This window comes from Vicia villosa, linkage group LG2, assembly GCF_029867415.1.
Source record: "Vicia villosa cultivar HV-30 ecotype Madison, WI linkage group LG2, Vvil1.0, whole genome shotgun sequence".
NCBI lineage: Eukaryota > Viridiplantae > Streptophyta > Magnoliopsida > Fabales > Fabaceae > Vicia > Vicia villosa.
In genome coordinates, this window is record NC_081181.1 from 113,537,211 (window position 1) to 113,609,299 (window position 72,089).

The 72,089-nt window shown below is 36.1% G+C and overlaps 2 protein-coding genes and 1 long non-coding RNA gene across 3 annotated transcripts; all 3 read right to left on the bottom strand.

Annotated features, from left to right (window-relative positions):
* Positions 1-18,692: 18,692 nt before the first annotated feature.
* Positions 18,693-21,184, bottom strand: LOC131646636 (uncharacterized). Its single transcript, XR_009297547.1, has 3 exons — positions 21,092-21,184; positions 20,239-20,915; positions 18,693-20,162 (listed from the first exon to the last, which is right to left on the bottom strand). It is a non-coding gene; the product is annotated as an uncharacterized LOC131646636 (long non-coding RNA).
* Positions 21,185-36,649: 15,465 nt separating this feature from the next.
* On the bottom strand, positions 36,650-39,503 carry LOC131651818 (probable xyloglucan endotransglucosylase/hydrolase protein 30). Its single transcript, XM_058921522.1, has 4 exons — positions 39,231-39,503; positions 38,980-39,080; positions 38,318-38,526; positions 36,650-37,232 (listed from the first exon to the last, which is right to left on the bottom strand). The coding sequence occupies exons 1-4, from the start codon at positions 39,454-39,456 to the stop codon at positions 36,710-36,712; spliced, it is 1,059 nt and encodes a 352-aa protein (XP_058777505.1). The 5' UTR covers positions 39,457-39,503; the 3' UTR covers positions 36,650-36,709.
* An 8,230-nt stretch (positions 39,504-47,733) lies between these two features.
* On the bottom strand, positions 47,734-52,229 carry LOC131651819 (uncharacterized). The gene has a single exon (XM_058921523.1). The coding sequence runs from the start codon at positions 52,124-52,126 to the stop codon at positions 50,408-50,410; it is 1,719 nt and encodes a 572-aa protein (XP_058777506.1). The 5' UTR covers positions 52,127-52,229; the 3' UTR covers positions 47,734-50,407.
* Between the last annotated feature and the right edge of the window lie 19,860 nt (positions 52,230-72,089).

Genomic DNA, 72,089 nt, shown 5'->3' on the forward strand with positions numbered 1-72,089 from the left:
CAAATAAATATCGATGGCGACTCTGTTAAATTTTGCCGGCCGCGACACTGGGTAAGGATGAGGTAAGTAAGAAGGTAGATCAGAAGTTGTACAGAGGTATGATTGGATCTCTTCTATATCTAACTGCTTCTATACCTGACATTCTCTTTAGTGTTTGTTTGTGTGCTCGATTCCAATCAGATCCAAGAGAATCTCATTTAACAGCGGTTAAGAGAATTCTAAGGTATCTGAAAGGTACTACTGATGTTGGTTTAGTTTACAAAAGATCTAAAGATTACAACTTAGTAGGATTCTGTGATGCTGACTATGCTGGAGATAGAATAGAAAGAAAGAGCACTTCTGGAAGTTGTCAATTTCTTGGAAGTCATCTAATCTCATGGTACAGCAAGAAGCAAGCTACTATTGCCCTCTCAACAACAGAAGCAGAATATGTTGTTGCTGCTGGTTGTAGCACACAAATGCTCTGGATGAGAAGTCAGCTAGAAGATTATCAGATATATGAGAGTAACATTCCTATTTTCTGTGATAATACTTCTGCTATATGTTTATCTAAGAATCCTATTTTACATTCAAAAGCTAAACATATTGAGATTAAACATCATTTCATAAGGGACTATGTTCAGAAGGGTGTTATAGCTTTAAACTTTGTGGATACAGACCATCAATGAGCTGATATCTTTACAAAACCCCTTGCTGAAGATAGGTTTAAGTTCATTCTGAAGAATATCAGTATGGATTTATGCCCAGAATGAGAAGATGAGAAGATCTTATGTATGAGTATCTTCTGAAATGAAATTTGATTTTTTTTAAGAAGTTCTGATTGAAATCAATTAGAAATTGTGATTCAGTTATTACTAACATTTTATTGTCTAAGTTGATTCAGAATCTCTTTAAAAGCAAAACAGCTGTAACTGGCTATCCAGATGGTAAACACGTGTTCACTATTCCTGGACAAGCGTGCGTGCAGTTGAGGGGACGTCTACTTAGGTAACTGTGCAAATCTCGTCTTTTGTCATTATTATCTCTCCTCACGTCAAATAACATTAAATGCCATTCATCATTTCTTTTATTGTCCTTTATGTTTTTATATCCGTCAAACGTTTCCCTTCCCTAGAACGTTTTCCTTCCCCACATTCCCTCTATTTATTTCTCCATTTCTTTGCATTTTTCAATCAATCTTTGTGCTCTCGCTTTCTTTCTCTCACTTTTATGAATATCTTTTGTGATAACCCTAGTTCATTCTTCATCGATCTAGCATTCGTCATGAATCCTTCGCCCAGTTCCCTTCATCAAAACTTTAAACCTTTTGAAGAAACTAAGTCTCAAAAGTGGATGATCTATTTGAATAGAACGGATGGAAGGGTTAATCAGTTACAGGATGAGAAATATATCTCGGGATGGCATTCCAAGTTCTTCTCAAGTCAGACCTCTTCTTTGATGCTGTTATCAACATCTGTCCAAAGGAAGAAGACTTTCTTGAGATATTGGATGAAGTTAGGTTCCATAAGGACTTAACTTCTATGTTAAGGGAAAGCCCATCTGAGAATACGCTCTCTCCTGGTGAACTGTTCTCAGTTCCTCCCTTGTATTCATTTACTTCTTTCTCTGGGAGCTGTTCAGGCATGCAGAGTTTCAAGATTTGATGACCAAGCAAGAGCAAGAACAAGCTGGGATTCATGATATGTTGGCTTAGAATAGGACTAGGCTAGGGTTGTAGTCTTTGTGTCCTTGTAGTTTTCTTTCCTTGTTGCATCTGTTTTCCTGCATTCCTCTTTTGTAATCCTTCTTGTTGAAATCAATGAAAAGTTATTTATGTTTCTTTCCTTTTGTCTCTTGCTTTACATCTGAATCTTTTATGCTTTTTGATGTTATGACAAAAAGGGGGAGAAAATATATGATAAATGATCTGATTAATATTATCAGTTACCGAGTAAAAAGGCTCCACATTTATTAACAGAAGCTGCAAGCTTCATATGTTTTTAAGTTGTGTTGTTGCAGGAATCAAAGATTCAAGATCAACATGAGAAGCAACAAGATGATGAATCAAGCTCTTGGATTCTTGAAGCAAGATGAGTGCTAGGAAGCTTCAGAATCAGAAGCAAGAAGGAAGAATGATCAGAAATAGCTCTTGGATTCTTGAAGCAAGCTGAGTGCTAGGAAGCTTCAGAATCAGAAGCAAGAAGGAAGAATGATCAAAAATTCTGATAATATAATATGATCCAAATCATTGTCTATTTGCTTTGATACATTGTCTATTGGATCTGATATATTCTATGTGGCTTATATGGCTCTGATACATATTTTGTGTTCTGATACACATTTTATGTTCTAACTCATTCATGCTGACTTTTGTCGGTTAGTTTTGTTCTGTAACATTTCAGGATGTAGAGATGCTCTGATGATGCTCTGGTACATTCAACAATGTTCTGATACAATCTAGCATGAAGTGATGTAAGAAGAAATTCAAAGCTCTGAAGCTATCCGAGGGAAGCAGAAATCAGAAAACTCAAGTTCTGAAGCTGTCCTAAATGGAAGCATGAATCAGAAGCTGTGAATGTTCTGAAGATCAAAGAAATTCAAGTTCTGAAGCTGTCCTAAATGGAAGCAGGAATCAGAAGCTGTGAATATTCTGAAGATCAAAGAAATTCAAGTTCTGAAGCTGTCCTAAATGGAAGCAGGAATCAGAAGCTGTGAGTGTTCTAGGGATCTAAAGAAATTCAAGTTCTGAAGCTGTCCAATGGAAGCAGAAGTCAGAAGCTATGAATTATCTGAAGACAGAAGCTTATGTGATCGTCTCTACCGAAATAATCAGGGAAGTCTTTTATTATTAAAAGTTCTTCGAGTATTTATTTCAGGGGAAGATTATTCATCTCAGGGGGAGACATATTCACATGCTTATGCTATAGCTGTGTAATTTGTCTTTAGCCGTCTGCTCTTTCTGATCGCAAATTCATATCATTTATATATGTTTTTGTCATCATCAAAAAGGGGGAGATTGTTAGAACAAGATTTGTTCTAATCAATATTCTTAGTTTTGATGATAACAAGGATATGAATTTTGTGTGAGATAATGTGGTACTCTAATACATTGCAATTTCCATTTCAGGAAATATATAAAGAGTATGCACAAATCAGCGCTCAGAAGCTTTGTCTCAGAAGGTTCAGCATGCATCATCAGAACATGGTCTGGCAAGACATCAGAAGATGGTCAAGGCAGAATCAGAACATGGGTCTATGAAAGCATCAGAAGAACTTGAGATTAGAAGCAGAAGCACTGAAGTTCTCATGGTATCACGCTCAAAAGCACTTCAAGGTCAGAAGACAAGAAGATGCTATGCACCAAGCTGTTTGACTCTGATGATATTCAAATATTATATTCAAACATCAGATCAGAAGAAAGTACAGGTGGCAGGCTACGCTGACTGACAAAAGGAACGTTGGAAGCTATTAAAGGCAACGTCAGTAGACACAGCGTGAACAAGGCTCGAGGTAGTTGACAAAAGCGTGAAACATTAAATGCAAAGCTGTACGGAATACGCAAAGCATTAAATGCGCTCAACGGTCATCTTCTCAAACGCCTATAAATATGAAGTTCTTATGAGAAGCAAAAAAACAACTCTGAACCAAATTCTGTGAATATTAACTTGCTGAAACGCTGCTCAATTCAAAGCTCAGAAACTTCATCTTCGTCAAAGCTCACTACATTGCTGTTGTAATATATTAGTGAGATTAAGCTTAAACGTTAAGAGAAATATCACTTTTGTGATTATAGCTTTTCATAAGCATTTGTAATACTCTTAGAATTGATTACATTAATTTGTAAGTAACTAGAGTGATCAAGTGTTGATCAGGATACTCTAGGAAGTCTTAGCTTGTGTCTAAGCAGTTGTAATTAGAGTGATCACGTGGTGGTCAGGATACTCTAAGAAAGTCTTAGCTTGTGTCTAAGCATTTGTTCCTGGAGTGATCAGGTTGTGATCAGGATACTCTAGAAGACTTAGTCGCGGACTAAGTGGAAAACCATTGTAATCTGTTGCGATTAGTGGATTAAATCCTCAGGTGAGGTAAATCACTCCGCGGGGGTGGACTGGAGTAGTTTAGTTAACAACGAACCAGGATAAAAATAACTGTGCAATTTATTTTTATCGTTCAAGTTTTTAAGACTACACTTATTCAAACCCCCCCCCCCCTTTCTAAGTGTTTTTCTATCCTTCAGGAAGCACTGTAACTGGCCTCAAAGACTCGTCCTGATCAGAGTTCCTCAGGGGGGAACCAGCAGCAGTAGCAACACTAGAGGAGGAGGCACCCGAGCCTCCCACCGGGGATCTTTGCGCGACAACCAGTCTAGGACCAGCGCTCTTCTTAACAACCCCTTTTAACTTGCTGGCCTGCCTAAGCATCCGGTCATGACAGACACGATCTATTGACTCTGCAAAAGGAAAAGAAAAACGTGAGAAATCTGCCCCTCATAAAACCACTAAGAAAGAAAGCTATTAAAACAGGAGAGCCAAAATAAAAGACGGGACGAAAAAGAAGGAGCAAATACCCAAATAGGCAAACACCCCCTCATCGGTTCCCTCGGCTAGAAGCTCCTTAATATTAATCACCCTCGGCTCCCTGATCGGCTCCCCGTCCTTGCCAAGGATAGGTATCCCCGAGCGATCCGCTCTGGCGACTACGGGAAGACCCTGCACGAACCGCTTGAAAGCAGCATAATCCCCTCAAGCATCATCGTCCAAATTCGAAAGCCTAGTGATATATTGATCGGTCCCATACCTGAAGTGGTCCCGCGACCACAAAAACCTAAACTTATATCGACGGGAGGTGCTAGGCTCTCCAATGTCGTTGAGCACCGGACGGCCATGGACATCCAAAGTCGGCACGCGATCAAAGACACTTTCCCGAGCTTCCCGAGAATGAGGACGAATGAGGAAGAAGCGAGGCTTATAACCCTTCAAAGAGTCAGAATAAGACTTGAAAATTTTCTTGGACTGCTTTAAAGACACACATCCATAACGACCATCTTTCATCGTACGCTGAACACAGAATATATAAAAGAACAAAGGGATCGTTGCCCTTATCTTTAAATGCGTACAGACCAACTCAAAGGCCCGGATAAAAGCGATTGAGTTGGGGTGAAACTGCCCAGGAGCCACCTCCAAATGGTTGAGCACCGCCACTTGAAACTCAGTGAAAGGAGCACGAAAACCCATATCCCGAAACACCACTTCATACATAGGAATTAAATCCGGGGTGTACACATCACAAACTCGGTCATCTTCGGCCGGAATCAGAACCGACCACCCTTCTCCCACCTTGGTAAAGACATCAAAGTCATCCTCCACAAAATAACTCTCTACGTCCAGTGCTTCCTGATGCACCCAGGCCAGCTGAGGCACCTCTTGCCGGGCTGGAGGGGTAGAGGACGACGAGTCCGACGCCGTCGGACGAGTTTCATCGGTAATTTTTCACCTGAAACACAGGGGAGAACAGTGAATTCGACAATTAAATCAAATCCACCCTTCCACCATCGTCCAGAGTGAAAGGGCACGTCAACGGCCCAGAGACCAGATGAACCGCGTCCTTGCCCCCTCCATAACCACAAATTCCGAGCTAGACGAAGTTCGCGCCCGAGAAAGGGGCAAAAACGCAGGACATCTAACTACGAAGCACGTACACGAAGAAAAACACCAAAAGCATAATCAAATGACTATCAATGATGCAGAAAGCTAGTATCTAAAGATAAATTCAACAAAACGCAGTCGTGGACGACGGAGAAACCTCCTATCTCCGCCATACGCCACCACATTCATCATCTATTTTCATCAAAGTCTTCCTAAAAACCTACCCTAACCACATGCAATCAGTTCTAAACAACGATCGAAGCATAAAATACAGAAAATAAGGATCAAAGGTTGACTTACAGGTACGGTTTTGATGAAAAGTTGAAGAATCTGTAACAAACACCACTGCAAGAAATAACGGCCGGCGGAGGGAGAACGAAGTAACTGAATTTGAAAGGTTTGTAAAAATGAGGGGTTCTTCTATTTATAGGCTACCAAAGGCACCACACGCACCGCACGTGTCGTACTGTACAGAGAAATGGCCATCATTAACCATATAGTCTAGGTAATAGATTAGCCATTATTTCGCATTAAATGCGACACGCCCCCTATCAACTTTTCTGAAACGACGCGCTTCCCTACTCCCGGCCTGACCCTTCTTCTCCCCGAAAACACACGACCTACCTCCCTCGGATATCTTAGGCTCGGACCCCGGACCCGGATCAACTTCCTATAAGTCGTCACTCCTCTTACCAGAAGCAACAACTTGGGGGGCTCCTGTTCTGGACCGGCCCAATCTGATCAATTGGGCCATTCCCGCCTTCGGCCCAATATGCGTCAAATCACACGTGGCGGTTTCCGTCCGACCAGACTGGGAAAACTTGCCAAGTAATCGACCACGAGGGCCCCTCGTGATCAGCAAACAACCAGCCCACGCGTCTCCTAAATATCCTCCCCAGAAGGAGGAGTCTAATCCGCTCCAAAACATCCTATAAATAGACCTCTACATACAGAGGGCGAGGTAATCTTTTCTTACCCCCAAAAATCTTATCACTTTGTTGTACCTTGTGGAACATTTACTTGCTTTGGCATCGGAGTGTCTTGCAAACACCTTTTTCCCTATCAACTGTTCGGAATTTCAAGACTTCATCGTTGTCGGCCATCTGATCTGCTCGGTAAGATCAGTTTTCATATTTATCCGTTACTTGATTCTTGTGACCAAATGTTACTCAAACTGGTGGCATCCATTAAGATGGATATCAATCCTACCACCTTCACAGAATGAAGAGCCCTTCATAGCATTCTCTCTGAGGACATGGAACCGCTGTGTAGACGAATCTAAAAGGTAAGCTTTATTTTTTCAATGTCCATTGTGAGCAATGCTAAAGGTAAGCTTTAATATAGATAAAGCCATTGAAATTGTTTTAATGTCCATTGTGAGCAATGCTAAAGGTAAACTTTAATTTCTTCCATGCTATTACACTCTGTAGTTACTGTCTAAACATCTTTTCTATTGGAAGTATCCAAAAGAATAAAAGGCTATAATCATTATAATCCCATGGCTCCTATTTATGCTATTGTTTCATTTTTGGCTTTGATGTATAACTTGAATATATTTATTAGTAGGAATACTGTGCATTTTGAAATTAAAGGAAGGGAAATTCATCACTCCTTTCCTATGACACTTTTTCAGGTATGCCTTGCTTCTTCTTTTTTGTCACGGGTGTGTTAATTTTGTTCGAATTGCATGTATCTTTGATGTTCGGTTATTTTACGAGTGAATATGAAGTTGGTCAAAATATTATTTTGATTATCTCAGAGTTTGAGGTTGGGTCTTTCTTCCGTCCATACGAATGCATGTCGTCTAATCAATAGCGACGGTGACAGGTGAAAGATGAAGGGTTCAACATCAACATTTAAATATCTGTTTTGTTGGTGAATGACATAAATTTAAAAGCATGCCGAAACGGGAGAAGACAAATGAGGAGAAAATATTTAAAAGGAAGGGGATATATTTTGTTGCAGCACAATTGGTTGCAGTTGTTGTTTTTCTCACACTTATGATGTCATTTGATTTTGCTGAAGTGGAGCTAGAAAATGTTGATGGAGGGAATGAATAATGATCCACTGATTTGTTTATCTTCTTCTCAATTACAAAGCCAAGTCTGATTAAAACAAATGTCTCATTCGTTTTTTTTTACTGTGTGGAGAAAATTATCATTCTTTAAATAGTATGCTGCTTGAGTTGTAAGAAAGGAACCATATATTGAGTGAATCTTTGGGTTTGGTGGCTTAAACAAGTTTAGTAAAAGAGTTTTAATTGTCTTTTGCTTAAGATAATAAGATTAAGTGATAGAGAGTAAAATTGTGTTTAGTTTAATTAGAATTATTAATTTAAGGTTTTATATTAGTTGGTATTTTAGTTTAATTGTTATTGAATTGGACTTCCGCTAGTATTGGGGTATTTTAGATAATGGCCCATTAGTATTATTATATATGTAGTGTCTTTGACACATTAGGGGAAATCAATGAAAATCAAAGTTATCTTTTAATTCTATTTTTCTTAGTTTGTTTACTTGTCTTTCTCTTTTTATTGTTGAACCCTAAATTGATAGTCTTGGTAGGATTAACTTCCTATCAATTGGTGCTTTCATCATGTACTCAAATCCTCCTATGGATTATCATTTTCATACACCTTCATATCATCCATGGAGTATTCCTCCTACCTATCCCACAAACCCTTCCTTTACATCCCCTACCCCACCTTCATTTCCATCATTTCCATGGGAAATTTTTTCACCTTCTTACACAAATCCATATGTTGCAACTCCATCACCATACTTGTATTTTAATCATGGGTATACACCTCCTCCACCTAACCCATATTCATCCTATCGTACATCTCATTATTCATCCTACTACAACAATTTCTATCAAATCCAAAACCCAACAAATAACTCCTTCATACTTGGTCCTAAATTTCAAACTCATTCTAATCATGCAAGAGATTTTGAGAAATATTTGCAAGTGTCTCACCTCTCTTTTAAGAAAAGATCCAAAACCTTTAAGAAGGGTTTTACGGTTGCCAGTAAGAATCCTACTATTATTACCAACGCTGGAGTTGCAAATTTTGATGAAATCCTTGCAAATCTAAATGTGATTGAGTATTGTTCCTTCAGAATGTGTGATTTAGGGTTTCATGAAAAACGTAGATCACGGAGGCGTGCCGGTTCAACACGACGTAACACCGCCACCACCGTCGCTGTGGCCGGTGATACAAGCCCTGACTCTGTCATCTTCACTCTCGAATCGAACGTCAGTCTCTTCTCCTCCGCTTCCGCCAGCGTCGATCTCTGTTCCTTCGCTTCCGATGCTCACAATCGTGACTCTTTGAACTCCGCAATCTCACTGCATTTGGCTGGGAACGGTGATTTTGCTCCGAGTGAAAGCTGGAGCGGTCCAAATCCAAATTCGAATCTGAATCCAAATAGACAACACCATGATACAGTACAGAAAAAGAAACCCTTTCTAAACCCTGATTCAACAAACCTCTATTCTTCACTCTCAACAATGTCACCCAGTTTCATCTTCGACCCTCCCAGCGACAAAGAAACAGACGAAGATGAAGTCGTAGAACCGCGAGTTTCGAAATCTGAACAAGAACGACCTGGATCTCCATCTCCATCACATTCACAATCAGAAGCAGAGCTAGAATCAGACGAAGATGAAGTCGTAGAACCGCGAGTTTCAAAAAAGAAAACACAGTCTCCATGGAATTCCACTAAATACTCTGAATTAGTAGCTGAAGAACACAAACGTCGAAGCACAACATCAGTAAACGACAAAATCTCAGCCATCAGACACCGTTCAGCGCCCGTCGTTGCTTTGCTTGATTCAGACGAAGACAGCGCCTCTGACTCCGAACCTGATAAACAAGAAGACTATAGACCAGAAGAAGAAGATGGGAAAGAGGGTAATGCTGGTGACACTAAGTCCTTTTTTTCTCCTTCTGATGGAGCCTCCTTCAGTGTTGATTCCTTCATGCAACTCAATTTTTCTCGCCCTTTGCTCAGGGCTTGTGAGGCCTTGGGGTATGCTACACCAACACCAATTCAGGTTGCTTGTGTACCGACAGCGTTGACTGGTCGTGATATATGTGAAAGTGCCATTACTGGGTCAGGAAAGACAACTGCATTTGCACTACGTATTTTAGAGAGGTTGTTGTTTCGTCCAAAACGCCTGTATGCAATAAGGGTCCTTATTCTTGCTCCAACCAGTGAGTTCGTTGCCCAAGTTCACAGTATTATAGAGAAGCTTGCTCAATTGAGTTGTGTCAAACAGGGAAGACTTGATAAATTGGTGGAAACAATTTTAACTTTGGGCGGTGTTCACCTACAACTCTCTCGAGAACCTGTTAGTGCATTTCAAGCTCATGTTGAAGATACACAGAATCTCTTTTCTGATTTTGAAATGAGTGATGTTAAAGAAAGTAAATTACAAATTTCTTCTTTACTTAAAAGCTTCCATTGCAGCATCACTCAACTTAGAATTTTCTGGTGTGAGGTGCATAGTGTTGTTAATGTCAACAACCAGAGATCTTTCCCTACTTGGAATTCAATTAATGAGTTTGATCCAAAACATTTTAGTGTGGAATGGAGGCAGAAATTTGAGACATTGATCAGCTTGGAAAAATACTTGCAGTGGCGAATACTTGAAGTTTGGAATAATAAAGTTCTCATTCCTTCTCATAATTTACTTTCTGCATGTGAGACTATGGGATCTGCTACTACTATTTGCACTGATAAAACAGGTACACTCACTTTGAATCTGATGAAGGTGATAAAATTTTGGCTTGGTATAGAACCATTGGAAGAGGGTATATATTTCAATGTTAATCCATTTGTTCTTCAATTGATCAAAGAAGGAGTTGCTCATAATACAACTGGTGGTGTTAAAGAGAAGTTTGGAAATTTCATAGTTGAACCTCCTGGATTGTTTTGTGGCCGAGGAGAGCATCCCAAGATGGGAAGATTAAAAAAATGCATTCATCCAAGTGCTATTGTAATTAATATTGGAAGTGATGCACCAGTTCCTGAATGTCCTACTACTTGTGAAAGATGGAAGGATATAAGAAATGACAATACAGTTACATGGTTATACTATTGGAGTGACCCAATTAATCCAAAGCTATTCAAGTATGTGTTGCTGGCAGCTATTAGTTCCTTGAAGGGTCATTTCTTGGTTGCATATTTTGGTGCACATCAGTGGGTGCACCTGATGTCAAAATATGAGTTTGCAGCTAAATTAAGACCAATAGAGGAGTTTCTCAGCAAATTTGAAGGCCAATACACTTTCAAAGGTATCAAGGTTGTTGGCTATAGAAACATGGGCTGGAATTCTGTTGTAAGTATGGTTGCATATGTCTACACTAACAGAGTTTTTCTCTTCATACTATGGGATCCAGGGAAGATTTTTACAACCTTGAGGACAAGGTTGATCTTGAAGGGGTGAGTAATGATAGAGAGTAAAATTGTGTTTAGTTTAATTAGAATTATTAATTTAAGGTTTTATATTAGTTGGTATTTTAGTTTAATTGTTATTGAATTGGACTTCCACTAGTATTGGGGTATTTTAGATAATGGCCCATTAGTATTATTATATATGTAGTGTCTTTGACACATTAGGGGAAATCAATGAAAATCAAAGTTATCTTTTAATTCTATTTTTCTTAGTTTGTTTACTTGTCTTTCTCTTTTTATTGTTGAACCCTAAATTGATAGTCTTGGTAGGATTAACTTCCTATCATTAAGGTAGGTTTTTTGCTTATTGTAAATGAATAGTTACACTTTCAAATTGGATAGAGGTGCAAATGATTTTTGCTTATTTTCAAACACATACCATTTGCATGATAAATTGATAAAGTGACATTTATTTTGAAAATATACTGAATAGTCTATTAGTATTAATTGTTAATTTTTAAGCACATAAAAGAAATAAGATTAAGGTACATACGTTTTTTGCTTATTGTAAATGAATAGCTACACTTTGAAATTGGATAGAGGTGCACATGATTTTTGCTTATTTTCAAACACATACCATTTGCATGATAACATTGATAAAGTGACATTTATTTTGAAAATATACTGAATAGTCTATTTTACTATTAATTGTTAGTTTTTAAGCACATAAAAGAAATAAAAGAATTAAATTTAAAATTAATAGAGTTTTAAAATATGAAAGTTCGATTTTCATAAGAGTTATTTTGTTCATATTTTCACACGTCACGTGTTATTTTGGTTTCACTCTTTATTTACCCAATAATTTTAATAAAATCTTAAAATTGTATTTTATTCCTATTTTTAAAACATTTTTTAATATATGCCTTTTTCTTTTCTTATATTTTTTTACTAAAAATACCTTATAAATTAAATTTATCTATAACACTTCTTCTAAGGTACATTTTAATTTCATATTTTTCTCATTTTGAATTATATTTATGTTCTCAAAATTGAATTTGAAATAAGAAATTAAAATTTAAAATAATATGACTTTATATTATTCATGTAATATATGAGTGAGCGCATGAGTAATCAGGCCAAAATCAGTGTGAACACACGGGTTATACACAAACGTGTGAACACACGGTTAACCAACCCAAAATTTGTGTGAACTCACGAGTAACACACCAGTACCGTGTAATGCACGGGTAATCAGTCCAAAATATGTGTGAACGCCGTGTTACACACCAGTAACGTGTGAACGCATGGGTAACCAGGCCAAAAATGTTTTGTTCTTTAATTACTTATATGTATCTATTTTTTAAATTATTTTTAATTTAATATACAATACTTTTTAACATTATATATGATTAATTTCATATTATTGATGTTTTTCTTTTTTAAATCATTGTCTTTCAACAACGATTTAGTTTTGTTTTTCAACATTAAAATATATATGTTTTTAATTTCTTATGTAATATATTTCGATTTAAAATTAAATATGAAATTTATCCAGTCCAACTCATACCAGTACCCGTGCGGAAGTACGGGTATCCCACTAGTTAACTTAATTATTTTAAAACATGATAAACAGACATCTAAAATTCTTATCTTTGCATTTCAATTTTGTTATCTTTCTTCTGCCTCTTCTTCTTTGTCTTTTGATCTGCAGTCATGGCATTATAAAGATTTCATTTTGTTTCAAATTTAAAGATGACCTCCTATTATATTATCAATGCATAATTATTAAACTTTAATTAATAAGAGTATTTTAATAAATAATATTAATTTTATTATTAAAATTAAATATTTAATAATTTTTTTAAAATGAAGTCGTTCAAATATGATATTTTTTATGAAACAGATGGAGTATAATATATGCATTTAACCTTTTTTTTATTTTTTAAAATAAAAAATCATCTAATTTGACATGTGTTCAGCGTATGTTTGATTTGTAAAATAATAAGTACTTGATAGAATAGTACATGAAAGTACATAACAATATAAAATAATTTTTCTACTATACCATTTTTTTTTTTTTTGATATCAAGCATCATATAGATTAATTAAGAAGCCCCAGTGGCCAAAGATACATCCAAAGTCTCAACAGAAGGCAAAGAATCGACCCAAGTTCTGTTTCCTAAAACCCTACCAGCTCTAACTAAGAGGTGGGCATCAGAATTGGAAATTCTATTTAAGTACAAAACAGATGCACCCTTAAGCCTACTAAGAAGGGGCCTGCAATCAACAGCAATGGGATCTAGGTCTGCATCAAAGGCAGTACCATTTATACAGTCCACAACACATAAAGCATCAGAGAAAAATAAAGCAGATTCAATATGAAGATCTAAAGCCAAATTAATAGCCCATTGAATACCAAGGAGTTCCGCAGTGGCCGGATTGGCGAAACTCGAAATTCTCTTGCACGCCGCTATAGCAATGTTCCCAGAAGGATCTTTGATGACACACCCCAATGCGAGAATTCCATTTTCAAAACAGCCGGCATCCGATTGAACACTCCAGAAGCCTTTTGGAATGAGGCTTATGTTGTTTTTCGCTGCGTGAATCTGCCCAATCGAGCTTGAAACATTGAAGTCAGCAACAGCTTCCTCAATTTCCTGCGCTATGACTTGCGGCCTCGGACTCTTGTGGTTAAAGACAACATCATTCCTAGCACACCAGATTTTCCACAGACCAAAACCCACAGTTTGGACTAGCTTTTTCTCTTTTGATTTTAAAACATTCAACAGCCAAGCATTAACCTCACCAGCATCCGGCAATCGAAATCCCAGCGGAGGGGAAAAGAAAACCCTTTTTGAAAATTCACAATGAAAAACAATATGCCCAGCAGACTCAGGGAAACTATGACAGAGGGGGCAGAGAGTGTCGAGACGAATACCTTTCTTTTCCAAATTACTCTTGGTCGGAAGAACATTATTAAGCAGCCTCCAAATAAAAGATTTTGTTTTTTCCAGCAGTGGAGCTTTCCATAGATATTTCCAAACCTCACCGTCTTGTGAAAAGGAAGATTCAGCCTTAGGGTGGTGCTGCAATCTTTTTGCAAGGTGATAGCTGGATTTTACAGAGTACTCTCCATCCCTTGCATAATGCCAGATACGTTTGTCAACCGGGGCTCTAATGGAGATAGGAATGCTTGCTATGTGATCCACTTCACTTGAGGCAAAAGTATCTTTGAGGGTGTCTAGATTCCACTTTGCAAGATCAGCATCAATGAGGCTAGACACCTTCGTATGAGGCTCCAGGGAATCTTTCGTCGTGAACGGCTTGAAACCCGGGATAGAGGGAATCCAATTATCGCCTACAATGTTAACACTCTCACCATTTCCTATGCGCCATCTCGTCCCACTGAGAACCAAGTCTTTAACGCTGATGATGCTGCGCCAAGCATAGCTTGGTTTGAAACCAATACCTGCTTCAGCTATGCTACACCTAGGGTAGTATTTCCCTTTAAAGAACCTAGCAAAAAGGGAGCCATCATTTTGTAACAATCTCCAGAATTGCTTACCAAGAAGGCTACTGTTGAAATCATTGATGCCCCTAAATCCCATTCCTCCATTTCCTTTTGATTTGGATAGTCTCTCCCAACTCATCCAGTGGATTTTCCTTCCCTCGTCATTAGATCCCCACCAAAACCTTGACAGCATCGATTCAATTTCCTTACAGCAATTGTCCGGGAGACGGTAGCAACTCATTATGTAGGTTGGAATAGCTTGAGCCACAGCCTTTATGAGTACTTCTTTCCCAGCCCTCGAGAGGAATTTTTCTTTCCATCCCTTGATTTTCTTCCAGACCCGCTCGATAACCAAGGAGAAGACTTCTTTTTTTGATCTACCAAAAACCACAGGGAGCCCGAGATATTTAGTGTGACTTGGAACAGCTTTGAAACCCAACTTGTTACGGATTGTTTCCTTCATGTTTGTAGGCAGGTTGTTGCTGAAAGACACCTCGGATTTTTCAAAATTAACCACTTGGCCAGAAGCACTCTGATACTTGTCCAGAATTTCCAGAATTTTTGCAGCTTCATCTTCATTTGCACGAGCAAAAATGAGACTGTCATCAGCGAAAAACAGGTGAGATATAATAGGAGATTTCCTAGCAACCTTTATACCATGAATTTCCTTCGATGCAGCGGCGTTCCTTAGCATACCTGACAAAAAATCAGCACAAATAATAAACAGGTAAGGGGAAAGAGGATCGCCTTGGCGAAGCCCTCTTTCCGGATGGAAAGACTTTGACGGTTTACCGTTTATGAGGACGCTATAGGAGACTGTGGTCATGCATCTCTTGATGAGGCTGACCAAGTTAGGAGGGAAACCCAATGCATTAAGAGCGCTAACCACAAAGTCCCACTCAATCCGGTCGTACGCCTTTGACATATCAAGCTTTAGAGCCATGTTCCCTTTCTTGCCTTTCTTTTTATTTTTTAGCCAGTGGAAACAATCCATAGCAATAAGAGCATTATCCGTAATTAATCTACCTCGGACGAAGGCGCTTTGTTCTTCACTGATAATTGAAGGAAGAATTGGTTTAATTCTGTTTGCTATTGCCTTTGTGACAGCTTTCATAATTACGTTGCAAAGGCTGATAGGTCTGAATTCGTGAGGGGAGCGTAGATTTTTTAGCTTGGGAATTAAAGCAATGAAGGTTGCATTTATATCCGCGGGGTCTCGCTGATTGTTAAGGATATCCAAAGCAACAGCAGTGACATCACTTCCCACAGTATTCCAGTATTTTTGGAAAAAGAGAGCTGGCAGCCCATCAGGGCCTGGGGATTTTGTGGGGTGCATCTGAAATATAGCTTCCTTAACTTCAGAGTCGGAGAAAGGTGAGGCACAAACAGAATAGAATTCCTCAGAAATCGTTGCATTAACAGAACTGCAAACCTCATCAATACCAGTGGGGTTAGAGGATTTGAAGATCTCGAGAAAATAATCAATAAAGATGCACTCACAGTGTCGAGAACCTGAAACCCAATTTCCATTCTTGTCTTTGATCCTCTTGATAGCATTTGTTTTCCTTCTTTGATTCGCTTTGCTATGAAAGAATTTTGTGTTGCGGTCTCCGTCCTTCAACCACATAGCTCTACTTCTTTGCCTCCAAATTGTCTCCTCGATGCTCAATAACTTTCCTCTTTGTTTCTCAAGGTTTTTGAAATTTTGAATCTCCATCTGGTCTGCTCCCCATCTCCTTTCCTCCTTTAAAAGGGACTCCAGCCTTCTTATCTCTTTTGCCACACTCCCAGACCTGTATTCCTTGAACAGGGTGGCTAATTCCTGCAAACCTTTTGTCTTGTGAGCAAAGTTTTCTTCTCCACGCCTCCAAATCTGTTTGACCAGGTCCTCACAGCGAGGGTCCCTGGACCAAACCTCTTCGAAACGGAATAAATAGAATTTCTCTTCTCTTTCTTGTTCATTTTCAATTAACACGCGAAGAGCTGCATGATCCGAACCATGGCGAGGAAGATGAGTCACTTTCGTGTTTGGGAATTTTTCCTTGAAAAGCTTCGTTACAAAACTTCTATCGAGTCTGCATTGGATGTTATCTGCCCCATGTCTTCCGTTAGACCAAGTGAAAGGATACCCCTGAAAACCAACATCCAGTAGACCACTTTGATCAATTGCGTTCCTGCCCCAAGAGAATTGAGATAGAGTTCTGCGATTTCCCCCCACCTTCTCACTGTCGAGGAGAGTGTCATTAAAATCACCGAACATAATCAGCAAATCTCCCAGATCGTTGCACACCTCCTGCACCAACTGCCAAGTGTGCCTTTTCAGATGTTCTTCCGGGAAACCGTATATACCCACCAAAGCCCATGGATTGTCTTCGTCTCCTTCACAGCAATAACCCCCAATATGATTTGGAGATTGTGAAACTATCTGAATATGGAGCTCCTCGACCCACAGCAAACATAAACCACCAGCTCTACCCCTCCCCGAACCTCTACAGTCAATGGAGAAAATATTTTTGAAACCAGCTATTGATCCAATCCTTTGCATCTCATCACTCTTCAATCTAGTTTCCATAAGGAAGACTAGATGGGGTTTTTCAAGACGAATGAGCCTCGTTAAGGCCCGAACTGCACGAGGGTGCCCCAAACCCCTGCAGTTCCAACTGATGGCCTTCATTGGGATAGGCGGTGTTGGTTCTCCAACACCACCTCTGGTAGCTGTGCATTTGGAATTTCTTCATTTGAGACCTGTTTCCTTTTCTTCTCCCCACTTCCGCAATCTTCAAGAGTCCCTTCCGTTACCATCACGTCTATCAATTGTCTTTTGCTGTGGTCTAGTGTGATCTTCTTACACTGAGTATCGGGGACCTTCTTGACACCTTTTTTCCTGATCCACTTCTTCCTCGAGTTCTGAGAATGTTTTGATCCCGCCTCTTCTTCAGTTTCTTTAATCGTGAGAGCTACCGCTCCAAAAGATTCTGCTACTTTTTCAATCTCCAGAGTCTTTTGTTTATTTATTTCTAGAATCTTGCTTCCCTCTGCCTCCTTCGGATCATTCCTTGAAATCTTAGCTTGTTGCACCTCAGGTTCTTCTCCCTCTCCTTGTAATTTTTCCTCGCATCTGCTTTGACCAGAAGATACATTAAATAAGCTTTTACTGCAGGTGCCTGAACTTGAGTCACGTTTCTTCTGCTCCTCTCCCATCTTTGGAAGTGGTGAAGCTCGAAGCCACTGAGTCACGTTTCTTCTACTATACCATATTTGATAGTTGAGGTATTGGACAATTTTTTTAATCTATTTTATTTGATTATATTGAACACAATTATATAATTTTTTATATAATATTCTTTATAGATATATAAAAGATGATATTTTGATAGTTTTTGATAATTTATATTTGAGACAAAAAGTTGTCTCATGGTTTGCTGAAGGACAAAAATTCATGTTTTTGTCCAGTCCCCTAACACATATTTTGTTCAATTCTCTGGTTAATTTCCACAACAAACAAGTTATAAGAAAAACTGTTTTGTCCAATATCTCTCAATTTTTAGCGAATCAAACGCACATTTTAATAATATCATCCACATTCACGACCGTCTCTAATATTATCTAGTGTAAGGGTGTTCGTGGTTCATGAACTGAACTGAACCAAACCTTATTAGTGGTTCAGTTCAGTTATTAAAAACCACTTTAACAAAAAGTGATTAATCTGTTAATCCAATTACAATTTGGTTTAGAACCGGTTTATAGTTTTAAACCAATTTAATTTATTTTAACCAGTTTAAAACCAGTTTTTAAAAGAACTGGATTATTTTTTAACCAAATTTCAAATTGGTTTTCCTATATATTATAAAACCAGTTTTTGTGGTTTTTTTAATAAAATTAAATTTAAATCTAGGTTTTTAAAAAAATTTGATTCAAATCTGATTTTATTTTAAAAAAATTGGTTTATATACCAGTTTTTTTTAAAACTTTTTTGGTTTAATAGCAATTTAAAAAAAAACATTGATTTGCTTAATAATTTTTTAAAAAAAAATAATTAAGTGATTAAAAACTGAATTTGTTTTTAAAATGTTATTTCATTAACATCAATTATTTATAAAAAACAAACTTACTTTAATGTCTTTGTATATCAAATTGGACATGCTATAGTTGAATTTAAAATAATCCATATATATCACTTAATACTCCAAAAAATGAGAAGGTTTACATACACTACACTACAAAAAAAAAAACTTATACTATCTTATCTCACAAACAATACAAGACAAAACTGAAAAATTGTCCATAATTTAAGATTAAAACATGAAGGAATGTGTGGAGGAAGTAGTTAGAACAGATTTGATACAAAATTCATAGACTTCATCCCCTCAAAATTCATAGATTTGAGCACCCTATTTTGTAATAAAAAGAAACCACAAGAGTCTTATATTTTCTAGCTACTTACTATCTGAATTATGAATTATAATAACGACCAATCCCTGCAGCATGCTAAATCAAGGCTTTCAATTACAGCCAGGGGAAAAAATCTCAGGGCTTCCTGCAAGAATTAATTTCTCCAGTAATAGACATATGGAATTGCTCTGGTCACGACACAGAGAAGCCTTAGTCAAACTTGATATTCCGGTAGATCCTCCTCACGAACAAATTCACATTTGAAGAACGGGTCAACAATTATTGTTATAAGGTATTTAACAAGTGATTAAGGAATACTATGTCCCTTCTGCAGAGTGGTTACACGATTTCAACAAAGAATAAAATTAAACTGAAAACTTGCCACACAGAACTCCCAGTCCAAGACAAAACATCATAGTATATGACAATCTAAAATTGAGGGAGTGAGCAATTGAAACTAGGATCTGCATTAGGGAAAGGTGCATGATGAAAGATAGAACTTAACAACAAACCTTCTTTGTTTGTGTAGCTGAAAACAAAGTTGTATGTCTTTTATGTTAAAAACAAGAAGCAGATAATTAGACATGCTCATAAAAATTAGGTAAACTCAAAGTTTAGATATTAGAAACCTAATTTAATATACATTCAGGAAAACATGGAGAGGGATATAGCAACTAAATATCAACATAAAAACATTAACATATTAACAAGTTGACCACAACTTAAGTTAACTGTCTCCTCCAATAAAACTATTCCATAAAACTATCTCCTCCAATATTAAATTAACTGACAGAACAAAGTAGTTAATCATCGCAGTTAAGCAGAATGTAGCCAACAACAAAAACACTAGCAAAATAAACTACTACTTTGGAATTGAAAAACTTATAATACTTGACATGTATTGGTAAAAAAAAAATACTTTGTACGGGCAATTATCACTCAAAAAGTTATATACTAATTAATTTTCCAATGTACTTCTCTCTCTATTATTACTTATTGGAGGTTGTTGAAAGAAAAAAAAGTCCATTGCTAGTTGTAGTTCTTAGCATTTAATAAAAAGTATAATGAGATTGAAAGGTGATACTATTGTTATACCAGAAAATAAAAGTGATGAAATAGAGCAAGTGATTGAAAGATAAGCATTCTTACCAAGACTAATAATTTTTAATATGTATCAATAATCAACAAAAGACACAAAAGCTAAGCAACTTCCAGCATCCGACGTAGAATGTAGTTCTGCAAAGAAAGAAAAAAATTAATACGTATCAATAAAGTAATAAGACACTACTTTTTACATTTTTTGACACCTTACCATCCTCAATTCGATAAATATCATCGAGATCCTCAATCCTAAGAAAAGATGAAACTACTCCTTTGAGTCAATCTTCAGTACAAATAAGTGTTTCGACACTAGCCGCTGTTAAAGAACTACGATATGCGTCAAGGACCCTTCCTCCGTTACTAAAATCAGATTCAGAGGCTACACTGCATATCAGTATGGCTAAAACCTCTCTTGCAATGCTTGCAAGTATTGGATATCTGCATGAATTCACCTTCCACCACTCTAGCACATCAAAATTTAGTGGGTGGTTTTCTACTTCTTCTTGAATATATTTATGTAATTCTATCTCTGATGTGCTGCACTCATCAGACCGGTAGATCATTAACTGCATTAAAACCACTTGATAGATTGACTGAACTACCTAGCCGAGACACCGCACTACCAGAGTATTCTTCCAAAATAGACTTCAAATGTGAATCCAATTTGGTTTTCAATACCACAAGCTTCATTTTACATCGAGGGTCTAGTACCATTGCAATCAACAACATGTTAAGGAGGTCAGGTTTTCCCCAATATTTATTGTACTTTGCCTTCATCTTTATAGCCATTGATCTTATCTTTTCATCTTCTGAATTACACATATTCAGAAAAGCTTGAATCCCTTGTCGTTGCGAAATCCAAAATGCACTCAAATCAGAAACTGAATCCTAAATCATAAACAGAAATCGAACCTGAAGGTTATCGATTCGAAAATCATAAACGAAAATCGAACATGAATGATAAATTGAAAGTGAGTGAAAATGAAATCTAGTGAAAATTGAAATCAGTTGAAATCGAAATCCAACGAAAATGAATAACGTGAAGGTGAAATTGAAAATCGAACCTGAAGGTGAAATTGAAATTGAAGCTTAGTGTGAGTTAGAGTGAAACTTGAGATTTTAGGGTCTCCATTTCACATTTTGGGGGAAGAAGAACGTGTAAAAAAATTGAAAAAGTTATTGTAATTAAAATATTTATTAGATTTGTTAAAGAGAAAATTGGTGTTGCACTGACAGTGTAAAAAAGTTTTACACTGTCAACCAATCACGACCATGAATCAGGATAAATCAGACTGTAAATTTAAAAAAAAATTATATGACATGGCAAAACGATTTGACTCTATTGGATGATAGTGTAAAAAAAATTTACACTGTCAGTGCACTACCTTTAACCTCTTTGTTAAATTTGTTGAATTTGTTAAATAATAGTAATTACATTTGAGAAAAAAGGAAATGCACCTGTCAACCAATAAGAGGCATGCATCACAATAAATCCCAATTTTATTTTTAAAATACTGGAATGACAGGGTAAATGTAAGAGTTTTTATTGATTGTATGTGTAAAATTGTTTTACACTGACAATGTACTATTTTTAAACTCATTACATTTTTTATAAAATTGTGGAAACAGTTTATAACAGATTAAATTGGTTTTTAAATTCAATTAGATTAATTGAATTGATTAAAATAAACAATTCAATTTATTAACCATTTAAATGGTTTAAATTTTTTATGATTCAATTCAATTCAGATAAGATATAGTTCAGTTAACTAAATTTTTAAAACCCCGATCGTGTGGTTTGAAAGTGTCTTTCTACTCATAATATAATCAATGTACCCATTTCAATACGTTGGTTCATATAAAATAAAATCCCATACGCTGGTTAATTAATTGGTTAATTAATTGGGGTGACTTTCAAACAGAAATCCAAACCTTTTCACCCTATTTGAATTTTAGTTAATTCAATCAAATGTAGCTCTCATTTCCTCATCATACAGGGTCATTCAAATAAAATTCAACAGCAAGAAAACTGGGGATGAATGCACCATTAATTTCACAATTGACTCAAAGTTGGTACATTTAAGTTAATAGACCTGTACAGAAAATTAATTAAGGCCGTCTATAGTGTCCACTCTAGCTTCATTTTATACAATAAGTATTTCATGGACAAGACTTACCCTTCAGTATATTATGATTTATAAATTTTGTACTATTTTTATTGTTATTTGAAGTACCATGATTTAAAACTCCCAAAGCATTGGGTGTGGGTGGCAGCTCAACCACTAACCACTGCTATCAGAATTTACTAACTAACTACAACGTTTGGCTTTTAGAATTGGGTAACTTTTGTTAGAAGGTTTGATTTAAGAAAGCTTCAGAATTTACTTTGACAAAATAGGCCTTTGACGCAGTTTGGTTTTGACATTTGTACTAGTGGTATTGATTACTCAAGGAAATTGAAAATGTCCAACAGCATGCAAGAGATTCAGAAGGTTCTCTCAACCTACTCACAAAACTCGTTTAGAATCAATCCTTTGGGGAATAATTTGAAACTCGATACACTTTTCTTAATCATGAAACTAATTATGTATTTTTTATGAAAATTTCTTTGGCCACCTCCCTATGGGGGTCACCCCCAGCGAAAATCCCAAAATACCCCTGCTTCGGAAATGAACTTCCGAAGCGTTTTTTTTTAAAAAAATTTCCTTAATTCGGAAGTGCATCTCCGAAAACACCTCATGAGGGGTGTCTGCGGAGATGAACTTCCGAAAACACCTTTGTTCAGATTTTGGGGGGTTTCGGAAGTTCATTTCCGAATTATGCAGAAACTGTGTTTTTTTTTTATGTTTTATCTAAAACAGTCTCGCATTTTAATTAAACGTAAACGCCAAATAAAATAAGCAATAGATAAACTGAAAATACTAATATGATAAATAAACAAAAAAAAATACTAATCCGATGAAAATAATATATACAAACCGAAAAAAATAAAAATAGTGTGCTAAAGATACAATCCGATAACAAAAAATATATAAACCCGACCACTACTGGGTGTGCCTAAACCTCTCGCCCTGAGACCTCCTCTGCCGCGTGTATGTCGCCGCACGGCCCGCATCAGTGACGATCATCTCCATCACGGCGACTGCCTCTGGACCGCCCCGCTCCACGATACCTCGATCCAACGCGTCCTGCCCAATCATCGATATCCGCTGGCAGATCGGCATGAGAGCTGCACTCGGGTCACAGTGTCGGGAGCAGCCTCAAAGGGTAACCTGGGTATCCGCTGCACGAATCCGAACTGACGCATGCACCGCTCAGGGAGATATCGAACCATGATGCCGGTCCCGCAAGCCAACCAGCCAGAATAAAGTTAAATGCCGTCAAAGGGGACAATCTGAGCGTAGTCGATGAACGGCCTCCAGGTGACGTCGTCGTGCAGAGTGCGGTCCAGGTATCCACGGTATGGTCCCACCGCATCGTTCCCCCTCTGGAGATCGTATCTGGCGGCCCTGGGCAAGGCGTCCACGTACGCAGGATCGAGGTGGTAGCCGTGGATGCGGGAGAAGTAGGAGATGATCCAGCTTTGAAACAGAAACAAGATAATGTATTAAAATTAAATACGAAACATATATAAATAAATAAATACGATAATGTATTAAAATAAAACGTACCGTAAGCAGTGTGCAGGATCCGACCAACTGCCTCGTCCTCCAGTTGGAGGCCTCATTCAGCTTCTGGTAGAGATATGCCAGAGTAGCTGACCCCCAGTTCCACTGGTGAACGGTATCCAGGTCCATGAAATAGCGGAGGTAGGTCACGTCGACGTACCTGGCACTCTAGTCCACAAAGCATGCAGCGCCTACCACATGCATGTACCAGCACCGGAGAGCGCAGCCGCGGTGGTACTCCCTGAATAGGTTGTTATCCTCCTGCTCGGCCTCGGCCGCCGCGTCCAGGTGGAACTCAAAATAGAGGCTCAGTGTGTTGAACCGGACATGACACCCAGAAGTCGAGACGCACTCCAGGTGAGCAACCTCGTGCGGCATGCCCAAATAGTGCATCATCCACTCAATGGCCTCGACCCTCTGGATCCTGGAGTGGTCCAACAGCCACCCCCTGATGGGCAGGTGGAGAAGACACTGGACGTCATGCAAGGTGATCGTCAACTCCCCCACCGGCAAGTGGAAAGAAGACGTCTCCTTGTGCCAGCGCTCCACAAATGCCCCCTGCATGCCGGTGCTGATGGTGGTGTACCCGGTCATGCAGAGCCCGCTAAGCCCTGAACCTCGCACATGGTCGTTAAACCACTGAGCTGCTGGTTTAAACAGACCGAAAATCTTCCTGGAGTGGTTCACCATTTTCAATGGCTCTCTCTCCTGTTACAAAAAAACAAATAAGCGAGAAATAAACGGTAAAATTATAAAAAATGGTGACAAATAAACGGCTAAGTTAAAAAAAATACCTCTCCCTCCCAGATCCGCCGAGCGACGTGATCCTGGTAGTGAATCAGCAGGGAAGTGTCAAAAGGCCCTCCCGGATAGCTATCCACCTCCTGCTCCTCCTGCTCCTCCTCCTCCCCGACTGGAGGGTCAACATCCGGTATCACCTCCTCCTCATCCTCATCCTCCTCCTCTCGCTGGCGGAAAGAAGATACCCGAGCCAGCCTACTCCTAGAGCCTGAAGCAGATGAACTCTCCACCAAGTCCTGTGGAACGCGCACACGGCGTCCCCGGCCCCGCCCGCGTGTCGACGCCAGCTGCGCCGCCGCCCGCTCGCGTCTAGCCGACGCAGTCTGGGACTCCCTGCCCTGTCTGATGCGTGCTGGCTGGTTGCCTGACATGTTCCTGTAAACAATCCAAATCGATTAATATGCGAGACAAATGAAAAAACAAAAAAAAATGCACTTCTGATACAGTTCGGAAGTTCATTTCTGAAACTGGGATGGAGGTGTTTTCGGAAATGAACTTCCGAAACACCCCTGCGCAGAGCTTTTCTGCAACCTACAATGGCAGACCCCAAAATCAAAATTCAAACCTATGTATACACATTCTAAACATCCTAAATATCACTATAAACCTAACCTAATACATTTTTTGCTATTTGTAAACACCCTAATATACATTTTAATCATAGATCTTAAAATTAAAATGCTTACCTATTGAATAGATTGGAGGACTTTAGAATGTAATAGAGCAAGTAGATGGAGCCTTTGAGGTAGCTTGGAACTGGTTTGCACAAAAATCTCTTTGGGGTTGAGTTTGAAGAAGATTAGGGTAAATGATTTGGGGGAGGGGGCTGTTTTGCTTAATCTGCAAAACGCGCAGTATTTCGGAAATGAACTTCCGAAAATATGTTTTCGGAAATGCATTTCCGAAATAAGTTAAATTTTTCAAAAAAAAAGTCGCTTTCGGAGATGCATCTCCGAAAACACGTTTTTCTTACATTTCGGAAATGCATTTCCGAAGTCAGGGGTAGTTTGGATTTTTCACCAGAGGTGGACTAGAAGGTAGGGAGGTGGCCAAAGAAATTTTCTTCTTTATAAACATTATAAGCAAATGTTAATATATTTGTTATATTAATATTTTCAAAAAACAATAGTCTAATTTGGAATTTTAAGTGCATTGAAACAATAGTCCTCAATCAAGGCTTAGAGATTAAAGAGTATTCCAAACCAAGCCTATGTTTAGGAATTGGGAGTTATTCCAAATCATAACCATGTCCACGCAGTGCGTTTGATAGAAGTAAGGATTTGTTGCTTCATGAAATCACGGTATATATACCTTTAAATGTCCGTTAGCGGAAACTGGTCGAGAAACCAAATATATGCTAAATTGGCTTAGAGATTAAAGAGTATAGCGGCCATAATCTCTGGCTTTGATCCTCATGTTTGAGTATTTCTGATCTAGATGTATAAGTCATGATATTTCATAATGTGTCTATACGATGAATTATGGGTGATTTCTTAATATTATATGATTGTTATGTGTATTTAGTATGATTTAATCATCTTCATTCTATTCTAAAAAATAATGATTCACTTCGTATTTCTTATGACTACTTGCAAATTATTTTATAAAAGCTATTAGAAGAGAGTATATGTATGTATGCTGATATGTGATTGTTTAAAGATGTATGTAACACATTTTTAACCCACATATATTTTCGCATGTATTTTTATAAAAAATAAAACAAATAGACTACAAGGGTATCACATCTTCATATAACTTCATATAACAAACAATTCTGCTCCGTAACACGGGTTGCAAAATAGCATCTTTAGTGCTATTAATCAAATTATTTCAAACTTCGCAGTGGAATAAATAATTCTTAAAAACTTCTTCATAATGTAATCAATGTCATGAAAGGTAGTTCAAACATTAACAAATTCATCGCGCTTCATGTTTATATCTTCATGATTATAAAGGTAAAATCCTTCAAAATAACAAAATTATTCAAGGTTCACAATCAATCGATCTCAACCCCGATGTTACATATCAGAGCAAGACCCATTGGACTCAACGAAAACTAAATAAGCGCACTCCAAAGCTACCTCCTAAGCTTCCTGCACTAAGAGTAAGTAAATCATAATCATTATAAAAGGCATAAGTGATAGATATATTAGCTATAGCATAGAAACAAAAACAACATAACATCATTTTCTGCGTTCATAGCACAAATCAACAATCACGAGTTTTTCTCTTTGAAACACCATAACTCAAGAGTTAAATTAAACACATCACTTAATTCAAATATTGTGCAATACCACAAATAATGAGATGCAACATCAATACACTCATGCATGTGGTACCAAAACATCATTGGTGACTTAGTCATTGCTATCTCCAAAGATCCCCACCAATAGGATCGATTCCCGCTTGAAACCGGAGCACTTCACCAAAATTGCACTCAATCCGCACTATGGGCTTGAGGACATCACTGGACCGTATTGTCCTATATACATCAATAGATCAATATCCTACAAAACATCACTGGGCTATTCGTCCTGACAATGATATGAATGCATGATGCGCAATAACGCATAAAATACGATCACGGCTAGTCAAGACGCATCATCATTCATCATATTAATCATATCTCATCACATACTTCATAAATACACATATCATCACAACAACATCAAAATATCATAGAACATAAGTCAAGTAACGACAATACATGGTTAATTCAATTTCATAATAGAAAGCTTACTTCCTATTATATTTTCACAGGGTATCATCATCTCATTAAAATGCAAGTCCTATAAAACTATGCCCTATAACTTATTTTATTTCACCATGGTCTAGATTACTTTATCAGCTTCTCTACGCTTCGAACGACGCGTCAAACAAAGTCTAGAAACTCAATTTACGACCTTTATAAAAAATTTGGTTTAGGCATCATTCGCCCGACAAGCCTTCTTATTCGCCTGGCGACTGAAGTTAGTAGCCAACATCTAACTTTCTTAAACCATTTGCCCGAGGAACTCGTGTTTGCCTGAGGCTTCGCCCGACCAACCTGTAGGCGAACCAAGTCAGTAGTTCTCTACATCCACTCACCTACTCACTTGCACAGTGCATGCTGGGCAAGTCCATTCGCCCAGAGAATTTGCGTGAATAGGGTTTTCCTATTGCGATTTCCTGCACAAACACCAGTCTCAATGTTGCGATTTCTACCCACTACATGCTTCAATTTCATCATAAATCACAGGTTTTCATCACACAATAACCACCTAACTTATCATTACATTATGGTCACTAACCTATTATAACATTATACTATCAATTTTCCAATTTCATTCCATCATCACATTATCATCATGAATTAAAATCCCAAACCAAAACCTATCATTATCCGAAACTTAAATCAATTATAACAATCAAGATAAACTCCCCTTACCTTAGATTGGAGCTTGATTCTAAATCCTCTTCGCGTTCTACAATTCCCCTTCCTTTGTGCCCTAGCTATGTTATTCTCTCAGCCTCTTCTCCAAATGCGATTTCACAGAATGAATCATTAAAACCTCAATATTTCTTTTTGTCAAACTTACCCCTTAGACCCCTAATATGGCCCTTCCACATTTGCCCTCACTTAGCCCCTTGAATTGACTATCTTGCCCTTGTCATATCTAACATCAATATTATTCTATTTCACTAATTAAAATAATCCCAACTAAATATTCTAATTATTCTAAAATACTCTTAATCCTTGTAACACACATGAACATCGCATAAATCACCAAAACATCACATATCATCATCAAAACATCAAATACTTCATTAGGACTCATACACTCACGCTAAGTTAATTAAATAACTAATTAAATAATTGATCTAGATTTCAGGGTGTTACAATGTACGTATCCATGCTAAAGAGTTAATTGGAGATGTAACTAACTTAGAGTTAGTTACAACCATCTCGTGCAAGTGGAGGTTATATAAACCAACTAGCTCTTGTAATTAATTTTATGGAATTAATTCACAAATCAAGCAAAGCTTGTACTCATTGGTGAAGTTCTCTTTTCCACTTCTTCATGAACAAGATATTGTTCTAACATGGCATCAATCGCCTTTAAGGGACTGTCTTTCGCTGAATCATCATCAACATAGAATCTTCACCATTGTTGGAGCTTCAAAAATTTGCTTTGTATCATTTCCCTATTGCTTAACCTTCAAAGAAGAAAATTTTCATCATTCTTCATAGGTTTCAAAGAAAATGTGTCTGAATTTATGAAACGTTTTCCTACTTCAGAGAAGCTGTGATTCACCCTGCACTTGAGCCAACATCATCAAAATTCAAGCTTTAAAGAAGATTCATAATCTTCAAACTACCTTGTTTTCACTATGTATGGACTTTCAGAAAAACATCAATGGAGGATCTTGTTAATACACCCACGGAATCTCCACAAGGTGTGCAAACTTCACAAGCCTCAATGAGTCAGTTCAGTTTTCAGGTAACACAAACACATTTGCACCAAAAATCTCAATAAATATTCAATAAAATAACTTATTGTTGGGGAATCAATAAGTGGATGGATTTATTTTTTCACACAAGTTGCACAAAGTAGTTGAAAATCCACAAATTCCACCAATGTTCAAGACTGAACATGACTGAGTTGCCAACATTATCTCTGAAAACTATAGGGCTTGGATTGTGCAAGATCATGCCCTATTCAAATGGTTTCTCTCAAAAATCTCTAAAGTTGTTTTACCACTCCTTCTTTCTTACAAACATGCATATGAGATTTGGGACAAAGCACACAAACACTTCAACTCTCAAATGAAGGCTCGAGCGCACCAACTTCACTCAGAACTGAAAAACTAGCAAGGTAACAAAACTAAATCTGAATATGTTATAAGGATTAGTGTTCTTGTGGATTCCTTGATTGCCATTGGAGATCCAATATCAAAAAGAGGCAAAATCGATGCAATTCTTCAAGGGCTACAAGAGGAGTACAACCTCTTTATTATGATAATCTTTATCAAAGTGGAGCCTACCGACATCTATGTTGTTGAAGCCCATCTCTATTTCCAAGGAGCTCATGTGGACAAGTATATGCAAGAACTTTCCTTTCTTAGTGCCATTGCTAATGCAACTTAGCCTGGTTAGCTTTGAAGGATTCAAGCATGATGTATCTAATGGTAATGGTAATCACTACTTTCGGGGCAGAGGAAGGAAAACACGTGGAAAAGGTCGTGGTAGGCAGAATTATACCACTGGTAACAGGCCTACGTGTCAATTGTACAACAAGTGTGGTCACAATGTCAAGTTACTTTGGGAAAAAGACATCTTGCATAGTTTAACATTCCCCGATACTTCTCATCAAAATGGTACAGTTGAGAGAAAGCATAGAAAGATAGTTGAAATGAGACTATCACTTCTTAACCATGTTGCTCTACCTCTCAAATTTGGGATCATAGTTTCACCACCTATGTTTAATTTCTCAACAGGCTTCCTACAAGTTGTATACCTAACAATGTATCTCCTTTTTCTATTTTTCACAACAAACAACTTGATTACCTCTCATTGAAAATATTTGGGTGTTCTTTATTTCCACACATGAGACATTAAAACAAGAATGGCTTCAAGATTGAAAACCTCTTAACCACTACTTCACAAACTCACATGGCTTAGTTTCTTCAAAAGCTCATTCGAACCTCATATGTACTACCACATGACCTAATACCTCAGATCCCTAAGTCATACATCACGCTCCTGCAACAAACACAAATATTATAACAATACACCACACAAATTCATTCCCTGACCAAGAAACGCACATTTCAAACACACTTCCTTCCTTATTGAGTATATCTAGTAATGTGTCTCCAACTGACGTAGCAACACATAGTTTAAACACACTTCCTTTATCACCAAGTAACTCAACTCATGTGTTTATATTGCAAAACATTATCATCATAATAATCATCATAATCAATTAAATAATGATGATGATAGTGATGATGATGATGACTCTGAATTAATCAACATATTGATGTTTTGAAAAATAAACTAGAAGAGAATGAACAGTTGCTTTGAAGAACTTTGGGCATTGAACCAAATTCTATATGTTAAAAGCGATAGATGGATTACGAGATGCATGTAATTTGAAAAATAGTGGTTCGTTTAAGTTTTTTTCAAGAATAATTTAATTTATCAGATTATTATGTTCAACATCAATTTTAATATGGTTGTATATGTTTAGTGAGGATAGGGAAAACAAGCAATCCACATATTTTATAATACACTCATGTATACATACCACAATGATTATCTTTTATGATCATGGTAAAATGTTAATTTTATTCTAAATAGATTGTTGTTGTTGGGTTTTGAACTCATGAACTTTATATATATCACAACGGTTGTTTAAGATAACTATTGTGATAGGTAGTGCGCTACCTAGTTTATCGCCACGTCACACACCCGTGATGGAAAGCAGCATACTTAAAATCACATGATACCTAATAACAGACAAACAACCGTCATTATATATATTTCAAAACCGTTATCATATGTATTTTCCGTAGTAGTGAATGTCACGTAATCTTTAAAATCATCAGCATTTTCACCATATGTCTTATCAGTTCTTAAATCAAAATTAACCGAGGTGCGAACGCCAGTTTAATGGCCTTTTTTTAATCTTAGTCAACGTCGAGGCACCTCTAGTTTTTATTTTTTACTTTTGTATTAACAAAGGTTTCAATAGATGTTGTACGGGAGGTACTTGTCAAATCACTCATGTTTGTCTAAATTAAGAAAAATAACAACATATAACATAGACAACAACATGAACTTTAAAGCCACGTCACACAACACTTCATCCTAAATGATTCAGAATATAAAAACATACTAACTAGAAATATAAAATTAAGTAATAAGTTATAATGAAACATTTCAAGAAAAACAATATACATAGAAGATTTACGTACATTTCAGTGTTAATACCTTTTCTATGAACACTTCTAAAACTAACACCATAGTGTGTAACAACATTTCTATGAACATTTCTAAAACTAATGTTATTTCTATGAACATTTCAGTGGTGAGCTACATACCTCAAACGTAATAACAAAGCTTCAAGGAGTTTGAAAAAGAGATGATGTTCGAGTTGATGTTGGAAGATATGACATTGGAAAGAGATGATGTCGAGTTGATGTTGGAAGAGTTTTTATGAAAATCTCCTAGGGTTTTTGTGAAGAGAATGACGATAAAGTTAGAGTGTTTGTTGATAGTTAAATGAAAAGTTAGAGTCTTGTTCTCTGAAGTATTTGTGCAATAGAATAAATACGTTAGTTTTTAGACTAAACCGAGGAAATATATTAATTAAAAAATTAATAAAAATTAGGAAAACCCCATAGCGCCGTATTCTAGAAATTCATTTAAAATTAAAATCACGTCGTAGGCAAAACTAAGGTAATAGATTTAAAATAATTATAAAAAAAAACATTTGAAAATGTTTATGCAAAAGATATTACTCATCGGTTGGCAAATATAATCGAGGGTAATACACATTAAAAATAAATAAAAATGGAAAAAAGGAAAAAACGTCATGTGACTTTAAACCAATTAAAAATAAAAGTAAAACATAAAATGCATTAACTGAAATTCGAAGGAAGCTCTCTCATAATTTTATTCTCTTGATTTTAGTAATAACCGAGGGTATAGGTTGTATTTTTTTAAGTAAATAAATGATGGCGCTGCGAAGACATATACCTCAGTTATTGGTGAATCGAGGTGAAAGACTGAAAGCATTGTCATGAAATATATTAATTGTAGTAGTATGGTACCCAAACATCTTCAGATTCAACATGTTTCGACTTAGGCATAACTTGCGAATGCACTCACTAAGCCATTTTCAACAGCCATGTTTTCAGACTTTCGAACTAAGCTTAAAGTGGTTTTGTTGAAACCACCATGATCATGAGGGGGGGTATTAGCTAATAGAATATCTATGGATATTAATAGGCTATGCAAGAGAATAGTGTTTAGTGATGTACATGTCCATGCTAAGGAGTTAGTTAGAAATGTAACTAACTTAGAGTTAATTTCAACCATCTCATACAAATGGATATTATATAAACCAGCTAGCTCTTGTAATACATTTTATGAAATTAATTCACAAAGCAAGCAAACTTTGTACTCATTGGTGAAGTTTTCTTTTTCACTTGCTTCATGAATAAGATGTTGTTCTAATATGATATCAATCGCCCTCAAGGAACCATTTTCCGCTATATCATCATCAAGATAGAATCTTCATGATTGTTTGAGTTTCAAAAAAGCGGCTTTGCATCATTTTTTCCCTAATCTTATAGCATGGAGTTCAAATGAACAAGTGCTTCTTGTAAGGTCAAGTACGAAAGCTGAATATAGGGCATTAGCACACACAATAACTGAACTCCACTGACTCGAATCTCTTCTATTTGAACTTCATATTGAATTTATTTTTTTTTAAACCAGAGAACAAAATACAACAAAGAAAGGAACTCCCCCATCAAAGAAAATTACACTCCTATTGCAATCTAACTAAGGTAAAACAATGGGTTATTGCTAAACTCGTAGAAATTACAATTGGCACGCATAATTTTCCCGATAAAAGACCATCTCCAAACAAGGGCTTTACAACTCCACACTACATCTCTTGAATTCCAAGACGAGTTGTTAAAAACAATATCATTCCTCCTCAACCATATGCTCCACATAATTGCTAGCCAAATAGTTCCCTCCTTCCCTTTTGTGACCTTCTTAGTTCTACAAAACTTACTCCAAACCCAAAAACTCTCCTTCAAATCCTCAAAACAAGTATGTCTCAAACCTATCCAATCGGCCATCTCCATCCAAACGGTATTGACGTTTCGGCATCTCAAAAAAGAATGATTCAAGGTTTCAACAACTTCCCCGCAAAGAGCACAAACCGTACTCGGAGAATCAACAATAATACCTCTTTTCAAAAGATGATCTTTAGTTGGTATTTTGTTGAGGAAACAACGCCAACCAAAAGCTTTTACCTTAGTCGGAACTTCCACCTTCCATAAATCAATAAAGACTGAATCATAACGGTTACCCGGACCGTACGGAATAAATCTACCGTACAAAATGGAATAACAAGAAGAAACCGAAAAAAAACCATTTTTATCATGAATCCAAGATAATTTATCCTGCTGAACCGGACACAACTGAACGGAAGCGAGAATCTTCATAAAAGCCTCCTGCTCAAGATGAAGAGACGTTATTTGGCCCGCGTGAACTGCTGGCTCAGCATCGATGATGCCTCTGTCCTCGACAGAATCCGCCCCCAGCGGCTCATGCAGTCTCGGTCTGAAGCGAATCACCGTTTCTGCACCGCTAACCTCTGTATCAGCAAGCCCTCCGATGGCCGCAGCAGCAGCTTGAAAAACACCACTCCTCGGTCTCAACACAGTGCCTCCACTGGCTGGGCCTGCTTCCAAACCAGCACTGACAGAATGCCCCCCCGCCAAGACAGAATTATTCAAAAGCCCAAAATCATTCCAAAACCAATTACCCTCCTTCCATCCTCCCATAGCTCCTATTGAAACTTCTTTCAATACAGTACTACTATAAAGAACAGGAAAAAGATCTTTTAAAACTCCATCTATCAACCATCTAGCTTGCCAAAAAGAAATAGAAGCACCGTTACCTACATGAAAAAAACAATTGTTAGTAAAAAACTCCGCCGGGATTTTGGACTCCAAAGAAGTGATATCCCTCCACCACACCGAAGAAGACCGCTCCGAAGAAGTGATTTTAGAACAAAAGGAAGCTCTCAACTTCACATCCACATATCTCGCCTTCAAAACACGAAACCACAAAGAATCCGTAGCCCCAAACATTCTCCAATTCCACTTCAAGAGAAGCGCCTTATTGAACTCTTCTAGATTTCTAAAACCAAGACCACCCTTCTCCACCGGTAAACACAAATCCTTCCAACTCACCCAATGCATTTTCCTATTTTCCTCCGATCCACCCCATAAAAAATTACTTTGTAACTTATTAAGTTCCGCTATAATCCTTTTAGGAGCTTTATAGAAAGAGAGAGTGAAAATTGCCAAGCTACTCAACACCGATTTTATAAGTGTGATCCTCCCCCCAAAACTAAGCCACCACCCTTTCCAAGTATTAAGTTTCCTCCTCACTTTGTCCACCAAAGGCTTCCAAGATGAGATTCTCCTAGGATTAGCACCGATCATTATACCAAGAAATTTGAATTGTTTATCCTCCGATTTACAAGAAAGAAAATTCGTAGCCACCTCCAAAACATGAGGATTGATATTAATACCTATCAACTTGCTTTTATGAAAATTGATTCTAAGGCCGGACACCATCTCAAAACCCCTCAACACCGATTTAATCGCCCAAAGATGTTTCCAACTCCCATCTCCTATCAAAATTGTATCGTCCGCAAATTGAAGAATATCAATTTCACATCTACCATTCACATTGAATCCTATAAAATCTCCATTTTCAACCGCTTTCCCAACTAAAGCTCTTAGCCCTTCCGCTACAATCACGAAAAGAAAAGGAGAGATAGGATCTCCTTGTCTTAGCCCTTTCTCCACGACAAACTCTTTTGTAGGACTACCGTTGACTAACACCGACATCTTACTTGAAAAAACAAGCAACTCCATCCACCTCATCCATAACTTCCCAAAGCCCATCCTTCTCATCATGTACCTAAGAAAATCCCAACACACCTTGTCATATGCTTTTTCAAAATCAACCTTAAAAAGAAGACATTCTTTCCCTTCCTTACTAGCATAATCAACTATTTCGTTTGCTACAACCACACCATCTAGCATTTGTCTCCCCGGGACAAACGCACTTTGAGAAATAGATATGATCGAGGAGAGAACCCTCTTGATACGGCAAGCCAAAAGTTTTGAGATCATCTTGTATATACTTCCCACCAAGCAAATCGGCCGATAGTCGTCAAGATCTAAAGGATTGTCAATTTTTGGAATAAGCGTTAGAAAAGAGGAAGTGATAGCCTTAGAAATGGCGGTCCCGGAATAAAAAGCATTAAAACAAGCAAACACGTCTTCTTTAATAAAAGACCAACACTTCTTGAAAAATAGGAGAGAAAACCCGTCCGGACCCATACTTTTAGAGCCGTCGCAACTCCAAACCGCCTCTTTAACCTCCTTCATATTGAATTTTTGTTTTATGTTTTTGTCGTACCTTTGTCGGCTATTAGTATTAATCTTGATTTTGCTGTGATATTGTAACATCGAGTTGTGAATACTTTTACATATTATAATTTATTTTAAAAGTGAATGTTTGTCAATGTAACACCCTTATTTAATCTAAATATTTTTTAAAATATTTTATAAATTATTATTGAAGATTAAGGTGCTACATAATTGTGTCTACTCTACTTTGTGATAATCTTAGTGTCGTGTTGTTTTCATATAATCTGATATTTAATGCAAGAACCAAATACATTGAATTTGATATTCATTTTATTAAGAAGAAAGTTGTGGCAAATCATCTGCAAAACATGTTCCTGTTCATGCTCGATTAGTTGATGCACTCACCAAACCACTCAAAGTGGTTTGCTCAACCCACCATGAGTTTGAAGGGGCGTATGAGAAGAATACATGCATATGTATTATGATCAAGCATGCATGAATATATTAAGCATGTGCATTGATTTGGTTAGACTAAGTTGTTAGATGAGTAATTAACTTTTGATTAGTTATAACTACCTCTAGAGCTCATAATCAATATAAGTGACGTCACTCCTTCATTGTAATGCAATCAATGAATAAACAAAGCAAGCTTGCATGAAATTCTCTTTCTTTCATGAGCTATACTATACATCATTCTAACAATAACGATTTTTCATCATTTACCTAAATGTAGAAGATAATATAATTTTCTTATCTCAATTTCTTTCTGCAACAAAGATCAACCATAGATAATCAAGAACCGTCCCACAATATGAATTTTGACATATACTTAAGAGCACTCATACAAATTTATATACCGATTTTATATTCCACCTATGAAACAACACACACTAAGTAACAAAAGCATAACACCAAAAAAACACAACTTTTTAAGGACTAACCACATGATTTATTAACGTAGTATCAAACAATAGACAGTGTCAAAAGCCCAAAAAAGTTCCATTAAAATCAACACTATTATATACATATAATAAAACATCACATATCACTCTGATCAGAGTCCTCTACAGGAGTTGAATTACGGCCTCTCCGCCTAGACACTCGGCGGTGACTTCCGCCAAATTTCAACCTTCCAGTCTCCTTAAACCTTTGTTTCTCCGCCAGATTAAAATGACACTCTGGCGGTGGAATAGGGTATCTAATCGTATCATAACAATAAGAGTAGTACATGAAACGTTGACGAAACCTTCGCATTTTCATACTACGCATAGGAGTCACCTCCGCATAGTCTTGGGCTTCGAGATGGGTGTTTTGTTCCGCGCAAGCCTCGATGTCGGAGAATTCTTGAACTGGATCAGTAGTGCAACCCTTGAGGACTAGGTCTTTAAATTCAGCTCCAAAAGGAGCGTATTTATAGTTGACTTTGTATCTTCCACCTGATGTGGCCCAATTTGATGCATCCCATATGGTTGCATACAATGACATTGGCTTAGATGGATATTCACCTCTCATTTCTTCACTTCTTAACACTTCTCTAATTGGAACTTCATCAATGTAAAATCTGCAATATTTCAAACACATGTTAAATATATAATATTAATCAATCATTCATATGAAATAATAAGAATATTTTGACAGCTAGATTTCGGGTATAATTAGGTGGAATTATTAGGACAAGGTTTGGCAATATGTTACTAATATATGAATTTGTTTTCGTTTGGTAATCTAACTAAAACTGCTTTCTAATTATAATATACACTTCACATCTTTCTTTATGTGTTAATGAATTAATTTCCCTTTATCTATAAGTTCTACTTTATGCCAATTTTAATTAGACTTGGACCGACATAAGTTCCAACTAACGTGCTTAGTGTGTGGTTTACAATTTTTAATTCAACTTAATTAATGTAGACGACGAAACATTTCAAAGAAGATAATATTCAGTCAAATTCTAGAAGCAAAATATTATTATAAATTAATTAACAAGATAATGCATTTTTTTTCTCACCACACAATCTTAAAAAGGATTAATAGCACGACAAGAACCATATAATATACACATCACGTAAACAAATGGATAGACACAAATTTATGATAGAAATATAATTATGATCATGATTATAACCATTAACCACCATGAAGAATAAAGAAGACGAAGAAAAATGAAATGTAAAAATTATACATAAGAAACAAAATTGAAGTTGGCCATGATGTGTGGGTCATATTAATTATACCTATATCTAAAATAGAAAATAAATAATCGATGAATATTACAAGTATCATCACTACCATCTAAATCAATCTTTTTAGTAATGAAAACTCTATGCTTTCAATCCTTGCTAGCTCACACATACTCTAGTTGTATACATAACTTATCCCACACGCAATTCCTAACAATTTTCTCTCTCACAATAAGTCAAACATGAACCACTCCAATCTCATAACACACCATGTTATTATAAGTTCAAACTAAAGCCACAAATACACATACCCAAAAACCTTTCCCAGATAAAAAGCAACCGATTCACAAACACATATACATATGAAAAAGAAAATATAATTATAAGTGTCGGTACAGATGATTGACAGAGACACGAATATGCAGTTTTATATGGCATGAATGAATGTGGTAATAGTGAGACTTACATTACGTTTTTTTGTGTCCAGAGAATACTGTATCTATGGAACCCTTTACTTGGATCAAACCAAAGACGATAACGTTCTTCACGACCACGATGAGTACTTCCATTTCCATACAAATTTGTTTGAAACCGCCATGGTTTTCCAGGTACGTTACCTAGGAATTCAAAGTCCAACTCATCATGGGATTTCTCGAACACATCGCCGTTTGATGTCTGAAACAACAACAATAATTAACAATTAATAAATAAATACATAAATAAATAAATAAAACAATGACGTTATTAAAGGATATTTAATAAAGTTACGTAAATGAATCGCTTGTAGTTTACAGTTTGAAGACTCTTTCTTTTTAGAAAAACTTTACGTATACAAATTGGAGTTTTTTTCATGCCATTGAAACCGTAATTATTGACTTTGCTTCATGGAAGCAAAATTCTTCGTCAAATTAAAGGAAATTTAATTCATCAAATAAACTATTAAAAAAAATAAAAAATAAAAGAAATTAGGAAAGGAAGAAGAAAGAATCGATTGTGAAAAACAAAAAAAGGAAGGAAAGAATCCCATGAATAAAAGCAACGCGTAATATCAGAAAATCAACGAATAAACGAATACAACAAAAATTAATAATATTGAAGAAATTTACAGAAAATAATTTGAATACTTACATAAAACGCAACACAAATCCCAGCTGTATTATTCGATGGAAGCTTTATATTAGCACTGAAGAATCCATATTGATACATATTGGATGAAATAAAACCAGAACCTATATATTCATCATCAGAAATTAAATTAAAAATATATATAAAAAAAATTGATTTTGCATGTGTATGATGATAATAATTATAATAATAATAATAATAATAATAATAATAATAATAATAATAGTAATATGATAATTGAATAATTGAATTACCGGTGTAACGATCGAGGAGGAGTTGAACGCCGTTGCCGTCGACGGAACGAACAACGTTGCCATCTCCGAAGAGAGGAGAATAGCCATCATTGAAGGGTATGGTTGCAAGGTCGAAAGCTGAGATTGAGAAAGAGAAGAGAAGAAAGAGAGAAAAATAGAAAAGAGAATGAGTTTTATGGTGATTCATGGTAATTTTTAAAAAAATAAATAAAAATAGATTTTTCATGTGTTGAGACTCTCTCTCTCTCTCCTACACTTGTTTGAAATTTTCTTCTTTGTTGAGTCTATATTTATACAGAAAAGCACTAGAAGAGGAGAGGATATTGGTCTTTGATTGGTTGCTCCTATAGACTTGACTTTGATTTCGTTTTTTTATTTCTTTATTTATTGTCTATTTAATTATTTAAGTATTTATGTATTTGTGATTTGAAATTGCCCTTGGCTTTATGGGAATATCATGAGGTGTGCCATTCATTGTGTACATTTAATATACATATAGAGTGGATGCGAATTTGTTTATGAATTTTTTTTTGGGCATGAGAGAATATGTGCTTATCGTTAGGCATGATGTAACTAAAGAAATTGGTTAGGCATACTATCATTGTTGGATTGAATTTTTATTTTATTTGAGGGGGCAAGATATGATAATTTCATAATGTTGGAGTGATGAGTATCATCCATCAATTATATGGGTTATTAATGTAAAATATTTTACAATATCAATCGATTATAGTTGTTACTATTTTTATCTTTAATTACAAACACATATTATTTTTTTCATATATATTACATATCCTAGGTTTTATTTAGAAAGTTTTAAATAGATTAATTATTCATAACAATAAAATCGGATATGTGTATTCTATCAAATTTTCAATTTTTTTTACAATTGATATAGATAATTTTATTTGATTCTAAATAATCTATATCGAATCAAATAAAACTATCTTATATAATTAATAAAAACCGAATTACAATTCATCAAACAGTTTGATAACCGAATCAAACCATAATTAACCGAATTAAATTATATCGAACAAAATCACAATTAACTGGTCATATATTTATGATATATAGGATTTTATATTTTTTCAAACGGTTAATAAACTATAAAAATTAAATTTATAGGATTTTATATTTAGAAATACAATTAAAAAAAGAGGTATAATTAAAGATGGAAAAAATAAATATCAAAATCATTTGTTTCAAACATAACTAATTTTAAATTTATTTATTTGATTTGTTGATATTGTAAAACTTTTTACTCCACAATTAATGCAAATCTTGTATTTAACATTAATCAGTCATAACTTAGTAATAAAAAATAGTCACAACTTACCATTTATGTGGATTTTAAGTTAAATATAAATTAAACTCTACTTTAAATACATTTTCAATATAAATCTTTATATAACTTTAATTAATCATAACTCATCATTTATATGCATTTTAAATTAAACATATCAAACGTCAGACTTTTCTAAATGAAAGGTTTTATTTGCTAGTTTGACTTTAACGAATGACGAGTCATATTTACAAATGATATGACCGTAATACTAATTTTGGCTTAATCTTATTTTAATAATTTTCTAAACGTTTTTAGTTGTATTTATGTGTGAGGTGTTTCTGGTAGGAATTCACATCACAATGAGACTTGATATGAAAATAATTGAACCCCATAAAAGGAAAAACCCTAGGGGAGGGTGATGGGTTGATGACTCTCCTATTACTTTCCACGTGTACTACAATATGGCTAAGCTTCTCATCCACTTAATAATTAAGATACTAACATTATTATTATATATCTTTCTTTCTAAGCATTCCAAAATCATATGTGGTGGTTGTATTATTGTATGATTGAGTTGTTAATAACTTATGATAATTTTTTTTAAGCTAATTAATTTGATAATTTTTGCTTTATACGAATTCAATACTACGCGGCAGAATATATACTATACTTGTGATTTATGAGATGAATATTAGCCAACTCAATGAGTTGGAGAATATGAATAGGAATAATTATTAGAGTGTTATTTTAGTTAAGAAATTGAATTGGAAAGAGGTGAGTGCATGGGTATTATCGTCCATTGAAAAGGTGAAGCTAACGGTAATGAGAAAGCGTGTGTTAGGTCGTCGAGTAATTTGGTCATAATGTTAGGGATATTTTCGGAAATAATGGATATGATTATAAGGTTCTAGTATTTGATTGATATTACTTCAATATTTGCGGGCCAAAATAGTTTGAGATGTCATTTAATTATGGCAGAACTGTCATTTTACTAATCTCTATTGGAACTAAGGATAAGTCAACAAGTGACTTTTTTAACATAATTTTTGAAGAAATATAAAACAATTGTCAAACAATTATCTTTCTGATGATGGTTTTAAATAGGGATGGCAAACGAGCATGTCCGTTCCGTTTAGGTCCATCTCGCAAAAGCCTGCAAAAAAACGGATGGGGCGGACATATTTGAGAGTGCGGGTCTAAAATATCGTCCCGTCTTGTAAAAAAGTGAGGGCGGGGCGGGTAAAGTCCACGGGCATTGAACCTTTTAGGGCTTAAAATAGTAAAATTGTATGAAAAAACTCATGCCCGCAAAACCCGCAAAAAACGGGGCGGGGCAAACACATTAAAGGGAGCGGGCCTAAAACCTCGTCCCGCCCCGTGAAAAAGTGCGGGCAAAATGGGTTTTCTCCGCCGGCCAAACCCATTTTGCCACCCCTAATTTTAAATGTGATAAAACGGGTATCGAAAAGTGTTCATATTGATAATTTTTTTTTCTTTAATTGTATCTTTGGTCAATTTTAGTCTTTTATTATTTAAAATGGTCAATGTGATTCTTTATTCATACAAATGATATTATATGTAAGTCTTTTTCGTATAATTCCCATTAACTATGTCTAATTTTATATGTGTAACATCCTATTTGACATTTTGTCATCCCCTTCTTTGTTTTGTCTCAATTCGTTCTTATTTTTTCTGCTATATGAACCCTAAATCGAATTAGGGCATAAATCCCCCTAGCCAACATCCTCATACCTTAAATTTATAAAATATTTTATTGAATCAAAGGAAATAATGAGTTTTGGACATTGTTCATCCATAGTGAAAGGGAAAGATTTGAGAAGTTTTGATTGAAAATGTACAAAAGCTCCAATCTGCGATGGAGATCAAGTTGTCCTAGTTGAGCCATGGTTGTTCTTCGCATGGCAACAACAGTTAGCAACTATGGAAAGCAATGATGGGGATGTCCATATTTCAAGGTAAGCATTCATACTTTGTCACTCATCATTCTCGAAGGATTCTAGGGGGAAAAGTTGGAGTATAATAATTAGCCTGAAATTTTCGACTTAGCCTTTTCTACATTAATATGAGATACAAGGTAGATATAAATACTAAGTGTATGTAGTTAAGCCATGTCGTCAACCCCAAGATGCAAATTCGACAAGTGGAGTTTTCGACAGATATGATTAGGTAACTTGAAGACATTTTCAACGGCAGTAACGGATTGAAGCAGTTAAATAACCAAAGACACTTGGAAACACATCAGAAGACAACAGCCCACGTCGCAAGATATGTGTCAAATTCTGGAGAATGAATTGTTGACAGTTATTATTGTACATAGTATAAAAGTAGATTTAGATATTGCAATGGGGGTTCGCAATTTCATTTTGTTTTTTTTAGAGTTCGCACATCCGAGTCACAGAGATAAAGAATTTGTGAGAAATGTATGAACTTATGTCCCGCTTTTAATTCAAGCATTTTATTATCTAGTTATTTTACCATTGTTCTTTATTTATTTTATCCCTTTAAGTACTTATGCATTTACTTCTTTGAACTTTTATCCAATAGCTCTAAATTCAAACATTTCACACAAAGGCCTCCATTGTTTTACACTTCCCCTGGTGATAGGGAATATCCATATGGCATACCAACTACAATGATGGCATACCTATAAACTCATGCATCGATGTATGTAGATAATGCAATGGATGTTGCTTCTCCTTTCATTTCGTACATGGCGTCAGGATATGCTATAAACAGCCTTGGTCGAATGGTTCAATCTCATGGAGGATTAGGATACATCCCCAAGGTTGTGCAACCTTTAACTAATAATTCTCTATTGGATTTAAGGAAATAAATGGATGATAGTAACCATGACATGGTTAACATTCTCACCCAACAAATTGGTATGATTTTCAATCCTTGGATCCAAAATACCAATCATAGTTAACAAAAATTAGCACACCAAATGAGTTGAATTGCTAACTTTTTTGGTGCTCCTCAAATCCTCATTCATCAAGTTCCCAATAACCAAGTGCAACAACAAGTTATGCCACTTCCAATCGAACAACCTAGACCCAGGTTAGTCGAAGATATGGCATTGGTAAATAGGAACGAATATGCAAATCATGTAGTTAGGAGAGTCCAATAAAATAATTTTAGGGGGAAAATAACATAACCATATGGCTGAACAAATCCTAACTCAAAATCGTCTTAATGTTGGTCTTCATAGGGCAAATGTTGTTTCGACGCATCTGAATATGCTTTGCAAACTGAACTCCCCATGGGTTGGAAAATCCCTAAGTTTAATAAATTTGTAGATGAAACTATTGAGTCGATTGTCGAACAAACTAGACAGAAACATTCCAATATCGAGAATTTTTTGTTAAGATAAAGTATCCTTAATCCTAGGTGATATTCATTATCCTATGTTCTTACACAGATCAATAAACAATTGTTGTCCAGCACAAATTATTCATCAACATTCAGAATCCATTGGTCCGACGGTTAAAACATAAAGAACGGTGTAAAACAAATCAACAATAATAAAAACCAAATTGTTATTGCATCAATTAAATAAATTCATTACAATCAGAATCAGAGCCATACCCCTAGCAAAGAGGGGGTTTAGCTACTCATAAAATTAACAGAAACCATAGTTTGAATTGTAGACATTACAGATAAATGAAGGAACTTAGATCTTCAATGGCAAAAGCCCATGGAAATCTTCACTCCCTGCATAAATTCTGAGTTCTCCAGCCTTTTATTGTGTTTTTTCTCTCCAAAATCGTCCAACCCTTGTCCCAACGCGTTTTCCTTCTTTTATTTCAGTGTTCCTGGGCTTTTCAGACCAAAAGGCCCATGGCAGCACGTGCACACGCGTGTGAGGAAGCGTTTGGGCCAGTGGGACGCGTCCTGGGACGCGTCTAGGCAGCCAGGAATTTTTCCTTTGTTTTTATGTACTTCTGGGACGCGTCTGGGGACGCATTTAAGCTGTGGAACGCGTGTGGGGACACGTCTGGCATGCATGCACAGTTAGGGACGCGTCTGGGGATGCGTCTCAGCAACAGATGGCACCTTTCACTTCCAAACGTGTCTAGGGACGTGTTTGGGCAAGTGATTGTATTTTTCTTCTTCCACACGCATTTGGGGACGCGTTTTGCCAGTTTATGCACTTTTCTTAAGTTTTGCACTTTTTCGCCCTGATTTCTCCCAATTCATTCATCTGAGCATACAAACACTTAAACACAAAACCAAAGCATAAAATGACGAATAATGCAATGAAACACTAAATGAAATAAATCAAAGACAACTAAAAACAATGGTAAATAAATGTGTAAAAACCACTGATCACATAGATTATTCCACTAGGAAGAAGTTAGATACCTAGTGCCGAAAGGATATGGCCCAGTTAGCATATAGGGTTAGACAAGTCGAACACCTGGAGGACGAAAGGCTAGATTAGAAAAGGATAGAATAAATCGAAACCCATAGAAAAATATTTCTGATATAGAGGCAAATGATATAATCAAGAACTCGACGTAGTTTTTTAATACATCGAAGAAAATGAGATTAATCTGGTGGAATTGAAGCCATGACCTATGTATGTTTGTAAGGTCTTAAGACCTTCGAATGGGAAGAACCTTGTTGAACCAAGTATAAATGAAAATTTTATTACAAAAACTTATACTTTCGATGTAATCAAATGTGATGAAATTTTTTATCTTTTAGTTGCCTATGGTCAAATCATAGTGCCGAAAGACCTAAAGATGCCACCATTGGAACAAAGGAAGAAAAAAAGGATTTTGTAAATATCATGATTTCCTTGGTCATAAAAGGTCTCTATATGTACTTTTTAGAGATTTAGTGCAAGACGCTTTGGGCTAAAGTTTAGTGCAAGACGCTTTTAGAGATTTAGGCTGAAGTTTGGGGATAAACCTAAGTCGTCAACGCAAATCAACTTAAATCCTCTACAAATCAAAGAGACACATCTCGTCGAGCCGGTAGAGATCATGTTGGTCGAGACTATTATAGGTCTCAGCACGGAGTCGAAGAGGTGAGTATGATGGATTCCACCAGGAAAATCAAGGTGGTATACCCAAAATTTGAGGAGGAGTTAATTGACTTCTTAAACCATTGAAAAAGTAAAGGTTCATAGGTAATGTTGTGCCCTCTCTATAGTGCAGTGTTTGAAAAAGAGGCAACAAAATGCCTCGAAAATATCAAGCCTCAACAACCAATGAAGAATATTTAGGAAGACAGAAGACCCTAGTTTGCCTCTAACAAAAGGGGGTCCCTTACCATAAATACCAAGGACTTCACGCCATTGGAGAAGTCAGAATAAGACTTATGTTGCACCGGATAATGTTCCTCTTTATGAACGCATACGACCTAGTGGAAAACCCAATGTTGATCAACAAAAATAAAAGTTGGTCGAAGTTGGTGTAGGTTCATCCTACCACAAAAAATTCCAGGTGAAAAAAATCGTTCATATGCTTTTAAGAATTACCTGCATATACGATATTTTATGCAGTGACTTAAAGTAATCATAAGAATTCTATTAGATTTCTTAATTGAAGTTACAATGAGAAAAAAGTTTGATATCGAGGTGGAAGATTTTATTGATAAACAAATGCAAGCTCAACTTGATGCATTGGCTAGATAATTTGCATCTCTATAAAGGGGACAACAATAGGTACAACAGCGCAAACTTTTATATCTTGTGGCGGTCGTCATGTTAATGGTAAATGCAATTCGGAAGACTTCTCAAATGAAGAAGCCAATTGTATAAAAAAAATATCAAATAAACAACCCATTTTCCATCACATGCACTCTGGCATTTAACAATCCTTTTAGTTTTAGATGGAGCAACAACTAAGGACATGGTTTGAACCAAGACCAACAGCCTTAACATCCATATCAAGAACATCAACAATAGCCTCGTTAACAAAAATATTATTAAAAAAAACAACATCAACAACAATCTCATCAACATCATAATCAATAACAACAACAACCAATAAAATCTTCCATTGTAGAGGAAATCTTAACCCAATTTAAGAAGATAACACGAAAAAATATTTCAAACTATCATGGTTAATCAGGAGGCCATAAAAATATTGAATTATGTTGTATTTTGTGTACAACATTATCATGCATTATGCTCGACATGTTTATGTTGGTGAAATTTTAAGGTGTTATTATCAAAACACAGACTTTGGTATTGTAAAAGAAAGTTTCGAATTATAGAATCTAAATTCATTATGAAATGTGTCATTTGAATTCGAATTTTATAGTTTGAAGTCACGATGAAGTGGGTTTTTCATGTTTCGAATTCTAAAATCTAAAACATGTCAATCCATTGTTTCTTTTTATCAATGGAAAAATAATGAAACAACAAATAATTAAGCTATTAAGAATTGAATTCTCATAGAATTTGTTAAACAGATACTAACTGAATGAAAAGGACAAATAAAAAACACTCATAGTGTTCCTGAACAATCGAGACTTCCAATTTAGCAAGCCAATCAACACTAACATTCCCTTCGCGTAAGGTGTGAATAAGGACAAGTTGTCACTCTTCATGAATAAGAGATTGTATATAATCCACTAGAGGCGCATAAGAATAAGTAGAAGGCACGTCCTCTTGAATAAACTTCAGAGTTGTTTAAGAGTCAAACTCGCAAATCACATTTCTGAAACCATGATTTCAAGCAATATCAAAACCAAGATAAATGACTTGAAGCTCGACATTAATATTAGAGGTGAAGCCACAAATTCCTGCAAAACATGTGATCCAACCTCCAAAAGAATTTTTCAAAAGACCAACAAAATCATATGACCCTGAATTACCAATGGAACTACCACCTATATTGACCTTTATCACATTCTTTGAAGGAGGGTGCCAAGACACAAGTCTAAGGAATGATATCTTATTAGAACCACCAAAAGCATGTTTGGTAGAGTGTAAAAGAGAAGTTATTTGGCTAAGGATATTCTAGAACGGGCGATTGTTGTCTATGAAGAATTCTTTGTTACGAAATTTCCAAATCATCCAACAACAAATGAGAAACAAAGGGCCATGATTGATGAACGCTTTAATTTTCATCCAATTATAAATATCATACTCATAAAAATGAATGTAAGATGGAAAATTTCATCCAATTATAAATATCATACTCATAAAAATGAATGTAAGATGGAAAATTGTAGTTGTTCCAAACTTGCATGGTCTTAAAGCAAACTCTAAAAGTGTGTAAGATAGTTTTGTTAGCTGCACCACATCTATAACAAAAGACATTTGTTGACATGTGATTAGTGACTCATGTATAGTTGGTAGGTAAACTTCTCATGCATGACGATCCTAACAAAATGACGAATATTTTCAAGTAACTTAAGGTTCCAAATCCAAGACCAAGTCATTATTTGAATATGATGTGGATTAGACTCCAAAGTTAACCAAGAATAAGCTTATTTGGTAGAATAAGTACTTGATATTGAAGGTTCCCAAATAAGAATATCATTTGAGTCGTCATTAGAAAAGACATCGGTCATCTCAATTCTTATGTCCTGAGAAAGATTGGTGGAGATGATGTCAAAATTTCAAATACCATAATTTCATACATTCAAGATATATAGGTGTCTATCCTACTCACTCACTGAAAAAAATTTGTCACAAATTCTACCATTTGGGAGTCATTTATCATACCAAATGAAAATGTCTCCTCTCCCTACTCTGGCGATAAAACTCGACTTGAGAGCCTTAATTGCTTTAGCAACATAACGACATGTATATGATGCTCCTTGGTGATTATTTGCCTCTAGGATGCATGCTACATAATTATATCTAACTAATAATAACTGAGCCCATAACTTGTCAAGATTGTGAAGAAGCTCTCAAACATGTCTACCCAACATAACAACATTTATAGGTCGCCTCTAGTAGAGGTTGAGTTATGACATCCTTTATTTCTTTTGTATGTCTAAATTGCACCGGTGCTTTATAGATTAGAATGCACATGAAATTGTATAAAGTAACGTGTATAGTTCATTTACAATTCGCATCAGAATTGTTGTCGTTGTACTCTGATGTCACCCCCACCATCCTTTCATTTATCAGCACCACCACAATGACCATTGTGGTCAACCTTGTCGCCGCCTCCGATGTTCTCACTGTTCCACAAACTCTAATGACCGAAGAAAACATGCAAATACATCTACTTGAGCTGAAACATAATTATTTATTTACATAATTGACAAAGCAACACCTAGTAGATAATAACTCAACTTACCACAATCCAGTCTTTGTAAGCAAATGTCACTGAAAAGAGGTATTTATGGAAATACATTATATAAACTGCCATTGTAAAACTATGCTATGAAGTATAGACAAAGAACTTGAATTACCTGTAAAATGGTTATAAAGAAGTTGGTCCTGTTAGATGTGACTCGGAAGAAGATAGTGTGTTAACCCTTATTCATACCAATTCTAAGCACTAAATTATGATTAAACATAAGACAACTAAACCAAAGTTTGAAATTGCAGTGGAGAAGGCGCATCCAGGCTGAAGCAAGAATATACACTAAAGTATTCACAGATTGAGCTATGATATTCTAAGAAATTCTCTAGAGATTCTAAAGCATCCTAATCAATTGGATCAAATCAATCCAAGCTACAGAAACTGCACCTGAACAAGACAGTGATGAAATGAGCTTTAGTTTAGCCACACACTTGTTTAGAAAACGAGCCTTTGTTTGACTACACACTTGTTTAAAAGTAGCAGCAACTTCAACAGGTAAACTTAACTAGCATTAAACATTCCTGGAGTTACATATTTTATAAAATAATCATGACGAGGTTGATCTCGAACACTACTTTCTACTCCTTCATCAGACACTTTACTAAAGCTCCCTCAACCTTGATTTGAATACAACTTGATACAATCAGTTTCTAAACTGTAATAAACTTGCACACCTTTGAAAAGTTTTTGGCATTTCAGAGATGATTATAAACTACAGACAATGAGGCAAAATGTTTAGATTACAAATTAGAAAATCTCATAAAAGAAGTCTGATGAAGGAGCAAAATGATCAAGTAGGTCTATTCATATATTTCACTGAACTTTTGAACTATTGTGTAGAACATTAGAGGAAAGAAGTTCACAGAATCGCGTACTGTTTTTAGAATAACATAACATAAAACTAAATTTGGATTAGTTGTCGAATTTTCCAAACCTAAGACTTCCATCACAAATTTTCCCCGGCCGCTATGAGATATGCAGTAGCAAATATGTTTAGTGTAGTGGCAGCTATAATGGCAGCCACAGCCGAAATAGCATCGCACCTCATTGTGAGATTGAGAATTCCGAAAAAATCCATCGAAATTTAAATTTCACAGCTTTTTGATTGAGGTACTTCAGGAATAACACAATTCAATAACATCGTAACAACGCTTGGCCTTCTCTCACCCTATCTCATTCATGTTCTCATATTTCACCCTCCCATTGATCAGTCACAGCAAGTTGTTGATATTTCGCGTATGAAATTAAAACTATATAAACTCTGTAATTTAAATTGTGGCTGCTATCCGGGATCAATAACACTTGATTCACATGAATTCATGTCCCCCATCAAGTGGAGACCAAACAAAAATTCAGCAATTCTAATTAAGCATCAGATATGAATAGCAATAGCAATTCATACATTTCCTTGATCAGCAAATTCAACAAAGTCAAGATATACAAATCAGTTTGTTTCCTCAAATAACTTTCCATTAGACAAAAGTTTCTTCAAATCATTAATTTGAGCCACGTAATTGTAAGTATATGTGAAAGAACTCAAGAAAGATCAACGGTCAAATTCTTATCACAAAACAAAAAATGATTTCCTAACCTCAATTATCTATTCCACCAATAGTCAGTAAATCCGAAGGAAGTGAAGCCGGATCAAGCTCCCAACAGTCTTTCAACAATTCAGGAGCCTCGTCGCAGGGAAATTTCTGCGCAGGAATCTGATGAGAAAGTAACCAAAATTCATCCTTACCTAGAAATCTAACAGCATAACTTCCACTCTCATGTCTTTTAAACACTGTCTTGTAACCATCAACCTTCTCAAGAAATGCCATGCTCATACCATTCATCTCACTATAACTTGTCAAAAACACAACAATATCATAGCATCTTTTTCCCTCACCTCCATCAAGACTCGCCTCACTATAAAGTGCCCAAACCGAACCCTTCTTAGGATAAATCTTGTAAACCTCACGCGCTGCTCGATCACACTCCACAACATGAGAAAAAACATTTACAGAACTAATTGTAGTCTTATTAGCAATTTTAAACCTCCCACAAGGTACATGAAACCCTAATTTCTCCCTGCTAACAATCTTTTCATCCCCGTTGTTCTGTAAATCCAACCAACTTATCCTCACTTGAAAAGGATTCGCCGAAACAGTTTCATCAATCAAAGCATACTGCCTCGGCATTCCATCATCATCACCATCATACACAGCCCAAACTTGACCTTTCTTAAAACTCCTCACTACTCTATCTTTATCAAAATCATAAAAATCCGAATCCGCAACCGCCATAGCTTGTAATTCCTCTCCACTAAAATCCTTATGCTTCTCAAGTCTCAACTCATTTCTCTTCACAGAACTCTCATCCTTCTTCTCCTTGACTTCAAAACCCTTTCCAATTTCCAATCCCTTCATTTTCTCTTTCTCAACCTTAATCTTAGTCTTCACTTTCGATTGAAAATCAGCCAATGTCATTGTTTCCTCTTCACTCACATCAACCTTCTTGGATTCAGAACTCTCCAAAACCTCCCCAACCAATCGCGTTCTCTTCCTCGTTCTCATTCTCATTCTCCCAACAACACCCACTTCATCATTACCCTTAAAGCTCACACCTTTTTCACCACTCACTTCACCATCACCCTTAAAGCTCTCACTTTTTTCACAACCCATTTTCCCATTACCCTTAAAGCTCTCACCTTTTTCACAACCCACTTTCCCATTCTTCTTCCTCTTCTTATTCTTCAACATAAACTCCCCCAAAGTGTTATCCTCTTCATCCTCCTCAGACCCATCATTCTCAACAGCTTCAACAGCCTTAAAACTCTTATTACAACCAGGACACACAAGCTTATGACCCAAATACCTTCTCTCAAACTGATGCAAAACCCTACAAGTAGAACACGCAGTCCAAAAAGTCCTCATCTTTTCTCTAATCTCAAGATCAACCTTCCCGTCGTAGCTTTCTCTGAGAGCTTTATCAGAGAGAACACCAAACGCGTCGTTAACAAGCTTGAAAGCTTCTTTACACGATGCCACGTGGCGGCGGTTATTGTCCGGATGAAAAAGAGAAGAGAGTTTGTTATACTGTTTACGAATAGTGTTGGAATCGGCGGTGGGTTCTACGTCGAGAACGGCGTAGAAATCGGGAGCGGTTAGAATGTTGAGAGAGTTAACTAACTCTGAGGTTTCTTGTAACTGTGGAGGTGAACGTTGGGGTGGTTTGGGTTTGGGGTATTTAAGAGCGGTTTTGGAGTTTGTTTGTGCGAGTCGCGCCGGTTCGTGTTGTTCTGGGTTTGTCGGTGATGTTGTTGCCATGGGAAGATGGGTTTTGGATTTGGGGAAAAGGACGTGGATGGATTTGATTGTTCATTTTTTGGGCCTAAAATAGAGAAATTTATGAATATTTATTAAGAGGAATATGAAGAATTTGATGATCAAGATCACTAGATCAGAAAAACTAATCTTCATTATTTTATTTTTTTCATATTTAAAATCAAAATCCCATGATTTGTTTATGATTAGTTCATATACAAGTATGTGATAACTTTTTCATGACCTTCTAAATATAATATGAATATAAGCATCACAACAAATATGAAAGGTGTTTGATTTTTATTTGAAATTGTTTTGACTTTGATTTGGGTGAGTTTTTATAATATTCAAAATTTGTTGGTAATTGATTTTATATTTTTATACAAATACTTATTCGAATGGAAAGGGGGTGTGAAAGTTCAAATTAAAATGTTTGTTTCATTGTTAAAAACCGAAAAATATAAATGTACAATTTACAACAATAAATTTTTATGATAGTTTAAATTTTAGAAGGAGTTATTTGTTATGAAGTGGGATGAAGCAGTATTAATAATATTTGTATTTAATTTTTATTGATTTAAAAAAGACATATGATTGAATGTTTATATAAATATGTATAAAGTGATATCCACTAATGTGTATATATAAGATAGAATGAGGGAGGTTTTCCCGCTATAATAGATTGTTTGAATTAAATCAATAACGATCAATCATATAAAAATATTCAACAAAGTATAACATATAATTTGGTGTGTATTGAGAAAGTTCATATTGACGATAATCCTGATGACTTGTGTGGTTCTTCCCCAACCGTACTCCTAATGCATTGGCTTGTATGATTTTTCCTCAACCATACTCCTAATGTCTTGAATACTTTTCAGATAGGAAGAAGAGTTAAACTATCTGTATACGATATATTGGGGACCATAGTCTATTTATAAGTTGATGACCAATTAGGTTCTCATTATTCAGAAATCTGGCATTCATTCACATTTGAGCTCATATCCAATTAATTAATTTCTAAATAAAAACTAATTGGTCTTTTAACTTTATTTGATCATTTAAGTATTTAAAGTACTTAATTTGATAAAATAGCTAATATAATAAAAATATATATGCTCCTATAATAGTTATTAGAATATATATATATATATATATATATATATATATATATATATATATATATATATATATATATATATATATATATATATATATATATATATATATATATATATATATGAGGGATATTCTTACTCCAAAAGTAAGTTATTAAGAATTACTCCGTATTTTGACCAATAATTCTTCTCAATCTCACACACACGCTACTACGGAAAACCCCTTAAACAACGGTTGAAAAAGGGGGACCATCACGTGTGCCATATCGTTGTTAAGTAGGGTGTGGTTGTAAGTTCGTTGTTTCCATGACGGTCTGAAAACTGTTATTATAAGGCAGAGTGTGCGCCACATATCACAACAGTTATTCTTATAGACCGTTGTGATGTATACACGTAGGTACTGGGTTCGAAACCCAGTAGCACCCAATAATTTAAAACATAACTCAAATAGTTTTAGAAAACATTGATTGATATAAGTTGATTTTCAAATACAACTTAATTTGCAGATTATAAGTATCTAGGTCAATTTAAATGAATGTATTTTAAGTGAGGGTTAGTGAAACAAAAATCTGCATATAATATAATAAACTTAACCTAATCTTCTTGCTCTGAGAATATTAATCAACAACAACGTATAAAAGGAGGTATCAACAAAACAACATCATACAACAAAATCATATATTATAAAATGTTTCCAGGATGCACCTTTTATTGAAACTAATTGTACGTGGAGCACGAATCAATTATGAGGTTCATCTAGGTTGTAAAGCTATGAAAAAGAAATATAAGGAGTAAGAAGTTTACAGAACAGCTTCATAATTTTTATATTTCTTCTCATAGTTTCTCAAACTAGATGAAATTTGTTGCTGATGTATTTTCATTTACTTTTCTTGTAACTTAACAATGCATTGTTCTTGTTTTGAGTCCTACAAACACCATGAAAGTTATCAAGATGTGAAACTGCAAACTTAATTTTCAAAAACAATTGCATGCAACAAAATAAAAACACTAACAACTTACATCATCAATGAATATACATGAAGTCGTGGAACTGTAACAAAGTATGAAGTTCATATTGTTTGTGAAGTTATGAAGAAGAGTACAAGGTGGATGAAATTTTCAACACAACTTCATAATTCTTGTACTTTATTCTTGTAAAGGTCGTGAAGACGAATCTAATTAAATATTCAACAACATGCAACAAAAGAGATAATCAGGAACCATCTAATAAGAAGATGGAAGAAGAATAATACTGTAACGCCCGGAAATTCGATTATTCGCTTAATCTAGACGTTCAGAGTGTTTTGTGAAGTTTTTGTATTTTGAGACGATTTAGTCGGTATTAGTTCAGGATAGCGGATTGATATTTAATCAAGAGTTTTTATATTTTCATTATTAGAAATATTATTGGAATAATATTTGAAGTTTTGAGAATTTTCTGAGTAATTAAGATTAGACCGGAAATATGATATATTGATCGAATTTGGATTGTCGGTGTTATTTAAGAGCGTATTTGGAATTATTAAATTAAAGTCAGATAGTCGGAAAATAATATTAAGAATAATATTATTTACAAGTCGGAATTTATTATATTGATGAAATATTATTAAAAGTGATATGTTGGTCATTTTGAGTTATTAGACTTATTGGGCCTAAAATTGGTTGTGAAGAGGAAGTGTTAACTAAGCCCAATTGAAATAATAAAAATTAGGGTTTTAGAGATATGAAGTGTAGTGTTATCATTTTGTAGAAAAGAAGTTTGAAGAAAATGAGGCAAGCCAAGAGGAACAAGCTTAGAGATTCCATTCATGGTGCCCAATCGGAAGTGCAATCGGAGACACATTGAGTTGCTTCAATTGAATAAGGTAAGGGTGGGGCTCTCTTCCTATAATGGGGTCTATGAAACCTTGTATGTGGGAATTAGGGATTTAAGTTATTGCAATTGTTTGTGTTAAATTGTTGCAGAAAGTTGAGATTCTACTACCGAAGTCCTGAGTCTAGTGATTGATCTTTGACTCATAATATGTCATTGTTACCACTGTTCCTAATGCGATTCATTAATAACTATTGCAATGTCATGTTTCTTCAAAGTTCATGAAACAGGTTTATGATTAATAATTCATCTCGTATTTCAACAAGCCACAATTGGTGAAACAAAGAATTAAAACCATACACTATAGTAGTAAATCCCATGAACTTGTGCATTGATGGTCGGTAGGGCCATGAAAGACAATTGACGGTCGGCAGCCTTGTGCCTTGACCTTTTGTTCATTGCTATATTGTTCTGTGACTTTGGTGTAGTTCCTGTTTTTCATATTTGTATAAATTGTATTATGTGGTTTGTTTTTTTATGCTAGTTATTGTTTCTGTTTCATTTCTATGCTAGTAACTATTCAACTCCCTTGTTATCATAATATTACTTAAAACCATATATGATGATGTATGTATAAACGTTGTGAAGTTGGAATATAAATGCAAAATAGACCCGTCTGATCGAAATGGCTGAATTAAGCGGTATAATTAGTTGTCCGGAATTTGATGAAAATTAACGTGGTAGCTAAGTTTAATTAGTACAATAACGTGGTGGTGTTATTTTGTCGAAATTGTGATGTTAATTGGTCGATTAAATTAATGGTTGAATTAATATCAATTAGTCTATTTAATTGAAAAACACTTAGACTTAGATTAATTATTCGGTTTGTCGGTAAATAACGGTATCTTGAGAATTTAACCGAACGAATCGAATAACCGGTAAAGAATAGAATTGTATCCGAACTAACCGGTTGAGCTATGTTTTGTGACTTGGGAGTATAACCCAAAAATTCGTAAAGTCATGAATATTAAGGATTTAATCGAAAATTAGATAATCGGTAGTGACGTATGACATATTTGATTAAATTGAGAATATTAGGTGAATAATTTTGGTTAGTTGATAGTGGATTAGTGAGTTAATTAGAAGACTAATTTATAGAGGATTATGAGACTAATTTGAATTGACTTAATGAGTCGAATTGTTATGATATACCGAAACATGATGATGTTGTGATGATTTTGTTAACAAGTGAACTTATATGTTTGTCGTGATATGCCGAGACATGATGATCGTTGAAATGATTTTGTTAATATGTGAAGTTATATGTTTGTCGTGATATGCCGAAACATGATGATGATGATGATGATGTCGTGATGAGTTTATTTCTAAGTGAAGATGAATGATTAATTGTGACGTTGAATTACCTCTAGTAATTGGTAATTATAAATGGTGTGGGCGTATGCCTAGTGATGATGTGTGATTGTGATGAGTATGTCGTGTATGTCTTGTTTGTCGAGTCACATTTCATATGCATACTCTGTGACGGCCTGGATTGGCAAATTAGTGACGAAGGCTTATGCCTTATGCCTCAGATTCGGGCAATTGGTGACGGGGGCTGAAGCTCCGATTGGTACCACATGCATATACATGAGTCATGTCCCATGTGTCATATGTGATTCATAGTTGTGACGTTTTGTGACTATATCGTGATTGTATTCGTGACTTGTAAATGATGGATGTATGTGAAAATGTGAATAGATGATTTTGTGAATAACATGAGGATATCAATACCCGGGAATGCGATTAACTGAACATGTCTGGTGTGACTTATATGTGATGTTTTGTGACTAGATGTATGACTTATATGCGGTGATGTTTTGGGGACTATAATTGTGACTTATACTTGTGATGTAGCATGAATTAGATTGCAGAGTGAGTGACTGATATATTTATATGTAATTGATGTGAATATGATTTGTGGAGACTTGTTGTGAGATGTAAACTATGTGAGTTTGTGAATTAGTGAAAGCATGAAGTGTATAGCAATATTAATACTTGCGATGTGATGACTATATATGCCTGGATCCTAATATACAATTTATCATGACCTCACTTATATGATTTGATATCTCACCATTTTCTCCTGTTCGCCGTTGCCTTTATATTGGTAACGTGCGGGTATTCAAGTATGAAGATTTAGTTGTTGTTAATCGAGTCGGTTGTCGCTCTGATATGTAGCACTTGGGGGGATGATTTATGATGTTTATGATGTTGTTGTTTATTGTTTCATCTTAGTTGAACATGATGTTATTGATTTAAAGATTAAGAACTATGATTCCGCCATGTTCTAATAAAAGAAGTTACTTTGATTTGAAAAGTATTATATGCTGAGTATTTGTTTGATTGATCAAAGAAAGTGCTATGTATCTGTTATTTGCGATGAAGTGATTTATTTTAAAGTGAATATGTGGCGCCTCATTTGTTTGTCGAGAAATTTTTAAATACTCTAATATTTTCCGCATTATAATTGTCGGGTAGAATGGGGTGTTACAAATACCTTAGGTATGAAGAATAAGAATCACGACTAATTTCGAAGAAGAAGAGAAAAAATGGACGTTAGGGTTTACCTGCGAAGGATAGGGCGCTACTATAAAAAAGTGAGAGTTAATTCATAATGAATGCTAAGTCAGGACATGTGCAAACTTGAGCATACATAAGACTCCCCACGGCTGAAGCATATGGAATCTTATGCATCTCTTATTTTTTAAGATCCACAATGGACAGTGTTTGTGACTAAATTTGTCTCCTCTAGCAACGAGTGTGTCGCTTGGTTTACTATCTTTCATGGATAATCTATCTAGAACTGTATCAATATAACTCCTTCGTGACAATCCTAAAATACCTCAAGAGTAGTCTCTAACTATTTGAATTCTTAAGACAAAGGATGTATCCCTAAGATCTTTCATCTCAAAAAAATTATGAAAAATCTCTTGGTTTTGAGCAATAAGCCTATATTGTTGCTTGCCAAAAGTATATCATCTACATATAGTACCAAGAAAATGAATTTACTCCCATTGAACTTTTGATGCACACGATTATCAACTGGATTAGCCTAAAAACCAAATGAGGATATAACTTGATGAAAATTGTAATACCATTGATGATAATTCTGTTTAAGGCCATAGATGGATTCTTGAGTTTGCAAACCATAAACTTTGAGTCTCTTGACACAAAGTTTTCTGGTTGCACAATATATATTGTCTCTTGGTGTTTCCATTTAGATACGCAGTCTTTATATCCATATGATGCAACTCTAAATCAAAATAAGCTACTAACGCCATCATGATCCTTAGAGAATCTTTCAAAGAAACTAGAGAGAAAGTATCTTTATAACTGATGCCTTCCTTTTGAGTAAAGCCTTTAGGGACAAGACGAACTTTATATCTCTTAATGTTATTCTTTAAATCCCTTTTGGTTTTAAATATCCATTTACAACCAATGGGTTTCTTTCCTTCAGGTGATTTAACAAGATCCCAAACATCATTGTCAACCATCAACTTCATCTCATCTTTCATGGCATGAACCCACTTAAGAAAGTTTGGACTCTGCATAGCTTGACTAAAGGCATTAGGAGTACCGATTGAGGAATAACCACATAAGCCATCACGTGTTCATTATTTGTTATCTAACCTTTAACAGTACCACCAACATGAACTTTCTCAATGAATCTAGGTATTCCTAAAATTAATTTGTAGGTTATTTACTTTTATACATGCTTGTATGATTATTTAGCCTTCGTACTAAATTGTATGTTATACTTTGTTGAGCATATTTAAATGATTGACCGTTATTGATTTAATTCCAACAAACCACAGTTTTGAGGAACCTCTTGGAGCTTTTGCTCTTAGTAATAGAACCCATAATAATTTTAGGTATGGATTTGATCATTATGAGGTACATTCGGTTAGATCGGCCCCATTTTTCTACTTTAGTTTCATCTAGATTCTCATCAGTGGCGGTGGGATGTTCTTCCCTCAAGGATAAGTCTAAGTCCATGCATCCAAGAATAATCTCCACAAATTCTTTTCAAGACTTGAAGTTCTTCCCACTTAGCATAGGATAGAGTTAATATGAGTAATAAAATTTGGAGTGGTAACCACAACAACTAGATCAATTGAAAAGAACAACAGACATACAACAACATTAGTAGACATGTTAAATAATCATATAGACATGCACAATATTTTTTATATGCAAATTAAATAAGACCAGGACAAGATACCAAAAACACCATGAATTCTTAATCTTTGAATGTAAGAAGTAACTATAAGCGATACTCTCACACAATGATCAAATATTAGTAATAAGTTCTGAGCTTACCTGATCAGGAGGATCGTCAAGGTCTACAACATGTTGGACTTCTGTGAACCAGGGGGTGTACTTGCAAGGTACTCCGAAGCCAAAGTGAGAAAAGAGAGCAATAAGAGTGCAAGTACAAGGTAAGAGTGAGAATGATCGAAGTTACCTGACCCTCTAGTAAAAGAGGGTATTTATATCCCCCAGCGCTGTGCCAAGATCCTCGTATTGCACTGGATGCCCAAGCCCAAAATAGAGACTTCCAGGATTCTACGTGTGTATTGGATACCAGCACGTGGTCTCCATCCTGGATCAACCGCTCCGAAGTTCTAGGGGAAGACGCGGTCTTTTCGGAAGTGCGTGGACTCCGCCTTATTCGAAGGATAGTGGGTGAAGGTACGAGGAGGAGGGACCCTCGGTGAAAAGGGTAGATGGAGGTGCTCGCAGGGAGCGCCTGCTCGAGACCTTATAGGAAGTCTAGCTCAGTCCACAGTCCTGCCCCATGGGCTCGTGGACTCGCCAGGTTAAACCCAGCATGGCGCATGCCCGATGTACGGGAAGGTGTAAGCCCTAGTGACGAGGAGCTAGATCGGACTTTCTCTTGGGTCAGGCCGAATTTGGGCCTCTCGCTGTGTTTGGGCCATGCGTTGGCCCAGTCCAAAACAAGTTCCATCATATAATGGACGTCTTTGACATCAATCATTAGATACATGAATAAACTTGATAATTACTACATATTTACCATCACATTATGCAATTATTCGGCCAGACTGTGTCTTCCTTTTGGCTGACCATAATAATTCCCATGAACAATTATACACTACATCTTTTGTCATTCTAATATAATCAAATTTATAACACAGAGGTTACTTTTGCAACTTGTTGTTGCAACCAACTAAACCAAAATCACTAGGCATTTTAATTTAACAAATTAAATAGGAAAGTCTTAAAATTTATAAAAACATTATCTACAAATGTAATCTCAAAATTGTATATTTATATGATCACTTAATAATCAAACGTCTATTAAACTATTTTAATTATGCAAGAAAATGCTCACATAATTTAAACTATGAAATTAACAACATAATTGTGATTATGTCATGTATAGATCACTAAAATAAACTAGTTGTAATCATAGGATATGAAATACGTTATTTATTATAATAAAAGAAACACATTCAATCGTGCTAAAATATGTATAAATATAATTTAACACAAAAAATTACATAACTCATCACATATAAATAAATAAATAAATGAAATTTACAGAAACCTCATACAAGCATGTATAGAAGTAAATAACCAACAAATTGATTTTAGGAATACTTAGATTCATTGAGAAATTTCCTGTTGGTGGTAATTCTGAAGGTTAGAAGACAAACAATAAACACCTAATGGCTTGTGTGGTTCTTCCTCAACCGATACTCATAATACCTAGAATACTTTACATTAAAATTTTAATACCCTAGTTCCCCGAATCACATTTTATAAAATAATCAGAGTTTAAACAACATCTCTTAGTCTCAAATAGAATTAACTTCAAATAGAATAAAATATTGGTTTCATTACAATTTAACAAGAAGCAAAATAAAGAAATAACAACCCCATCCTCAATGTTACACTATCAGAGCGATACCAAGTACTAAACAACGTAGAAAACGATAAACGAAAAAGGCACAAGCCATCTTCCACACAGTAGCATCTAAGACTTCTCAGCCTCTACATGAGTATCTACATCATAGGTGTAAAACAAACACAACAAGAAAATAGGGGGTGAGAATACGCTCAAAATATATTAGTGGTGCAAAATAATGCAAGGATGGGTATTATCAACAATAATCATCAACAATTAATTATTCACACATAACGATAATAAATTCACAACGCATGTATGTATACAATGTGATTCTACTCCTTGACTCTATATACATGTGGTACCAAAGTTTTGGAAGCTCAGATGTATGTTACCAAAATCATCTCATCGCTTATCACATCTCTAGATCATACGACACGCCACTAGTTCCATCACTGGACCTAGAAACATCAACACCTAACTCATACATGATGCACGGATGACAATTAAACATCACGTGAGGTTCACCTCAACCTTCACCTACATAATTCAATAATGGTACCATCTTTGAACTTAATACACCAACATAACAATGTCACAACACAAGACCACATGATGCTCGATTCCAGCTCCGAATCAAACACAGACCATCAACAACTATCATAATCATTTAAAAATAATCAACAATGTATTAATTAACACCAAACAGGACTCTACGATAAAAATGGATACTCAACATAAACAAACAATCACATCAACATAACTTTATCGAAGAAATCGAAACAATTTGACTATATGTTGTCAGTCTCGCCAGGCAACACAATAGCTCGTTGGGAGAGCTCTCGCTAGGCGAAGTCCTTACTCGCCGGACGAGCTCACAAAACTAGAACCCTTTTTCGTCTACATAGCTCGCCAGGCGAAAATGCACGAACCTACAAAAATCATAATACGATTTTTCGCCATTGGGACTCCCCCAAAGCTCCAATTGTGAACCCGATTTACCCAATTCATATAGAATTCATTAAACATTGACCACACCACGATTAATACTTCAGATATTCACCGTTTTTACCTTCAATCCACCAAATTGACATGAATGACATCAACGTAACAAATCCATACAATTATATCATGCATAAATTATAACATATAACAAAGCACAAATCTCCTATTAATCATATCAATAACAACATAATTCATATCAATTCCTCTCAAGGACACACAAACACCGACAATGGTGAAAAAGATGGAAAACTTATTGGAGGGTGAGGATCCATTTCTACCCTTCATGCAAATCACACCCATATAAGAGTAGTCTTCCCTCTTTACCTTAATTTTCCAACAGCAAGTTCTCTAATCAATGACTTCTTATCCCTTAAACCTTGTTTTGCACTCTCTTAGAAAAAACTCTTCTTTCTCCTAATTGTTTAATGCAAGTACTGATACCAAAAATCTCCATCGATCCCCTTTTATTAAAAAAAGCTAATTTAATCTTTTAATAGTCACACCTTGACCCCCAACTTACTTCTAATTATTACCACTTCCCTTATTTATTCATAGTTTATATTTTCCACCCAATTCCACTTAAACCTCTATTTTCTATTTATTTTAATTAATTAAAATTAATCATAAATTCTAATTAAACTCTATTAATTTATACACACCTCAACCAATCCCAATAAAATACTCAAGCACACAATTAATCAATTAAAAGTCAATTTTAATCAAATTAAAATAAAAACACGAGATACAAGGTGTTACAAATTTGTTTAATCAAAAGAATACAAAGTTATTTATATAGGGAGTTAGTGAGCATTCTTAGAACTTTGGTCTACCACCTATCATAACATAACTTTAAATCATTTTTCGATTGTCCTAGAAAACTATTTCCAGTTAGTTACACGCTTAGGCTCAGTTAGTTACATTTCTAGCGTTATTCCTTAGTTCAAAAGTCATTGTTTGATTGTTGGTTGCTTTTAAAGTAATTTTAATATCTTTTAGTACTCTTCAGCCTATTCAATGTTCGACAAGGGAACTTTGAATCTACGAGGGAATACATCGCATGGTCCAATGAGGTGAGTATAAAGGTGGTACATCACTACTACAAAAAGTACCTTTTGTAATGCCATCAAATTTTATTTCACCACGGCCAAAGGATCCACCGTGGTAGAATCTATTCAATTAGCCGTTTTTCTTTTATTTTTATTTTTAAGTCCACTTTTCACCACGGTTGGAAGTTCCAGCCGTGGTAAAATGTGACGCATGGTCATGAGTTCAAATCTTGTTGTGTTTGTTGTTCTACTACTGTATTTTTATATTTTATCAAAAACAATACAACAACAGTTATTTAATACAACCGTTGTTGTATGTAGCATATTGTCATGAGTTCGAATCTTGTTGTTGTTATTCTACTGCTACATTTTTATATTTTATTAAAAGACATACGACAACAGTTATTTAATACAATTGTTGTTGTATGTAGCATGCTTATTGAGTTTTTTCATTGTCCTTAACCAAATTTTGGTAGTTCATTTAGTGATTATCAATATTCAAGACACTATTATTAGTGATCCGCATGAAACCTAAAACTTAGACGAACTTCATCTTCTACCTCAAAACGTCATCTTTCATTTACGACACTCTATTTCTCCACTAAACCGAACTCGAAAACATCATTTCTTTCATTAACAAAACTCGAAAACATCATTTCTTTCATTAACAAATTTTAAAACTCCATCATCTCTTCTCCAACTTGAACGAGACAAGGAAAGTATGGGCTCGAGTTAGAAATGTCAGTTGTTGTTCTTGTTGTTCTTTTTTTGTTATTGTTGTTCTTGTTGTTATTATTGTTGTTATTGTTCGAAGATAATAGTATAAATCCTTCAGTAAATGTTCTCCCGCACTGTGTTGCCCTTATGATTTTCACTGTGAAAGCTTTCTTAGATGTGGAGTAACCTTTCCTCCGTTGCTTGTGAATTTTATGTCTAACCATGTTATAAACATTGTTCAGTAGTTCGTTAGCGCCTTGCACGCTGAGGTTGGCTTGTAATTGTTGGAAACTAGGTAATGCCTCTGATCTAGGTACCATCAGCGGTGTATGTGGACTAAGCGAGGGTTCGCTTAGCTGAAATTATGGAGAAGATCCTAAGAAAGGGATAGGCTGAAAGACTCCTTAAGATGTTCTATACTGAATGAGATCTTGATGCGACAGTGTAGAGAAAGTATTCACTAGACTTGATCGCTGCCGTTACGAGGAGGATTAACAGATCTCTTATAGCTTGAGTAGTTGTGGCTGCCTCGCACTATACAGCATAGCAAGTGGCTCTAGAAGTACCATTGTTGGTGAATCTAATGGAGATTTGAGGAGTGGTGTCAATCTTTAACCGCAAAGGATCTATAACGAAGATCTTCGGTTCAAATTCAAGAAATATGAATTTATTGGTTGAAGAAGATTTCTTTAGTGAATCTAAATATGAATGTTCAAACGTGGATAACACGGGAATCAGATGTTGATTCCTATAAACAGTGCCATTGTTCCACGAGGGAATCAGAGTTGATCGGTGATCGACAAATGTAGATTACAATGGTGGATTTGAGCTTCTGATGCAGTGGATGAAGAGTTGCCTTACAAGATTAGCACTCCAACGTTCAAGTCAATATAAGAGTAAGACGAGGTGAATGAAATTTGAATTCAAATCGTACCTAAGAAATGACGTCTCTCCTATTATATAGTAGAGCAATTATATCCGCTTGTTGATCTATTGACGTGGAATACGATAATCTATTCAATCGATCTTAGGTCGAGATCATATGCATTCTTGATTATAATAATATACCTACACCACAGTGATGCGATGAATTACTTATCTCTCTAAACCGCAATTACTAAATCCTTTGACGACACAAAATAGAAGGAAAACAAAAACAAATCTAAAAATAAAAAATAGTTTTTATTACAAGATTAAAAAAGTTTTTTTTTTTAAAAAAAATACAATAGAAAGATAAAAGTGCATTTAAACCAATGTTTTAAAAACCAGATCAGAGATCGAACCGATGAAACTTTCAGTTTAAGGTTTAATTGGTTCAACCGATTATACCTTTGGTCAAACTGTTTATTAAATAAACTAATAATATAAAATTGATTTTGATAGATATCTCACACATAATCATATTTTCACAACTATTAAAATAAATATTTCAAAAATCATTACAAACATAATACAACAATATCAATTTACATATAATAACACAACATAACTGTATACTTCATTTCTATATTTATTTAAAAATAATTTGAACAAATTAAAGAATTACAATAAAATAAATTAAACTAATTCAACCCAAAAATGAAATAATAGAACATAATAATTAAAATAAAATTCAAATAATTAATACCTAAATTAAAAGATAGAATACAAAACATAAACAATACAATACACTTAATTAAACAACAATAAGAAAATTCGAGTTGAACTACGACAAACATATAATGGAGTGTGATTGAAGAATGTATGTTAAGTTTTGATATTTACATATTAAAATTTTTTTAAAAATAAAAAATGATCAATTTGACGTATTTTTTAAAGAGGACGATTTTACAAAACTGTTAGCTGAAGATTTCGTTTGGAAAGAATGTCCTTCGAAGGTCTGAAATTCGAAGGAGATGGTTACTGATGATCATCTTTGAAGATAAAAATGGCTACTGATGGCCATGCTTCGAGAATAATGTTTAAGTTGGAACAAAGATAGTTAGCACTGAAGTTAAATTCGAAAAGAATAGTCTTTGGGACTTAGACGTTTTTGCGAAATATGCGAAGTACTGAAGCTTAGCGTGGCTTCGTGGCATTCTCGACTCTGATTATGTTGCCACGCGTCGAAGGGAGATTCAGGCGGGATGATTTGAATTTCGAAGTAGTTTATGTAACCGCACGAAGACAGATGGCATCCCTGGATTTTCTGCGGGCAACGTGGCATTAGATTAGTGTAGGACCGTTAGGGTCGAAACTAGTATAAATAAGGGTCTTAATGTTAGGATTCCGTGTGTTCATTTTGTACAAATCACTCACATATTGCTCAAGTATCAAGTGTTAAGAGAAAGAGTTCGCTGAGAAATGTACGTATGACACCAACACCACTTTAAATACATGTGTATTTTCCTTTATTCAAGTATCTTTCGATATTACTGCGTTTCATTTACTTTTGGTCATTTACATTCCTGCACTATTTATTTTCATGTCATTTATCTTCGAAGCATTTAACTTTTCTGCACTTTAAGATTCTTGCACTTTTACAGTTTTGTCTTATATTTTATCTTTAACTCACTTTTCACTGGTGTTATATTTACGTGTATAACAAGGTGATTGCTAATCTTTATTTCTTTGTTTAAGTATTTCTTATTTCGAGACACATCAATCATAGACATAGTTCGAACTATCATGAATAACAACCTTTTTGACTATGTCCTAGGATCAATCTAGTCGATTCTGCGAGTAACCAAATCATATTTATTATAGTTTGGAAGACTAGCGGTTGTTTACCGGAAATCACCGTAAACAAATTGGCACGCCCAGTGGGACAGTGTCAAGCAGATTGTTATTAATCGATTGTTTTGTTTTGTCTAGAAAATATCAAGACCTTGTATGAACCTTAGGAACGGTAAATTAACAAACAGTGCACAACCGATTCCCAAACGAAGGTACAACAAGAAAATGGTCGTTACGACCAGTGCAGGGGGAGATCAAGATCCCCCACAAGGGTCAGGAACAGGAGCGGCAAATTCTACGCATGTTTCGACTTCTACTCAAGGAGCGCAGAACATACCGGGTCTGAATGGGTCGAGACCCATGGATAGTTCCCAGGCTATACCTGAAAACAATACATCAACGACAGGGACTATTCCAGTTTCAGTATCGACTACCGCGCCTCCATCCTCAAGTGCGATCGAAATGAAACTTGCCTCGACGAATGCTGCAAACCAGTTATTTACCCCTGGATCATCTGCGTTCGAATGGAGACCAAACAGTCAATATGGAATGCCATATCCATATATGACAGGTACACGAGGAGCAGGACCTACATATACTACAACTAACCCTGCGACATTTTCGCCAAATGCTGGTTCAGTAGGTCGAAGCGCACAAAATACTGGCTTCTCTGCCCAAATACCCAATTTTACCACAAGTAATCAAGCAACATTCCGACAAGAGATGGACGCAAGTAACCATGATATGTTAGGAATCCTGGCCAAAGAATTAGCGTCAATCTTAAATCCTTTAGCAACAAATATTGCTAATACTAATCAGGAGAATATGGAAACTTTTCAAAAGATATCATCCCAAATGACTCGAATGGCAGAATTCATGGGAGTTCAACCACCCAAGCGAAGAAATAACCAATCCTCTTACCGAGAAGGGGATCCCATTCTGGAACGTATCCAAAATGTCGTTCCTCCGCCTAGTGCAAACACTGCTGGCGTGATTCCTCCACAAAGAACAACAACGGTCGAAAGGAATCGGGTAATAGATTTAGAGGCTTCGAATCAAAGAACGGTTCCCATCCAGCAAGAGTTTGAGGAAGAAAGACCCAGATTAAGGGTAGTAGGTAGGAATGAACACCCGGATGAAGTAGTTCAGAGAGTCAGAAGAGAAAACCTGGCTATAGAAAATAACCTAACTGCCATGATAGAGAGAGTTATGGCCAATAATGGCCTCAGTACTGGACTTCGACGTCCCAATTATACATCCCCCATAGCGGATTATATTATGCAAACAGAATTACCAAAAGGGACCAAAGTACCCAAATTCACAAAGTTTTCAGGGGATACTAGTGAATCAACGGTGAACATATTGCCAGATATTTGACAGAAGCAGGAGATTTAGTAGGGAATGAGGATTTAAGGATTAAATACTTCCCTAGTTCGCTAACGAAAAATTCTTTTGTTTGGTTCACTACCTTACCCCCAAATTCGATAGATGCTTGGGCACACTTGGAAAGATTATTTCATGAACAATTCTACATGGATCAAACCAAGATAAGTTTGAAAGAATTGGCTAGCATCAAGAGGAAGTTCACAGAACCTATAGATGAGTACCTAAATAGGTTCCGTTTGTTAAAATCAAGATGTTTCACGACCGTCCCGGAGCATGAACTAGTCGAAATGGCTGCCGATGGTTTAGATTATTCAATTCGAAAGAAACTGGATACTCAATACCTAAGGGATATGGCCCAGTTGGCAGACAGGGTTCGACAGGTTGAACGCTTAAAAGCAAAAAAGGCTAGGGCAAACAAAGGCTACAAGAAAGAAAGGGTAGCGTACGTCGAAGCAGAAGACGTTGACAGCGAATCTTTCGAAGACTCATACAGTGTAGAAGAGGTCGAAATAGATCTAGCCAAACTAAAAGAAGCACCACCTTATGCTTGCAAATTACTTACCCCTGCCAATGGAAAAAATCCAGTAGAGAATGATAAGAGCGATAGATTTTGTCGCTACCGCGAAAATTAACAGAGTCGCCACTAACATATTTATCCTGAAAAGGAAGGGAATGCCAGCAAACCACAAAACAAAACAACGGTATTACGACCAGAGAAAAAGGGTAAGGGAGTCGGTTACGCGAGGGGAAGGTGTTAGCACCCCACGCGCCCATCGTACTCGATGGTATCCACGCCTGTGTCTAAATCTATGGGTGTGTAACAAATCTAAGCTAATCTGGACTAAAATGAATGCAGAATGTAGGGAAAATAAAGGATTGTGCTCGCACGGGCCCTACCCCGCTGCCTACGTATCTGTTTTGCAGAATCACAGCTACCGTAGCTCGGCTAACTAATTTCTGTTTGTTTTGTATTTTTTAGGTGAACGAGTTACATTCACACTCCGCTGCTCGACCATTGGAGACTTATGCTGGGAATGGAGCGGAAATAACAAGCTCTTAAGAAAAGAAAAACAAAGAGTGTGGTTTGTGTTTTAAAGAATGCATGAGGAAGACCTAAGCTAAAAGGGAAAGCTTGCTACCTAATGTTATCATACAAAGGGTACAAGTCTAAACTAAGCTAACAACTTATGGGTAAAAAGGCGAAAGCAAACAATAATATCACACAAACGAGCGTCCGCTCGTAAAGCAAACAAACCAACGGTACTGACCGAGTGGTAGAAAAGCGGTCCCGCCATAGCCAAGGGGAGCATCTCAACCCAAGTCAACCAAGCATTAGACCTCGCGAAAATGATCGGGCCATAAACAAGAGGGCGGACCCTTCTCAGCAACCAAGCCGTCACGGATCGTAAAGGAAAACGGTGCGTGCGTACACCGAGCATCAACGTCGAGCGACGCGAGCTATAAGAAAGGCGGGGGTCCGGCTGCATGAACCCTTTTCCTGACATACTCGATAACAAGATCTTGTGCTGGTTCAGAAGCAAGCGACGCGTAGCGTGCGCATACCAAACGGACTCGATGAGACTAGGCGGGGGTTGATTGCTAACCCTTCCCGCGTGCCTTCCATGAGGACTTAACGGAGTGCCATATAGGACTTATTACACCATGACTTCCTGCCGCAAAGCACAAATATAAACACACCAACAAAAACAGAGCCTCTTTCGAGGACTTGGCCAGATGCATGTCTAGGTCCTACTTCTCATGTTAAAGAATGATGCGAGAAAGCGATAAAGTGCAATAGAAATAAAATGAAACGGGATCAATACCAAACAGATGATGATCCGTAAACTAAAGCGAAGAAAAGCGAAGAAACTAAGAATCCCGCGAGCGAGCTAGCAAAGCAAAAGCAAATGGTCAGCACACCGATTAGCCATGAAAGCACGCAAAGGTCGACATGCGCGTGGAGCACAATCACAATACACCTGCAAGAGGAACAAGCAAACCAAACAAGCAGGTATAAAGTAAAAGAATCGTGTCTCTAAGATGAGAGCACGATGCGAGCGAAGAAAATCGTGTTCCGCAAGTGAAGCGGAACACTCAAGCAATAAGCGCTGGTCGGTGACTATCCAAAAACCTTGCACACTAGCTCACAAGTTAGAGATAACAAACATCGCAATCGGAATTACGTTATTACTACAAAGCGAAAGGAAACGGACAAGTAATGTAAACATGAAAGGGACAATGCAACATCAAAGAGAAATAAAACATGAAGGATCTAAAAATTAATGAAAACCAAGTATCTAGCTAGATAGTACGTCTCATAAGCTTTCCGTCGATATAAAGAACGTGCAAATCGGAGCTACGAGTAAAAAGTTATGCAAGACTGAAGTTAGAAAAGAAAACACAAAAATTGCACACAGGAACCGGTTCCTGCCCAGGACAACCCGGTTCCTGGTACTAAAACCTAGAACCTGGCCAAACAGAGTAAACTGGGAACCGGTTCCCCCTAGGGGCAACCCGGTTCCTAGTACAAAAACACAGGGGCATGCATATTTCAAACAGCTGGGAACCGGTTCCTGGCTGGGACGAACCGGTTCCTGGCGCAAAAGCACAGGGGAAAAAACAACGCAGGAACCGGTTCCCACCTAGGGACAACCCGGTTCCTGGTACAAAAATCCAGAGAATTAGCATTTTGGATTGATTGGGAACCGGTTCCCGCCTGGGACAACCCGGTTCCTGCTGTAAAAAAACAGGTTTTTATGCATTTTTAAAGCCTCAGAGCCATTCGCACTCAATCCAAAACCGAGCCAATTCAAAATTAAGCACAAACGCACATCAAATTACATGCTATACACAACGAAACGCTCATGGAAGTAAGGCCTAAACACCACCACACATCAACACGAAACGTGTTAAGAGCAAAGCACGCAAGCGACACGCCAACCAAACCACAATTACAATATCATCACCAACAATCATATAAATGCAACAATGGCAACAAGTATTTACACATGTGATAGTGCTCAAGCTACACAACATATTCAAATCATGATTCAAGCATCAAACAAGGCAAATTATCAAGCAAAAATTCACCGCATGCATTTGTACAAACACTTTGAGTGCGACACAAGTAACATACATGAACCTTAACAATTATGCACACGAATCCATCAACAAATCATAGACATGAACATGAATACCACAATTCATCAATAATGATCATCAATTATATGCAATAACATCGAATCTAACCACAATTCACATGAACATTATCGCTTTGAGCAAAAACAAACAAATTCACCGATCAATCACAATCAATCATCCACAAATCAAGAACAAAATAAGGATCTAGATCTAAATTCATATAACGATCAACAATTAAGCACTTAATTCAAGATCCGAAAGCTTACCGGATGAAGATCTAACCGAAGTGCGAACACGAACACGATACGAACGCGAACACGACACAAATGCGAACGCAATTCGAAAACGAAATCCGGAGTGAGAGAAAGAGAGGGCGCGCGACTCAATGAGGAGAGAGGAAGAGAAATTCGAACTTGAAACCTTGATCTTCAATCCATGTTGTTCTTGATTCTTGAAGAAAATTGATGAATATTGATGGAAGTTTTATGTAATTTGTGGTTTTGATTCAAGAGAATTGAGAGAGAATTGGGAGAAAGTGTTTGTGAAGAAACTTGGTGGATTGAAATTATGAGACTTCTCCTTCGATTTGTGAAGAGCAAAATGTTTATATATTGTCAACGTGGAATGTCCAAATTGCCCTCGGTGCGTCTTATTTTGGCTCGTTTTTTAAGGAAACTCGGTTCGGCTCTGAATTCCGGAGCGAAACCAATGCCACTGTGAAGATGACCAAATTCGTGACTCATTGCCGCGAGAATCACCTCAATCCGATAAGCGATGAAGAAAATACACGCATTTGAATGGCGAGAAACGCCGATTCATCTGGTGCGACTGTGCAGAATTTTGTGAGTACCGCTCAAAGAACTCGATAAAACCCTATCTTCGGCTCAGGATCTGAGCAGGCATGTGTGACGAAGAATCAAAGCTAACGAAATTTACAAGAAAATGCCGCCGGAGTGGACTTCATACGATAAAAATCGAAGAAGTTATGAATTTTCAAACTAGGCGCGACATACTCGAAAACACACTTTTCACCGAAACAATGCGACGATCCTTTAAATTCTAGGAGTTTCCCGTGCATAATTGGCCTTCGGTC

Excerpts from the sequence above, each read along its gene's own strand:
- LOC131651818 (XM_058921522.1), bottom strand. The coding sequence starts at position 39,456 with ATGAAAAATCTATTTTTATTTATTTTTTTAAAAATTACCATGAATCAC. Across the intron at positions 38,527-38,979 it reads GGATTTGTGTTGCGTTTTAT|ACATCAAACGGCGATGTGTT; the intron begins GTAAGTATTCAA and ends TTGTTGTTTCAG. Across the intron at positions 37,233-38,317 it reads TGGACACAAAAAAACGTAAT|ATTTTACATTGATGAAGTTC; the intron begins GTAAGTCTCACT and ends GAAATATTGCAG.
- LOC131651819 (XM_058921523.1), bottom strand. The coding sequence starts at position 52,126 with ATGGCAACAACATCACCGACAAACCCAGAACAACACGAACCGGCGCGA.